Consider the following 72,089-nt stretch of genomic DNA (forward strand, 5'->3'; position numbering starts at 1 on the left):
TTGCTTTTGTATGTGTAAATTCATTTCCAGCTTGTTGGCAGTTCTCTTGTAGCTACTAGTATAAAAATAGAGGAAATGTATCAATCTTATATGAAAAACTTCATATGAGTGTGTGTGTAGGGTGTGAGACAGGAAGAAGTAATCAGTATACAACAGCATATGTCTGCCCTATAAAGTTTTAATACTTATCAGAGTTTATAAAGGGGGAAAATTAATGGGTATTTTGGAGATGCTGGAAGATATTTCTAAACATTTTTCTAAAAGACTGCTCCAAATTACTTTACTATAACAATGAGAGCCTCTGCATATGTGGTATTATATTAAAAATAACACTTTCAGTTTCATAGATATCAAGCAGTTTCCTATTGTTTTAATTTGCATTTTAAAACATTAGCAAGGCTGAAAATAAACTAATGCAATTTTGAAATACGCGTGCCTAAAAAGTTGAATAAAAGTTTATTGGTCAGAAGGTAGAATGAGTTTGGAACAAGTTAGATGTTTTGAAAAACAACATTGAAGTGTTAAATATTTTCATAAGATGTGATAAAGTTCTTCAGTACAGATGTGATAATTGCTCTAGCAAATTTTACCTGTCCGAAGTGTCTGAAACTTTCTAGTCAGTCCATCAGTGATTCCACAAATAATTTTTGTAATGATATCTCTTTTCTACTCACTATTCTAGGCACAGAGAGGTCCCCCCAGTCATTGCCCTCGAGAAACTTACATGCTGGCGTCTGTAGGGATGTAGGTGGCATATAATAAGTGGGGAAACCAATGCTACAGGATGTTGTGAGACTATTCTATTCTCTTGGAATTGCCCACTAAGATCCATAACTGAAAACAAGAATGACTGAAAACCACCCCTTTCTAAAGGGAAGCACTGCGGTGGTCTCACTGCTGGTGCCAGACCTCCTCACAGGGCTTTCTTAAAGTTTATAGAACCAGACCTTCTACTGGACTAGTCTATATAAGAGGAAAGTAGACAGAAGAGATTCACTGGGGCTTCACTGTCAGTGACTTGGTGTGGTAAAGGGTGAGGCCCACTCCACCCCATTCCCAGAATCTAAGTGGGAAAAGGCAGAAGGAAGCTCTGAAAGAAAAGCTTATAAAGACTGGTGATGCTTGCAGAAGAGGTGGGCAAGACTAACATTCTGTTTAATATTGGAAGGCTGTTTGGGCAGCATTTTGCCAGGATGCTCCTATTGCTACATGAGTAGCGGGGAGAGAATTGGGGCTGGACAAGAGGGCTCAGAGAAGGGCAGGGGTTGAGTGGCTGAGCACCATCCATTTGGTGTGTAAAGATGCCAGAATAGCCAAGGGATCAAGTGGAAAGTGGCTGAAGAATTACCCTGTTGGTATCTTACACAAGAAGCCTGCCCCCTAAGCCAGGTTCCCTTTTCTCCACACCCTCTCCAGCGTTTATTGTTTGTAGATTTTTTGATGATGGCCATTCTGACCAGTGTGAGATTTGATTTGCATTTCTCTAATGATTAATCATGTTGAGCATTCTTTCATGTGTTTGTTGGCAATCTGTATATCTTCTTTGGAGAAATCTCTATTAAGGTCTTCTGCCCATTTTTGGATTGGGTAGTTTGTTTTTTTGTTATTGAGCTGCATGAGCTGCTTGTAAATTTTGGAGATTAATCCTTTGTCAGCTGCTTCATTTGCAAATATTTTCTCTCATTCTGAGGGTTGTCTTTTTGTCTTGTTTATGGTTTCCTTTGCTGTGCAAAAGCTTTTAAGTTTCATTAGGTCCCATTTGTTTATTTTTGTTTTTATTTCCATTTCTCTAGGAGGTGGGTCACAAAGGATCATGCTGTGATTTATGTCATAGAATGTTCTGCCCATGTTTTCCTCTAAGAGTTTGATAGTGTCTGGCCTTACATTTAGGTCTTTAATCCATTTTGAGCTTATTTTTGTGTATGGTGTTAGGGAGTGTTCCAATTTCATTCTTTTACATGTAGCTGTCCAATTTTCCCACCACCACTTATTGAAGAGCTGTCTTTTCTCCATTGTATATTCTTGCCTCCTTTATCAAAGATAAGGTGACCATATGTGCATGGGTTTATCTCTGGGCTTTCTATCCTGTTCCATTGATCTATATTTCTATTTTTGCACCGGTACCATACTGTCTTGATCACTGTAGCTTTGTAGTATAGTCTGAAGTCCAGGAGCCTGATTCCTCCAGCTCCTTTTTTCTTTCTCAAGATTGCTTTAGATATTTGGGGTCTTTTGTTTTTCCATACAAATTGTGAAAATTTTTGTTCTAATTCTGTGAATAATGCCACTGGTAGTTTGATAGGGATTACATTGAATCTGTAGATTGCTTTGGGTAGTATAGTCATTTTCACTATGTTCATTCTTCCAATCCAAGAACACTGTATATCTCTCCATCTATTTGTATCCTCTTTAATTTCTTTCATCAATGTCATATACTTTTCTGCATACAGGGCTTTTCTCTCCTTGGGTAGGTTTATTCCTAGGTATTTTATTCTTTCTGTTGCAATGGTAAATGGGAGTGTTTTCTTAATTTCACTTTCAGATTTTTCATCATTAGTGTATAGGAATCCGAGAGATTTCTGTGCATTAATATTGTATCCTGCTACTTTACCAAATTCATTGATTAGCTCTAGCAGTTTTCTGGTAGCATCTTTAGGATTCTCTACATATAGTATCTTGTCATCTGCAGTAACAGCTTTAATTCTTCTTTTCCCATTTGGATTCCTTTTATTTCTTTTTATTCTCTGAATGCTGTGGCTAAAACTTCCAAAACTATGTTGAATAATAGTGTTGAGAGTAGGCAACCTTGTCTTGTTCCTGATCTTAGTGGAAATGGTTTCAGTTTTTCGCCATTGAGGATGATGTTGGGGTTTGTCATATGTGGCCTTTATTATTTTGAGCTAAATTCCTTCTATGCCTACTTTCTGGAGGGTTTTTTTTTATCATAAATGGGTGTTGAATTTTGTCGAAAGCTTTTTCTGCATCTATTGAGATGATCATATGGTTTTTCTCCTTCAGTTTGTTAATATGGTGTATCACATTGATTGATTTGCATATATTGAGGAATCCTTGCATTCCTGGGATAAACTCCACTTGATCATGGTGTATGATTCTTTTAGTGTGCTGTTGGATTCTGTTTGCTAGTATTTTGTTGAGGATTTTTGCATCTATGATGTTCATCAGTGATATTGGTCTGTAGTTTTCTTTTTTTGTGACATCTTTGTCTGGTTTTGGTATCAGGGTGATGGTGGCCTCGTAGAATGAGTTTGGGAGTGTCCCTCCCTCTGCTATATTTTGGAAGACTTTGAGAAGGATAGGTGTCAGCTCTTCTCTAAATGTTTGATAGAATTCACCTGTGAAGCCATGTGGTCCTGGGCTTTTGTTTGTTGGAAGATTTTTAATCATAGTTTCAATTGCAGTGCTTGTGATTGGTCTGTTCATATTTTCTATTTCTTCCTGGTTCAGTGTTGGAAGGTTGTGCATTTCTAAGAATTTGTCCACTTCTCCAGGTTTTCCATTTTATTGGCGTATAGTTGCTTGTAGTAATCTCTCATAATCCTTTGTATTTCTGCAGTGTCAGTTGTTACTTCCCCTTTTTCATTTCTAATTCTATTGATTTGAGTCTTCTCCCTCTTTTTCTTGATGAGTCTGGCTAATGGTTTATCAATTTTGTTTATCTTCTCAAAGAACCATCTTTTAGCTTTATTGATCTTTGCTATTGTTTCCTTCATTTCTTTTTCATTTATTTCTGATCTGATCTTTATGATTTCTTTCCTTCTGCTAACTTTGGGGTTTTTTTGTTCTTCTTTCTCTAGTTGCTTTAGGTGTAAGGTTAGGGTGTTTATTTGAGATGTTTCTTGTTTCTTAAGGTAGGATTGTATTGCTATAAACTTCCCTCTTAGAACTGCTTTTGCTGCATCACATAGGTTTTGGGCTGTCGTGTTTTCATTGTTATTTGTCTCTAGGTATTTTTTGTATTCCTCTTTGATTTCTTCAGTGATCTCTTGGTTATTAAGTAGTGTATTGTTTAGCCTCCATGTGTTTGTATTTTTTACAGATTGTTCCCTCTAATTGATATCTAGTCTCATAGCATTGTTGTAAGAAAAGATACTTATACAATTTCAATATTCTTAACTTTAACAAGGCTTGATTTGTGACCCAAGATATATTCTATCCTGGAGAATGTTCCATGAGCACTTGAGAGGACAGTGTATTCTGTTGTTTCTGGATGGAATGTCATATAAATATCAATTAAGTCCATCTTGTTTAATGTATCATTTAAAGCTTGTGTTTCCTTATTTATTTTCATTTTGGATGATCTGTCCATTGGTGAAAGTGGGGTGTTAAAGCCCCCTACTATGATTGTGTTATTGTCGATTTCCCCTTTTATGGCGATTAGCATTTGCCTTATGTATTGAGGTGCTCCTATGTTGAGTGCATAAATATTTACAATTGTTATATCTTCTTCTTGGATTGATCCCTTGATCACTATGTAGTGTCCTTCTTTGTCTCTTGTAATATTCTTTGTTTTAAAGTCTATTTTGTCTGATATGAGAATTGCTACTCCAGCTTTCTTTTGATTTCCATTTGCATGGAAATGGAATTTCCATTTCCATCCCCTCACTTTCAGTCTGTATGTGTCCCTAGGTCTGAAGTGGGTCTCTTATAGACAGCATATATACGGTCTTGTGTTTGCATCAATTCAGCCAGTCTATGTCTTTTGGTTGGAGCATTTAATCCATTTACATTTAAGGTAATTATCGATATGTATGTTCCTATTACCATTTTCTTAATTGTTTTAGGTTTGTTATTGTAGGTCTTTTCCTTCTCTTGTGTTTCCTGCCTAGAGAAGTTCCTTTGGCATTTGTTGTAAAGCTGGTTTGGTGGTGCTGAATTCTCTTAGCTTTTGCTTGTCTGTAAAGGTTTTAATTTCTCCATGTAATCTGAATGAAATCTTTGCTGTGTAGAGTAATCTTTGCTGTAGGTTTTTCCCTTTCATCACTTTAAATTTGTCCTGCCACTCCCTTCTGGCTTGCAGAGTTCTGCTGAAAGATCAGCTGTTAACCATAATGGGATTCCCTTCTATGTTATTTGTTGTTTTTCCCTTGCGGCTTTTAATATGTTTTCTTTGTATTTAATTTTTGATAGTTTGATTAATATGTGTCTTGGTGTGTTTCTCCTTGGATTTATCCTGTATGAGACTCTCTGTGCTTCCTGGACTTGATTAACTATTTCCTTTCCCATATTAGGGAAGTTTTCAACTATAATCTCTTCAAATAACTTCTCAGTCCCTTTCTTTTTCTCTTCTTCTTCTGGAACCCCTATAATTAGAATGTTGGTCCGTTTAATATTGTCCCAGAGGTCTCTGAGACTGTCTTCAATTCTTTTCATTCTTTTTTCTTTTTTCTGTTCTGCAGTAGTTATTTCCACTATTTTATCTTCCAGGTCACTTATCTGTTCTTCTGCCTCAGTTATTCTGCTATTGATCCCTTCTAGAGAATTTTTAATTTCATTTATTGTGTTGTTCATGATTGTTTGTTTGCTCTTTAGTTCTTCTAGGTCCTTGTTAAATGTTTCTTGCATTTTCTCTATTCTATTTCCAAGATTTTGGATCATCTTTACTATCATTATTCTGAATTCTTTTTCAGGTAGACTGCCTATTTCCTCTTCATTTGTTAGGTCTGGTGGGTTTTTACCTTGCTCCTTCATCTGCTGTGTGTTTCTTTGTCTTCTCATTTTGCTTAACGTACTGTGTTTGGGGTCTCCTTTTCACAGGCTGCAGGTTCATAGTTCCCATTGTTTTTGGTGTCTGCCCCCAGTGGCTAAGTTTGGTTCAGTGGGTTGTGTGGGCTTCCTGGTTGAGGGGACTAGTGCCTGTGTTCTGATGGATGAGGCTGAATCTTGTCATTCTGGTGGGCAGGGCCACATCTGGTGGTGTGTTTTGCAGTGTCTGTGACCTTATTATGATTTTATGCAGCCTCTCTGCTAATGGGTGGGGTTGTATTCCTGTCTTGCTAGTTGTTTGGCATAGGGTGTCCAGCACTGTAGCTTGCTGGTCGTTAAGTGGAGCTGGGTCTTGGTGTTGAGATGGAGATCTCTGGGAGATTTTTGCCGTTTGATATTATGTGGAGCTGGGAGGTCTCTGGTGGACCAGTGTCCTGAACTTGGCTTCCCACCTCAGAGGCACAGCCCTGACGTCTGGCACAAGGTGGCCATCCCTGGGTTCACATCAACATGATCTCAGGCACAAACCTCCTTGTTTTTCCATTTTGTCTTTAAGTTACTTGTTGAAACAACCGGCCCGCTGTCCCCAGGAGTGTCACGGCTTTGGCTGCTGGGACACCTCCAGAGCCGGCAGCCTCAGTGAGGCCGCCCTCCCCTCGGGCTCTGGGGAAGTTCAGTGACAGCAGAGGGAAGAGACCCCAAGCCAGGATTTCATAAACCATTTTTTAAATCAATATTGATCACTTTTTGAAGTAAGTCAGACAGAGAAGGACAAATATCATAGGATATCACTTTTATGTGGAATCTAAAATATGATACAAATGAAAACAGACTTACAAAACAGAAATAGACTCACAGTCATAGAAGACGAACTTACAGTTACCAAAGGGGAAAGGTGGGGAGGGATAAATTAGGAGTTTGGGATTAACATATACACAGCACTATATATAAAATAGATACAGAACAAGGTCCTATTGTGTAGAAAAGGGAACTATATTCAATATCTTGTAATAGACCAAAATGGAAAAGAATATGAATAAAGTATCAATCACTTTGCTTTAAGAAATTTTTTAAACTACGAGGAAACACAGTACTAGTTGTATTTCCCTATCTACCTATAGAATATTTGAGAAAAAAGTACATGAACTCCTGGTCTGTCTTAGTTGCGATTTCAAAAAGAGTTACAAGTCATCTATGTAATAATGTACCATTTTGGTGGGCTCTGCTCTAGAACAGTGAAGAAGTTAGGATGGGAAGATGCTCTGTCGTTGCCTTGAGACTCTCATGGAAGAAAGAATAGGCAAATCACATGATGCTAGAAGTTCATGCTGTGTAGCTGTATTAAATAGGAATGAGGAAGAACGCTGGGAACTTTTACCTCCAATATACTGGAAGTTTTGTGAAAACCTCGCGGTACGTAAATCAAAACAAATTATTAAAGGGTTTTGAAATTATTACAGGTTATCATTTCTTAGAGGATTGTGTTTAGCTTTAGAAGTGAACAAGAACTATTACATGTCAGGAGCAATGGGGAACACAAACTCCTATATCTTTTGGTGGCATGATCCCAGTGAGAGAGATGAGGGGTTCATTTGCTTTCCTTTTGTGTTTTCTTTATAAGCCTCTGTGGGAACCATGGTTACTGCTATATGAGGTGGCCATTAGATAACTAGAAATAAACACTGTTCTGGAGTTGACTTGTTGGAAGGGGAAACAGACACAGTTTTCTGCCTTCTGTTGCTTGGGTGACATTGCTGTTGTTTCTTTGGATTTCTAAGAGGAAAAAGTAGCCTGATTCTTCTCTTTTTTTTAATTTTTAAAACATTTTATTGAAGTATAGTTGATTTATAGTGTTGTGTTAATTACTGCTGTACAGCAAAGTGACTCAGTTATACATACATATATATTCTTTTTCATGTTCTTTTCCATTATGATTTGTCACAAGATATTGAATATATCAGTAAGACCTTGTTGTTTATCCATCCTATATATAATATTTTGCCTCTGCTAATCCCAAACTCCCATCCTTCCCTCCCCTAGACCCTTCCCCTTGGCAACCACAAGTCTATTCTCTATATCTGTGAGTCTGTTTCTGTTTCATAGATATGTTGATTTGTATCATATTTTAGATTCCACATATAAGTGATATTTGTCTTTCTCTTTCTGACTTACTTCACTTAGTATAATAATCTCTAGGTCTATCCATGTTGCTGCAGATGACATTATTTCATTTGATTCTTTTAAACTAGGATTTGAATGAGGTAAAATTTGTTAAGTTGTTGAAATATCATATACACACTGGCTGCTAACATTACAACAAACAGATATACATCTTAATATGAAAAAAATAGTTTTTAAGACTACAGCACATTAAAAAAATAGGATCACATTCCTCCTAAGGTGTACAGACTAAGTTATCTTATTGATGAACTAGGAAACAAAATCTTTCTGTTTCACCCTTTTTTGAAATATTTCTCTTTCAACTTTCAAGAACCATTTTTGCAGAGTCACCACACATTTCAATCACACCCAAAAACATGTTTCATGAGATACGGGTAATGGTATGCTAAAATGTCTCTGGTGTTCAGTTTTGAAATAGAGCTCTCGCTTAAAGATATTCAGCAAGAACCCACAAACACTGGTAGCATTTTACTTTTAAACTAGTGGCACTAGTTCTTAAACAACAACAGGAAGAAAGAAACTATTGAATATTGTTGCCCATTTTTTTCTGAACTTGTTCATTTATGCACCTGTACTTCTGATTTGTTCAGAGTAAACAGGCTATGTTTTCTACCTTTTCACTTAAAAAGTAATTTATACACACATTTTCACATGGAAACAGAGTCAACATACTTGTAACTTTTTATGGCTATGGAACAGTCTATTTTGTTAAGATACTAACAAGAAAAATATGACTGACATACAGACAGTACTGAGTTGTTGGACATTTGTGCTATTTTCTTTATTCATGTTATTAGCCATTGCTATGAGTATATGTTATTTTGTAATAAATTACAAGATAATAAATTACAAATTGCTCTTCTATTTTTTATTGGAGTACCTTCTTCAAAATGGAAATACTGAGCCAAAATATATGGGCAAATTTGTAAATTTGGGGATACATTTTTCTACTGTTTCTGAGTCAATTTAAGAGAGTTATACTGATAATGTATGTGTTCTTATCCTTATGCCTTATCTATTTTCATCAACAAATGGTTTTCCTACGTTAATAATTCTATCAGTATAATGGTTAAATTGAATGAATAAGACTCACAGAAGAAAATTAAAAATAACTTTAGTTATGTCTCCTGTGTCATTTAAAATGTATTCTGTGGAACTGGTTCTTCTGCTGTTCTTCTGTCAAAACCTGGGTAGACTCCATTACTATTCTGGTCACTATTAAGTAATACAAATAGTCCTCCAGTTAGTAATTAAAATATCTATACCATACGACCCAGCAATTCCACTACTAGGTATATATCCGAAAAAAACAGAAACACTAATTCAAAAAGATACATGCACCCCAGTGTTCATAGTAACATTATTTACAATCACTAAGATATGGAAGTGAACTAAGTGTCCATCAGTAGATGAATGGATAAAGAAGATGTGGTGTATATATACAATGGAACACTATTCAGCCATAAAAAAGAACAAAACTTTGCCATTTGCAGCAACATGGATGGACTTTGAAATAAGTTGGACAGAGAAAGACAGATACTATATGATATCACTTATATGTGGAATCTAAAAAATACAACAGACTAGTGAATACACCAAAAAAAGAGAAGCAGACTCACAGATAGAAGAAAATAGTGGTTATCGGTGTGGGGGAGGGGCAATATAAGGGTGGGGGAGTGGGAGATACTAACTATTGGGTGTAAGATAGGCTACAGGGATATATTGTACAGCATGAGGAGTACAGCCAATATTTTCTAACAACTGTAAATGGAGGGTAACCTTTAAAAATTGTACAAAAACTAAAAAAAATTTTTTTTAATTTATACCAATGCAATAATCAAAATTTCCATTCTGATTTTAAATTAATATTTTTACTCCTTCTCCCACCTAAGATCAGGAAAGAGATGGTCAAATTCCTTCCCTCACCCCACCTAGAGCTTTCACTCCTCTTCCTGCATCTTGCTACCCAAAGTTTCTGACCCCTCTCCCATACGAACACAGTAAGGGGAAAATTGGGTAAGGGGGTAGGAAAGTTCTGACTAGACCAATATCTTCACAGCGGCCCAGCTTTCTACTCTTGGCAGAGATTTCCATTCAAATCTTTCTTTTGTAGGTGCTTTTGTGGGTTCTGCAAAACGTTCCCATCACTGGGGACCGCTCACCTGCTATTCTCTTGGCTTCTGTAAATCCATCTTTGTCTCAGTTGGTTGTCTCCGTCTTCTCCAGTCCTAAGGTATCTGGCAGCACTTCTACTTTCTATTTAAAGCTAGTCCCTCCTCTAGGAATTCATGTCCGATATGCCCAACAGTCCCCCACAACCCAGAACCCATAGAAAGCCCATAGGAAAGTCTTTTTCCCATTGGCCCCTCCCCACCAAATTTAGGAATGCTTGTCGTCCCCAGCATCACTACCTGTCCTGGCTGCACTGTCGGAGCAGGACTGGGGCATCTATTGTTCAGATTCCCAAGTGAGAGTCAGACTTCTGTAGTGTTCAGAGGACACAAGCGCTCCCTTGGTGCTGACCACCCTATGCACTTCATTTTGAATAAATCTCAAGACATTTTTGCAAGGTAGTTATTCTCATCCTCACATTACAGATAAGGAAACAGAAATTATGTGAATAAATAAGCAAGGGTTCAAACTCTGGCTCCAAGATCGATTCTCTTTCCATATCATGCCATGTGAAACTTTCAAGATATCACTATGTATAATGGCATTTTAAATATTAAGAAAAGCGTCATGAAATAAGAAGCGAGTTTTATCAAGCCTCACAGGAATTACAAAAACGAATGAAAAGTTCCTGCTTTCAGTGACACCCAGTTAAGTAGGGGATGGAACCCAAATAATAGTACAAGCAACACATGAGAATTCAGAGCACTTGTTTAAAGCTAGAGGCTGAAAATCTTTTATCAGTTGCCAGTAGACATAGTCCAGCTAAATAGAGCTGAGAACACAGATTCATTAGAACTGTGTTGACATAATAAGAGGCTTATGCATGATACTGGGCAGAATTTTGTACTGATTTTTGTTTAAGTGACATTTGGCTCTTAGGAGTTTCTTGTATGAAATTTGCAAAATTTGATAAGACAAATGCTTAGAATAAATCGGAAGGCTCTCCCTCAATTACTATTATGGGTATCATTACAATAACCCTTTAACCACGTCATTCCTCGCCTCCCCATGTTCTGCCTTCAAGCATCTCTCCCCTTTCTCCATTCATTTTCTCCCTACTGTAGACCCTTTGCTCACACTTAGGCAAACAAACACCCAGGCCTGAAGGATGACGTTTTCTAATCAGCTTCCCTCCCACCCCCACTCCAGTCCCAAAGTTTAAAAAATTCTAAGTGAATCATTCATAGGGGCATGATGACCTCATAGGTAAGATTTCTTTTCTATAATCTTATGATGATTTAATTATAAAAATATGAAGAGTAAAGGTCATTTTTTTCCCCACAAATATTAAATTTAAATGTGAAAAATCCTTTGATAGAAGTACAGAGAAATTGAGGAAAAGTTGAAGGAGGTTAAAGCAATTCCTATTTCAGTTATTCTCTGGACTCTCTTGCCCTGGTAGAGATGACACAGTCACTCTGATCACTTATTGCCTTTGAGTCGTAAATTACTTTAGAGACAAGGTTAGTCTCATGTTCTCTCTTGGTTCAACATTTTGTTTTTATTTAAAAAATACATTTAAAGTTGGCTTGATGCTTGGGTCATTCTTTTGATTAATTTAACCCAATAATACTGTTAAAACTACTTTTAAATACATATACCAACAGAAATATGTTGTTCTTATTCTTTATTTTTATATAATCAATTTAGTACAAGAATACTCTCTGAACATACAAGTAGGTTAAGATTTAGATTTTTTTAACTTATTAAAAAGTAAATCTACATTCCCAGGCTCAAATATGTACATAATATTATTTACTTAATTATTATACAACAATGAAAAGCTATATGGATTTTTGTTCATCTGGAAATAGAACATCACAAGAAGGTACTTTGTTTTTACATTGCTTTTCAAGTTTTACTGTAAATGAGTGATAACTGTATAGTCACAAAGGCTTAGTCTCTTGTATCCAGAAATTTCTTTTAGATTATTTAAACCAGTTTCCAAAACTTTACTAATAAGAGAAACCAGGACTGGACAGATTAAAGAATTTAATTGACAATACAGAGTAACCTTTTAATATATTTACCTGCATGTTAAATTTGCACATTTTGTTGCATTTACAGAGTTATTAGGAAGAAAAAATCATTAATTCTTTCTCAGGATACTCTGCCCACTGACATAACTAACTCTCCCAGTCGACCACAATGCATCAGTCAGTGCCCTGAACGAGTTAATGCTCTAGACTATCAGACAGTTATTTTAAATGAGCCATTTACACATGTGTAACACCTCACTTTTTTAATGGGAAAAATCTTTTGTGTTGATTTATGCATTATAGGATGAAAGTAGGTGTCATTTCATACATCTATATCTATGTCCATATCTTTATGTATATGTACATATGTGTATGTATGTATATGTGTATGTATGTATGTATGATGCAAGGCATTTCCAAGCACAAGCTTTATTAGTGTGACTAAAACATCATCATCATTAGTGTAATACATACCCTGCCTGTTCAGCAATGAAGGAAATAATAGCATTTCGCTATCCTCTTAATTTATTCAAAACAATGAAAATAGACTTGGAAGTTTAGAATGAGAAGAGAACTTAGATTTTATCTAGATGTTACAAGCCTTTCATTTGACAGCACAATCATTAAAATACAAAAGAATAGAATGTCAGTCTTAAAGAATTGTGGACGAAGCCAACTAAAGTTTTGGATAAGAATTCCAAGTTACTTAATTATAAAAATTATGCTAACACACAAAAACAAGCATGAAAGAAAATATTTGTCACTGGACTCATTACAATGAAATTTTCATCCTGAAATTGTACAACTTTGGAAGGTATACAATTTATTGGGTTTTTTTTACATGCTCATTTTTCACTTGACCAAAATTTACATGTTTATTTTTCACTTGACTGAAGTCTTGTCTTTGAGTTCTTCCAAAATTTGGCTTGGTGAACAGATTCTCATCGGTTACTATACTGTAGAAGGATTATAGAGAAAAACAAAACAAAACAGTAGTATAAAACATAGTTATATTTAAATACAACAGGAAATTAATGCATAAAAAAATTTCAGGATTCTATATTCTATCAGAGTTGTCCTGGAATACAATTGTTAAGGAATGAAAGGAATTTCTTTTCATATTAGCTCTATTAGAGTTATGTGTAATGAAAAAAAATTTCTTAGGAAATCTATTGTAAAAACCTTAGGTAAGGAACAAACATAATCACTCTGTTTCTAGTTTCTGCAGAGATGAGCAACTAAGAGAGAACTTGTGTAGGGGTAGAATATGGTGGGAAGGCCGTAAATGATAAGTGAGTTGAATTACAGATGTGTGTTTGAATTTAAGACAAGTAGTCTGTAATCTCTTTTAGGAATAATTTTTTTTTCTTAGACATAAGCAAGGGCAAGTCTGTACAGAAACTCACTGCTAGATTCCTCTCTGATTCTAGCATGTGAAAGAAGGGCTGATCTCCTGCACCAAATCTGATATTCCAACTTTCTTGGCTGGTAGGTTGGATTTATGTTACTTCCGCAGACTGTGCGAAAGGGATGGGATGAACTTTTGCTGTTATGGAAGCAGAGCATTCTTCACAGTTTCCTTCTATTGGGGAATTATAGGAACTGTGCAGCTCAAAATTCTCCCATAAAAAATGGGCTGGCAGGGGTCACATGTGGCCGCCACTGTGGGCAGCTAACTCAGATTCACTTATTCTCATTTCCCACCAACCATTAATCGTGTGCAAGTTCAAGAAGGTTAAAGCAATTCATGCTTTATACCCTACCATTTCTAGTTCTCATTGAGATGGTACGATCACTGTAATCTCTTATTGCCTTTGACTTGTAAGTTACTTTAGAGCAGTATTCTACAAAAATAGGGCTAAAACATTTTTTTGGAATCTTATGTGTTTCCCAAAATTTCCTGTGAGGTGTGGGGATTAGATTTTATAACCTATTTTGTTAGAGCAGACAGATAGCTAGATAAGAGAAGAGAAAGGGAAGCACAGGCCAAACGGCAGGAAACCATACAGCTTGTAAACAAGGGGGTCTTTGGGCAGACAAAAAAACCCAGGACCGACAGGAAACCACACATTTTGGGGTAACAAGTGTCCAGGAGGCAGACAAAGAAAGGTGGGAAAAGTCAGGAATCTCCAGTGTCCAAATGTAACCTTTTGCTCATTATGCCCTCATTATAATAAAATTAGCCTTGCAGATAAAATGTTGCCATCATGCACCGATGCTGTGACACTTTTGATCAAGGCTAAATAAGGACAAAAATCTCTCCTCTCCTTGGAAGGGTGGAGCTGGGATGAAAATCAGGGAATACAACCCCAAACTTTTCCCTCCCCAGTGAATATTCTGCCTATTCATTTTTGTACCCATATAACCGGATTGCTAAAGGAATTCAGGGCAGCTACTCACCTGAGTCTGCCCGCTCTCCCCTTGATAGCACACTATCGCTTAATAAATCCTCACTTTATTTTCTTGACCTCCGTGTCTCGTATCTGAATTCTTTCTGCGATGAGACAAGATTCTACTCTCCAGTAACAATTTCATTAACTTACTAAGACACATTTAATAACTTCATTTGCACAAATATGGGGAAATGAATTGAGCCTAAAATCTGATTCATCTGACTTCCCATTGCCTTTACAAATATTTGAGAAATGAATGGCGAACTGAGGCATTAATCTTGCTAGTGTTGAAATGCACCCAATTCCTTGACTACACCATATCCTGTCTTCTTTTATGCTTTTGCTCAAGCTCCCCTTTTGCTTAGAACTGACTTTCCCCCAGAAATGTTTCTCTGTCCCCTAAGACTGCCCTCTGGTGATTTCATTTCCAGAAGCTTTTGCTACCTGCCCCGGCCTTTTTTAGATGCTAACGCCTCTGCTACCTTAAAACTTGTTCCCTACAATGACCACAGTCTGTTTCCCCAACTAGATTCTCAGCTTCTAGAGGACAGAGATTCCTATTGGTATATCTAATGCGAGTGTGGTGCCCAGCCCACAGTAAGCATGTGGTAAATAACTAACAAGGATATATTAATGCACTTTGATGGATTAAATTGTCCCAAACTTTTGTGGGCTATTCCACAGAGAGGCTCAAGATTGTATGGGAAAAAAAAAGAAAAAAAAAAGCAGACAAAACACTAAACACTAAATTTGTCATCAAAATAAATCAGTAGTTAAAAGCATATAGAAATTTAGGTAACAACAACAACAAAAAAGGTTTTGACTGGCAAATTCTCCATTTTAAAATCAGCTTCAAAACATTTTTTTTAAACAATGCAGAATGTAGATAAAATAAATACTTAACGCATATTTGTTCTAGCTGCAAATCCTATAAGGAAGTAACCGTAGTAAATGAAGTGAATCTGTTACATGACTCAAAACTTTTGTTGTTTTAAGTATCTGCAGATTGGGTTTTATTAATCCTGTTAGCTGAGAATTACATGTAGGCCATTCAGCCTACCGAGCATGAATTTCCTAGGACTAAACAATTATGTAACGAGAATCGTTAAGCTTTAAGAAGCTATAAGATAATGTGATGAGGCTAGTTCTGCATACAGGTTATGTGGTTGGGGGTAGAAGTTTAAAACTCTCTATTTTTTGTGACCCCAAAGTCCTAGCAAGTCCTTTGAAGATAGGTGTTAGGTATAGGGTTGAAACTGGAATCTAGAAATTTACAGCCCTTGTTAATTCTGGGAAAAACTTCAATCGATTTTGTAGAAGGCAGAATCAGTTCCCTTTTGCTTGAGCATTTAAAGCCCATTCCAGGGCTTCCCTGGTGGCGCAGTGGTTGAGAGTCCGCCTGCCGATGTAGGGACACGGGTTCATGCCCCGGTCTGGGAAGGTCCCACATGCCGCGGGCCTGTGAGTCATGGCCGCTGAGCCGGCGCGTCTGGAGCCTGTGCTCCGCAATGGGAGACGCCACAACAGTGAGAGGCCCGCGTACCGCAAAAAAAAAAAAAGCCCGTTCCACAGAGACTTGTTCTTGGTGGACATATCCCCAAATAGATGTCACTTGCATTTATGTCTGAAGCAAATTTTAATAGAACTATATACTCAATTAGTGAGATTATACAACAGGCCATATTTAATAAAATTGGCTGGGTATTTAAACACATAGAGGCAGCAACTACTACACAGCTCTTATGAATTGCTCTCATGCTGGTATGGATGCTCCAGCATTGTTAGAGTTTACTTTTTTTTCTTTTCTGCAAGAGAGTACTAATATCTGGATGTTTTTAAATGTAAAAATCTCACACTTTTTAAGGTTGGCATGAGTGCTCTTTTTGGAAAGAGTATTGGGTGAGTTGATACTATTCTGGGTGAGCAAGATACACCATTTTCCCCATGTTCGTGTCCCCCTTTGCGCCTGGGAGTGGAAATGAGAACAGAGCCAAGTGACTGGCCATTTGTGCAAAAGTCATTTGGAAATGAAGCCTGCACTATTTATAATATAAACAGGCCATAGGTACTTACTATGGCCAAGCACTGTTCTAGGTGCTTTACTTGTGCTGGTTCATTTAATCCTCATGAAACTCTGTGAGATGAAGGCCATCATCATGTCCATGTTAAATTATCTCCACATTCACTATCATCATCTCCACATGAATAGCTGGCTCAGCTGATAGCTATTACACAGCTGATAAGTGTTGGAGTATGTATTCAAATCCAGGTCTGGCTCCAGATACGGGACTATTAAACTATACCCACTGGAGGGTCTCCTATACACAACTTTGCAGTTTGAAAAATAAGAAGTACACAAATAACTTGGTTTTTACTTTACTTATCATATTTGTTTTACTTTTTTCTTTTTTAAAGATACATTATGCCTAAGGGAGAATTTCATTATGCTGCAGATAAACATTCACAAAAAAAATTCTTACAGAGGAGGCATTGATAAAATAGAATATAAATGAATGCTAATTGGATGCACCCTTCCTAACTCAGAAAGAAGTAAGTCATTAACTTACTTCCCTTTCAAAAACACAAAAGGCAATAAAAATATTAGCACCAACCTGTTTCTCCTATTTTTACAGAAGTTAAAGGATCGCTTGTTCCAAGAGTTGGATTTCTCTATGAATAAAAACCAGAATAATGTTAATACCACAGTTTTATAAACTTAGATACAATAAAGAAAAATACCTCAGATTAAAAATATGTATTTTTTTGGCTAAAGTTTGTTTTCTTTCGATTAAACTTCACTTTGCAGAGTTCTTTTGTGGGAGAAGTCGTTATTTTGTAGATATTTACAAACTTTGATTTAAACTTGTATTTGTATTTCTAAACAGTATTTGTTATTTCTGTAGGTGAATTATTACCCCAAACCTTGACTCTGTCATATTTCCCTGCTGTAATGAAAAGCCAAAATGGAAATTTTTAAAAAAGAGATAAGTTCTTTTAGTCATATTAACCATGACCCAATTCTTCTATATCCATATAGATTTTCTCTGAATTTGGCCAACTAAGTATGTCATTGACTTTTTCAGATTTTAGATCATCAACCAAGAGAGAAGACAACTAAGTTTAAGTTTGCCATCTATGCCCAAACCCAAGGAGATTACTTTTTCCCCAACATTTAAACTGCAAACGAGGGGTCATCTCCCATTCAAGTCGTTACAAAATCTTTCATATTAGAGTAGATACTCTCAATTACTTTGCTTTTATTAAGAAAGTATTATTTAGAGAAGATACGTTGACATGGAGTCATGCTAATCAATCATAGATTTGTATGATTATCAAAATCACCTAATAAAAATAGTTAAAAAAGAAAAGGGCAAAGGAACTTTATGTAGATTTATTGTCAAACTTGTTATAGGCCTGCCATTGCAATATTGTTATCTATCTAAACAAGCCTTTTTAAAAGAATATATAGTATTTATAGTATGGAGATCACAAAGAGAGGTAAAAAATAGTGTGAATAAGAACTCAATTGTACCATTCTTTTGTGACTAGGGACTTAATGATCTATGATTATAGTTCCAATTACTAGCATTATAATCACACACACCGAACTGTCTTATAAAGAAAGTTACAGTAAAGGTCGTGTGCTTTGGACTCTGTCATACAGACTCAAAATTAATTTTAGGGGTGAAAAAAAATGACTCATGCTGGAAGAGTCATAGGTGGAGTTTGAAAAATCTGTCTCAGGAAATACGAGAATTAAAAAAAGCAAACGTTTTAAACATGCATAAATATATCATGTTATTTTAAATATTTTTCATACACAAATTAAACTAGATACTATAATTAGAAATTTGACTATTTCATCCATATCCATCAAAATATATTAAATCAAGTTAGACAAAAAGTTTGGAGGATCTTTCATTGGAAGAGGGGGATAGATTTATATTGGGGGTTTCTTTATAGGGCAAGTGTGAAAAAAAAAAATTCTGTTAGAGTAATGCAGTGACTTCTATGTGTCCAGTTGAAAAAGATGAGTTTTACGCAGTTTTGTTTCTCTTTGAGTTTAGTTGAACGCAGAGGACTAAACCCTCCTAGAGCTTAAAATTTACACCAGCATTTACAGCAAAATTAAAAACTGAGTCCTCACCTTTATCAGCAGGCCAATAAGCTGAGCACTTATGAGGATAATTCCAATGATAACAGCCATCACAGAATAAATAATGACTGTTATTACTGTGAGAGAAAAATAAAGCAGCAAATTACAAAAGTGTGAAGTAAATGACGTAGCAATTGAAAAGTAAAGCAGGTAAAATCAGGGTAATATCACTTTGTCTTTTTTATAGAAAGTACATTAATAAACTTTTATGTATATTTTAGTTTTTCAAAAATTAGGTTTTTCACAGTAACCACGTGGGAAACTGGGACTTTAAGTGGTAAAATCTTTTGTCCAAGGTCACACAACTAACGACAGTACCAAGACCCAGGGGTTTCAACTCCAAGTCCGGTGGAGTTTATAGGACCCCAGAGGTTTAATTACGGATAAGAGCTATGTGGACCTTCTACCCAATAAGGGAGAAACCACAGACTCTTTCATAGTTTCAGTGATATGGGAGAAAATAATGTCTTGATGTATAAAAGAGTATTGGACAGATCATAGAATCAAAAATTTGGAAGGAACCTGGTATAATCACGTTATAAAAGGAAAAGAAGTCTAATGAGTTCAAGTTACACTAGGTGAGATAACTAGTTAGAAGTAGACTGGTAACTACTATCCAGCTCACCTATATTCTAAGCCTCTGTTCCCTCTACAGTATCCTTATGTGTAGTCTATAATAAAATCACTAAACATCTTTTTCAAATCTTTTACACGTTGGGAGTGAAACAGAATTTAAGTTAGAGGTACTCTCACATATTCACGGCATATTTGCAGTGCTTCCAAATGAAGTATATAGAACTGAGGGCAAGGCATACAGGGAAAAGAGCATATTTATTTGGCTAGTTTATATTTAAAAGCCTTATTACTGGTAAAAAAGTAAAAGTGGCTTTTCCTATCACTGGTATTGTCCAGCCTTCTTCTCCACTTAGCTTTAATTTATGGGATAGTGACTCAGTTATACAATCCATTTTTCTGGTGTGAGTATGGACACAGGCCAAGTGGGAAGGGAGGCCTAGAGATGCAGAGTAGGAAATAAGCACATAAATGAACCAGAGCCAAAGCGACAGCAGCACCTAAGTGGGGAAGCGACAGTCCCCAGTTAGAGAGGATTGGGAAGATAGCTCCAAATTGGTAGCACAGGGCCCAGAACAAATCCGGATGGAGACACGAATGGTCTGTATTTATTCTGGATTGGTGCCAATTAAGTAGGTGATTTTTAAGCCCCTTGCTTTCTTTATAGTAGGGAGGGGAGAAGTTCCAGTGTTTTGTAAGCTCTAGACTTTTCTCAAGTACCCATAGTTACTTAGAAAGCTAAAAAAATACCTAACTTAAAAGAAAAATGATGATCAAATTATGTATTGCTGTTTCCAAAATGTTTAAGGAAATTATAGATGCCTATTTTAATTTTGAAAAGAGCATATTTTGTTTGCCTTTATAATTTTGTGTGACTAAAGTCAATAACATATACTCTCTTGTTTTTTAAAATAAACTAGTGGTTACCAGTGGGGAGAGGGAAGGAGGACAGTCAATATTGGGGTAGGAGAGTAAGAGGTACAAACTATCATGTATAAAATAAGCTACCAGGATATACTGTACAGCACAGGGAATATAGCCAATATTTTACAATAACTATAAATGGAGTATGACTTTTAAAAATTGTGAATCACTATATAGTACACCTGTAACTTATATAATATCGTACAGCAATTATACTTCAATTAAAAAAACAGCAAAAAAAGAAAGAAAATAAACATAGAAAATAAAATTGACATTTCTATTTTCATAGGCATTTAAAACTAGCAAAACAAAATTTTAAATGGAATGATCATCATTCCACGTCAAATATTACCATACCTGGTTGTGAGAAATTGTGTGGATATCTTTGTCTTGCGGCTAAAAGGATAGCGTTTCAAAATAAAGTTAGAAAACATAAGGCATGTTTTAAAAATACCATTTTGGAATCAGACTGTCTAGTGGATTTCTTTTTCTTAACTGTGCTTAGAGAGCTAATGTTCAACTTTCAGCAGTGAGCTAGTAAAATGTATGAGGTAATGTCAGTCTTAACATTAGTAATTCCAATATCTACTTTCAACTACCCAACAAGTTTTCATGAATCAGAAATTAGTAAACCATCTCATGAACTAAAGGGAAGGGTGTGAAAAAGTGTTGGAAGAACCATCCGTGGACTTCCACAAGAAGCAGTGCATTTTTAAAAAATGTAAAAACGGTGATCAGAAAGGAGACACATTGACCCATCATCCTGCATGGACATCAGTCCAACCCCAAAAGAGGCCATGTTGCTATCAATTTTCCAGATTTATGCCACAGCCACCATGAGGATCCAAACCCTTACTGTGTCTCAGCTAAGTTTTTGCCAGCAGTCCCACTGGATTCCCTTTCTGTAGAAGTTTCTAATACGGTTGCTTTAAGGCTCCGCTGGAGTTAACCTCCCCCTTATCAGTCCACAGCTAATATTTCTTTTTCTGCTGTCTCCAAATGTCATTTCATGTCAAGAAGCTGCCTTACTACTGTAGCCACACAATTTTCTTGAATTTAAATATTATGAATAACATATCACACTATGTTGTATGACATACAAATCAAAGACTTGGTTATATTTGGTCATTCTTTAGCACTTATGCATAAAGGTTAACTGGGCTTGTCTTCTCTATCTTTGTGGCAGTTGATAGTGGTGGCTGGTGTATGAGCTCTGGAATAAAACAGATAGGGTTTCAGTCATCTGTATGCCTCTTACTCATTGTGTGGCCTTGCTAAGTTACTTAGTTTCTCTGTGCTTCAGTATTCTCTTGGCAAATGAAGATTATAATACCCATCTCTTTGAGTTCCTATGAGGATAAGACCAACTAATGCATGAAAACACTTAGTACAATGCCCCACCCACCATGCCATTCTTTATTCATAGGATTCAAGGCATGTAGCACCGTGTGTGTCTGGAGTTGACCCATCAATGCTTTCTGGTTTGACACTAACATGTTGGCTTCACACTGCAATCACTTTGAAAATTAGATTGTTTAACTGGACCCAGAAACCTAATAATTAGTTCCAAGCACTCAGCCTAATTTTCCTCTCTTGCTCTCTGTCCTTCTGAAAATCCATTGCTTCTATTTATCTCAGTGTATTTTTTCAATGATTCTATTAGCTAATGATCCGGTAGCCACGCTAAGTCTTCTTTGAGGCTTTATTTTAAATCCAGAGGACCCTGCCTAAACCCCACCTACAAAAGACCCTCTCCCCTTCTACTTTCAACCTGCTCTTGTAAAGTCATCTTCTTCTCCCTAGAAAAATAACCAGAGAGAGAGTGAATGCCACCTGACCGTTCTTATCTCAGCACCCAGATGGCTTATATTTTACTGGGCGCTTATGATGTGCCAGGCTCTGAGCCAAGCAATTTTACACACATTTTCTTATTTAATCCTTAGAGAACACTGTGAGATAAGTATAATGAGTCCCACTTTAAAATTAAGAAGACAGAGGCCCCTTTGGGGAACTCAGGGTTCAACTCACTCAGGGTCAGCACCTGGGACAGGGCCAAGCCCTTCGCTGAGTCCAGCTGGGTTTAACCACAAGCCCCCCCCTCACCACTGCACTACTGGATCCCTTTTATCTGGCCCACTATTTCATGGTCACATTCGTTGTTTATGTGTTTTGCTAGATTGTTTTAATTGTTTTAACCCACAGTATTTTTTCAGTGTGACAGTCCAGAAGTGAGAATTCCTCTGTGGGAGGGACTGTGTCTACTTTGCTTCCATTTCTCAGTCTTTGTCACAGTTTCCCCACAGTGGTAGGTCCCATTAAATAGAGTTGCACCATAACAATGACTCCAGAGCAACTGCTTTAAAATATGAACAAACCTTCTTCCTTTTCTGTAGTAGGTACAGGCGTACTAGGAGGGGTTTTCTTTGGACCACTAGGAGTGGTTGATATTGAGCCGTCGGTGGAAAGCGAAGCTGTACAAGAGAGAAATTGAGAAAGGAATCAAGAATGAGGCGATGAGTGGACCAGAGAGCGTGTCACAAAAGACAAATTTATCCCACATCTCTCCCAATGGCAGCTCCAGAATTTGTACATCACAGGGCCTTACAGAGGAGGAAAGTGAGCCTTGATTTCCTCATCTGTAAAATGATAATACCTGCCTCAAAATGACATTGTGAGGACTAAGTTAAATATATATATGTGTGTGTATTCACACACTCATCAGTTAGTACAGTACTTGGCATGTAATGGACGTTACATTCAGCTTGGCTATTATTATTGATCTTGTAAGGGGGGCGACTTGAAGCTGCGTCTGCATACCATTTTACATAACTTTGGAAAACTGTCCATGTTAAAGAAAGACGGAGACTCACGGCAGTTATACAAAGACTGAAGTTCTGCCCCATGCCTCCACCTCCCCAGTACGATCCTATTTCCCCAGTAAAAACTAAAACAAAGACACTATTAAATTTAGTTTTCTTCTAGCTTGATAGAGGATGAGTCAGTTCTAAGGTTCTCCATCCATTCTCTCTTTCAAAAGTAGAATTTCCGAGCTCTAATAGAATTGTAGGAAATGCTGGCTCTGATCTAAGATTACTGGCTAAGGATCCAGATAACCAAGTGATGTAATGAATTCTAGGTCATGGTTATTCTTTACCCCAAACATATATGCACACAAATACAAATACAGAACATGTATTCTCATGTATCGTTTAAGATCTCATTGAATACATAATAAATTGGTTTTTATAATTAAGCAATTATCCATTTATTTTAAAATAAGTTTTATAAATTTATAAATTCTTTTATGAAGTTTTATAAATTAAAGAAGATTTTTTATTGTAAAAGCAATAGATTGAATAAATTAAACTTGGAAAATACAAGAAAGGGCAAAGAAAAATACAAAATTCATCTATCATTCCACCACCCAGAGACAGATACTTTAAACATCTTGGTATATAATCATCTGAACTTTTAGCTATTGCATCTAAATATGGAATAATTGTGTTTAAATATGTAAGTAGCATTTAAAACATATATACCATGAACATATACCCTATATTTTGAATACTCTTCTATTACAAGATTTTTAATGACTGCATAGTATTCCATTGTATGAATACTGTAGTTTATTTATGAATCTCTGACTTTGAACATTCATATTATTTTTACTCTTATGAGAGTTAATACCATTCTGAGACAAACATCAGTGCACTAAACTCTGCAGAGGTATCTCTGCTCATTCTTTTGAGACACTTTAGTGAAGGAACTGGTACCCAAGTATGATGGTATGGGGGTGGAAGGACCCCTGCAGACACTTCTCAGGACAGCATCACCCTAGCTTCTCAGCTGAGTGCTCAAGATTTCCTGGAGAATCCACAAAGAACTGAAAATGCCTTTGGCACTTCTGCTCAGTTTACTGAAAGACAGATTTCCAAGGCCTGCCTCTTTCTACCAGCTGCCAGCTACTCAGTTCACCTTCAAATTGTTCAGGCAAGAACCCACACTGTCTGAAATATTTTCTCCTCTCCTATAAATCCTATTTTCACCTTGTTCCTTGACTTGTCATACTGCTTGATTCATTACTTGTAATGTAAACAGTTGCCACACAAATTAGGCAAATGGTGTGACAAATAACTTGTATCTCTAAGTTATCCTTCAACATTCAGGGATGGTGGTGTAAAAGATAATATAAGAAGAAGAGTGTTTTTTAAATTGTTGTATACTTGATTTTAAATGTTTTAAGTATCCAGCAAAGGAATTCAGTTACACATATATCCATCTATTCTTTTTCAGATTCTTTTCTGTTAGAAGAAAAATCATCTATTTCTCTTAGTTAGTGTTACATCTTCTTTACATCTTTCAGTTCAGTGTCATTCATTCACATTTAGGGCACACGTTTATAACCCCTTGTGGATACCAATGAGCTTTTCTGAAACAAGTGTCCTGGGCTCCTAGATCCCAGGGCTGGCACATTTTGAATTCCTCAGCACTAGAACAGGGCTCTGTACATAATAGGTATTCGGTGAAATACTAACAATTGTAAATGTTTGGCCAGTTTCTTTTCTGGTTTAAAAATTTTTCTTCCAGTTTTATTGAGATATAATTGACATACAGCAATGTATTGTTTGGCCAATTTCTTATAAAGAAACACATAAGTGAGTTTCCAGATTGCATCTAAAATGAACATAACAATGAATTAAACAAGTCACATGACAAAGTGGCATGCACAGAATGAGTGTAAGGATAGTGGAAACCTGCATCTACAGAAGACCAACAAAATATTTTTGAGATTTCGATCACACACAATTTTACAACTAGAAGAAAAGAAATCCCGAAGTGAAAAAACAAAACCATACCAAATTTAAAGTTTTTAAGTGGTAAATGAGTTAAAAAGTTAAAAGTTTAACTGAAGCCATCTAGGAGTTTTGTTTGTTTGTTTGTTTTTTGCGGTACGTGGGCCTCTCACTGTTGTGGCCTCTCCTGTTGCGGAGCACAGGCTCCGGACGCGCAGGCTCAGTGGCCATGGCTCACGGGCCCAGCCGCTCCGTGCGGCATGTGGGATCTTCCCGGACTGGGGCACGAACCCGCATCCCCTGCATCAGCAGGCAGACTCTCAACCACTGTGCCACCAGGGAAGCCCTAGGAGTTTTGATTGAGTGCAAAGATGGCCCTCCTCCAGGCTTCCTGACTGTCTGAGTCAGGATTTGCAGGGGTTAGTTAGGGAGGTGTGTTCTGTCTATGGGACAGTGCCCCCTCCTGTTTGCGAACACCCTCAAGACCCTGCGTGACCCAGCCCCCCGTCTCCCCATCCTCATTGCTTGCCACTCCAATTTCCTCTTGTGGTCCAGCCATGCTGTCATCTCTTGGTTCCTCAAATGAGCCGTACTCTTCTCCATGCCCAGACCTTGTGTGCCTATTCTTCCCTTTGCCTGAAATATCCTCTCGTGGCCCTAACTTGCCTAGTTATCTGCTTTTCAGGTCCCAGTTCAAGGCCATTTTCTTTCTTTCTCTTTTTTTTAAACTTTTAATTTTATATTGGAGTATAGTTGATTAACAATGTTGTGGTAGTTTCACGTGTACAGCAAAGTGATTCAGTTATACATATACATATATCTATTCTTTTTCAAACTGTTTTCCCATTTAGGTTGTTGCATAATATTGGGAGATCTTCTCTGATCTCCCCTACTTAGATTTAGACTAAAAACTCCGCAAAGTTCCCAGTGCTTGGCATGGTGTGGTAAAGCTCAATGAAATCTTATGATAGACTGTTAGAATCCAGATGTGTTCCATAGGCCTTGATGGTGTGGATGAAAAAAGTCACCTGCCATATCAGTAAACAAAGGATATTGCAGGCAGCAAGCTGTCAGCCACTGCAGCTGCCCCAGACTGTGCACCCTGAGGGGATTCAGGATGGAGGAAAGCGGGCTACTGGCCCTAGACAGTTAAGGGACAGATCAAAGGAATGATTTCAATGGGCCCTGACTCTTGCATCTTCCCACACGTGGAGAAGCACTAAATTTATTAACTTGAGGTGTCTGGTTTTCTTTAATTAACAGTAATCTTTTGATATTCTGACTACTTGGTTTTTACTGTAAAACTGCTACATATCTTGGCTCTTCCTTTACCTCTTCGGAGCAGTCCCTCAGAGCGACCTGAAAGGCTGTCTTCTGGGCTTAAGTCCTCAGAAATTCCGCCGAATAAAACATAATTCTCAACTTTTAGGTTGTGCATTTTCTTCAGCCGACAATGGTTCCTAGGCACCTTGGGTATTTATTCTCTTGTTCGTTTATTTACAAGAGTGTGTAGGCTTGTCTCTTTTGTACTAGGAAATACAATGAATTAATAAATAATTCATGGTCTTTCCATCAAGGAAATTCCAGCTTAGTCAAGAGGTAAAAATTTAATCTAAGTGTAATGAAGTATTTTAGGGGATGGTGAAGTGAGGGCACAGGAGACAGTGGTCAGTTCTGTCTGAAAAAGGAGGAGGTGGAAAGACCTCATGGAGAGGTTTTCTGAACCCACCTTGAAGGAAGTCTAGGGTTTCACCCGGCCAACCATGTGGACATTTAGGTACAGAGTCAGCAGGGTCAGCGATGTCCTGGCCCTTGAGACATCCTGGCAGTTTGGAGGAACTACAAGAATCTGTGTGGCTACAGCATATGGTGTGAGAAGCAGTGAAGGCAGTGAAGTTCCATTTGTTGTGGGCCATGGCATGGAATTTCCATGGGCCAAGGCAGTTGGAAAGACGATGAAGGGTTTGAACCAGACTTTCATTTGGGGAGGATCACCGTCCATGGCATGAAGGATGCTGTGGGAAAAACAAACAAAAAAACCATGCCCAGAACTCTTTAGAAGAGGATCCCATCTTGTGTTCAATAGTGGTCAAGATATGCAGTCCTTTTGAAAACAGGACACTCCTCCTTACAGAGGGTCCTTATCACTTGTCAGCATTGCCTTTGGTGGAGAAGGCCTCTATAGATTAAGGGCTTAAAGGGACAGAAAATTACAGCAAAAAAAGAATATGAATAATTTTAAACAAAGTGAGAGAAGGGGAAAACAGAATTTGCTAGGGATAATCAAAGTCTGTAACATTTTTGCTATCAAAATGAGAAAATGCTTAAGGAGAGAGAGATCATTAAAATTAGTTTTGAACTTTAGCAAAACAATTTTAACCCTCTAGGAAAGAGATAGACTTCTTTCTTCTCTACCAGCTACTCCTCAAGGGAAAGGACCATTTGGTGGAAATTTTGTTCTGAAGAAGCAGAGGCTGGAGTCCCAAGCCTCTAAATTGTAGTCAGAACTCAGGAATATCTAACATTGAAGGCAACAAGTTGTTGAGAGGAACAATGTCCTTGAGGCAATTTCCAAAAATTGCACATGCTTTATCCAAGTTCCATTGGTGAGTGTCACGTGCTATAAAAACTGATTGGTGGCCAAATGGATTTGAGGCTGAAATTTTCCATGTATGTTCTTAGAAATACCTGCTTTAATTCTCCAGGTTTAGTTTCTCTGATACAATTTCTTACTAAAGTCACCTAAAACCACCAGCACAGTAAATAAATAAATACTAACTTGCAGTCAGTAAATAAATGACCTAAGAAGAACTTGATAAAAAATGTTTTTTAACATCATTGGCTTAACAATCTAATTTCTGTAGCTGATCTGTGAAATGACCTTTGTCATAGTTATTCTTCCATTTTCTGAAAAAAATAGATAACCTTATAAGTGTTTTGATACGAATACCCATGCTTGGTTAGTGGTATGAAAAGGGCTCAGAGACCTCAAAGTCCAGAGTTCACAATCAGTGTCAGCTTGAAAGAACACGGGCTCTGATCACACAGACAAACTTTTAATTAAATTTTATTCTAACATAAATTCATATGGAACAATTTAAAGAATTTTATCCATCACCTCAAATTAAATAAACCAGCCCCTAATTGGAAAATGTTGCTTAGGAGAAACAAAAGGAATATCTCTTTATACATCCTCAGATGCTTGAGCTCCTTTCACAATTCAAGAGAAGGAACCCCAGATCCCACAAAACATATCTCCAACAACCACCAAGAATGTTCTAGTGCTACATCGATAGCAATAGAGCTCACATTTATTTTACTCTCCCAGGTTCCTAAGGCCCTAATTGGCTAATAGGTAAACGGGGATATATTTAGTCATGCGAAGTTGCAAACTTTCTACGAATAAGCAGATTTTAAACAGGGCTTTTTACAACATAGTCTTCAGTTGGGCCAACTAGGTAGAAAGATTCCAAGGAAATGTGTAGCCATTAAGCAACAGACACGGTTTGCCTGAACCTCATAGAGGCTGGATTACAGGAAGGGTTTCTCTCCTGTGTAGCCATTAAGCAACAGACACGGTTTGCCTGAACCTCATAGAGGCTGGATAACAGGAAGGGTTTCTCTCCTGCTTCTTTTCCTCTTGTGCTCTAGGTCCCTCCTTTTCTGTTGCTAAATCAGCTTTCAATCTGTCTGCCTTGTTCGCTGAATAAAGGTCAATTTCAATATTGTCCTAATTAATTCAGAATGTACTTTTACATTTTACCTTACAAAGACTTTTGGATTATTTAATCCAACTTACTTTATAGAAAAGAAATTTGAAAATTAAATGATTAGCTCAGTTTAACACAGCAGGTAAGGAACAAAACAGAGAACAAATTCTGCTGCTTTCCTATAATATTCCCACTTTCCAGATCTCTGCCTGGTTGAGATCTTGTCAGCAAGATTTTTGATGTTTTAGCATATTAGCTGGTGAACATTGGGGTGCATTGTACACACAAAAAAAGGCAACTAAAGTCCTTGAGATTCCCAGACATCCTAAGGGCCAGAATTGTTATAATAATCACGTAGTCTTCATCTTGATGATTTTTTCACACCAATATATTGTACTACTTCCATTATATCTCTTAGCTCTCAGTGTCCTCTTGCTATAGCCACTAAGAAAAACTGTTTTCTGCTCTAGCAATACTGACCTGAGAGTCTTTTCCTTAATCCCTTTACTTCTGTTGCAGGAACACATCCAGACTATACCTGAAAAATTCCCCCTCTCTCCCCAAGAGAAGCATATTTACCTTGTGGTATCATTGAAGACATTCCAGCATCTGGCCACCCAGGAACAGATGGGTCTTGGGCCATCACTGCACATTTCCTTAGCTGCACTGGGCTCTCAAAACTTACTCTGAAGTTCTTGCCCCGTGCCTACTTGCAATGAATCACTGGCTGAAGCTTGAAGGATGGGTGGAGTATTCGGTAGAAATGTGGAGGAGGAGGAATTAAGGTAAAGAAATAACGTGGGCTAAAATATGGAGAAAGAAAGAGTACAAGGTGCATTTCTGTGGAGGCTCGGGGGCAGCTGGCAGGCCAAGGTTGGCAAACCTCTCAGACCTACAAGAGTTTAATGTTCAAGTGGCGAATTAGCGCAAAATGGAATAGAAGGGTAGGTTTAGCAGGGCCTCCATCTCCTAGTTAAAAACATTTTTTTCATTCTCCAAGTAGTGAGATGGCGTTTGCTTTGGTACTTTGCACAAAGTACGTATTAGGGACTGGAACTGAATCACTTCATTTTAGATTTGGGAAGGAAGGAGTGAATGAATGAATATACCACCCAGAATATTAAACATTCCAAATTTGCACGGTGGTGTCATCTCATATTTGCCTGACGTCGGAATTGTTCCAGAACATTCACCCCTTTTGTCTCTTATCCTCACTGCTCTGACCTCACGGTTGGTCATGAAAACCGTGTCTGGGTGTTGCAGGAGGGACATGACAGGGCCCCTGACACTGTTCCCAGTGTGTGGAGGAGGTGGGGTGACTTGGGGGTTAGGGACACAGTTGGGAACGGAGGTCCTGTCTCCCGGCACACTTCTCTGGCTTCCAGCCACTAAACCACACAGCTCTCCCAAACAGCTGACCTTGCTCACATGGAATGTCATCAGAAAGAAGGTAAAATGCAACGTTGGACAAACACCCTACAGTTTTGCTCTCTGCCTAAACTTCCAGCCACCGAGCTCCTGTCAGGATGTGATAAAGTCATTTTACACAGCTGTTGGTTTTAGTTTGGTTCCCTCCTGACTTGCAGTTGATAGAAGTCTTATCTCACAAAAGCCAACTCTTATAAGGATACACCCCACCTATGAAATGCTTTCAATAGTTTCCAAGTCAGAAAAGGAAATTTCCTAAGTGCTACAGTTTTCTGGCATTGTGATGACCATGAAAACTGATAGATAATGTATTTGTGGAAGTTCTGCCCAGCTCATTTGTGGTAAAACTGGGAAAAAAACACATCTGCTGGCTTCCAACTCAATGTCCTTCTGCCAGGCTTCTTTGTTTTCTACAGAACGAACGTACAAACAGAGCTCTTGCCTATTCCAAAGGATGTTTGGAGAAGGCTATTGCCACGAAGCAATACTTTAAAAGAAATACTCAGTTTTGCCCTTGAACCAAAGGATTGACAAACTCAATTTGGGTCAACTTGTGATAATATAGTTAGATGTCCCTCTTGTCTCTTGTTATTCATTTCTCTTTTTTGGAAAGGTTTTAGTAAGCCAAGGTAGCCAGTTACAATTTAGAAAAATTGAACTTTCTAAAGGATAAAGTTGTTGATGGGATAACATTTGAGCTTAGTGTTTTGAATAGCCCTCAAAATGTTGTGCACTCTCTGGTTAATAGCTCTTAAAGAAGGACACAGCATGTCCACTGGTGCAATTAGTGGGCCAGATGTCAAACACAATGACCCAGTTTCTGCTCACCTGCAGAGTGGCTTGCTTTGGCAGTTCCCAGCAGCCAATGGGTCGCACCTCTGCCTTCCTTAACTTAGTAGAGAACAGCTCCTCCCTGAGTCTGCCTTGGAGCTGCTATGGCTTAGGACAGTGGTTTCCCTCATGGAACCCTGAACTATATAGCCTGGTTCTGTGCTGCCCAGCTTCTAGTCACCCTTATTGCTCCAAACTATTGCTGAGCCAGAGAGTAAGAGAGAGAAAAACCAGCCTATAATCCCAGCCATTGTGCATTCTTCAGCCTGGATAGATAGAAAGCAAGGGATATTTCTGTTCATTGTCCCAGGGCAAAAGGAGATCAGGATTCTGGTCCTGGTTTTGCCACTACTTGGTTGGGGATCTGAGTAAGTCACTGAACTTTTTTGGGCCTCAGTGTCTCGTTTCTAATATGAGAGTGAAGGAACACATGTCCTTTAAGGTGCTTCATTATTCCAAAATCATAGACATTCATATGTCTGAGATGGTAATATTCATAATCAACATGTATATTTACTACATAATAGGCATTTTCTCTTCAAAACAATTACCTGAGAGCATATTATATATTAATCATCATGTATAGAGGAGAAAAACAAAGATCAGAAACATGGCCTAATTTGCCTAAGATCACGCAGCTGATAGATGGTGGAGCTGGAGTTTGAATTCCCATCTACTTGACTGCAGAACTGTCTGCCAAGGTCTACCATAATCTATGCAAAATATAAAGAATGAGGACACCAAATAAATTTCATTAAGAGAAGATGAAATTCTCACCAAATTAGGCAACTAACTCTCAAGCAAGCCTTCCCTTGCAGCAAATCAGGGCTAACTGAAAAGATGCAAAAATAATAATTCACCTTGTGCAGAAGCTGAGGGTAGGAGGGTTATTCCTCTAACATACAGTGACAGAGTGACTTGTAGTGTCAGATCCAGGTTACGGAAGGCCAGATGTTTCTGGTTGGTAGCAATTTGTTAACCGAAATCTCACTTTTTCCAGTGAAGCATCTTCCAGTCCAGTTACTCTTTGCTTATCATAAATCCTCAGAACTAAAGGAGATTTCACATACTTTAGAGGTGTCAGCTTTATTTTAAGATATTGGCATTTCTGTAGCTAAACTCCCTATACGTATTAGGTTAGGGGTTAAAGGAAGTTAGACTGGATGAGAAAAATTCTAATTAAAAATGAAAACTTTACCCCAAAGTTCTCACACCACCGAGACTTCCTGTCACTGGCTGGACAACCATGAATAGGAACAGTAGAGATTAGATCAGCATACTCACTCTTGACTGCACGTTAGAATCATCTGTGGTACCCAGACATTGGAGTCTAATGTGTTGCCTGCAGCAAGAACCATTGTCCCAGTCTACATAAACATGTAGAAACTTCATTTTCTTAATCTTTAAGATCTTTTCTTACATTTGCAAAGGTTCTTATGTCACCCTTACCTTGTGTTGCACAGATTCATAAAATGATTGGATATTAGCCTGGTTTGCTTGAGAAAGAATACCATTCACACTTTTCCATATTAAATGATGGTATTTCTTGGGCTTTTGTGATAGGAAACCCCATCTCCCCGACATTTGATTTCACTGTAATGCACTTCCCAAGGGTAAGTTCCTCAGTGTGTGAAACAGACAAAGTGGAATGGCTCTGGTGGAAACCTGGGTTCCAGGCCTGGAGCCTCATACCCCATGTCCACAGCCACCTGGGAGCTTCCCCAAGGAACTCCACAGGCACTCAGCTGGAAAATCCTCAGTCTAAAACTGATTTTTTAAATTTTAGGTTGGGATCCCTTAGTGTAAGAGTTGGTAAACATTCTTCTGTAAAGGGGTAAAGAAAAAACATTTTAGGCTTTGCAGGTCAGTCTCTGTTACAGCTCTATAGTTCTGTTGTTACAGGGCAAAAGCAGCCACTGACAATATATCAGCCAATGTATAAATGAGTGAGTACAGCTGTGTTCCAGTAATTATTTATGGACACTCAGATTAAAATTTCATATAATATCCACATGTCACAAAATATTCTTTTGGTTTTTTTAAGCACTTAAGAATGTAAAAATCATTCTTAATTTTCAGGCTATACAAAAGCAGGTAGTGGGTTGGATTTGGCTCATGGGCTATAGTTTGTTGGCCCCGGCATTAGTGTATTTGGAATCTCTGGATGTGGAACTCAGTCATCAGTACTTTTTAGAGTCCCTCAAATGATTCCAACATGTAGTCAAGATAGTGAATTCCTGCTATAAGGGGCCATGAAATCAGTTTACTCAGTTGTCACTGGCATTAAAAAAATTAAATTGTATAAAATAGAAGACAGTACGTGAAAGTACATCACACATTGTAAGGACAGTTATGATTTTGTGAAAGTTTCTTTCATACATATATATGTTTATGTGTTTGTCTCTGTGTACAATGAGTTGCAATGTACATTCACTATGTGTTAATCGTCCTTGAATATGTCTTGTTGATAGATTCACCTGGCTATACCCTATCTGAATACCTGGCCTCCAGAGGGGCTAAGGGAGTCAATAGCCCTTGTCACAATTGAAATCCACTTAAGGCACCCACAAGCTATTGGCCAGTTAGCTTCATACTCCAGCAGCCTTATCCGGCTTATATAAGGTCTATAAAAGCAGTTAGAGTTTCTATGTGTGCTGTACCATTAAAATGGTACATTGCTGAATTGCTTGACAAGATATTTTGAGATCTGTACCTGACAGAACAGGGAGGGTACCAAGAGGCAAATTTGTGCCGTGTTTCTCCTGGTAAGATGCAATGTCATTGCTGCGATCCATCTTCCCAGTTGCCTTCAACAGATGCACTATGTTCACATTTTGTGCTTTGGGTTTATTTCCTTTCCTTTCAATTTTTAAATATCATCATGACAGAGAAATAAGTGGTGATATCAAAGGGAGAGCCCTAGATAAAAAGTCATCTAGTCCAGATAAAAAGGAGCAGAAGGTTAACATCATAGTCATAAAATTAGGGTTCATTAGCTGCACCAAAAGGAGAAGACAGACTACCAGCCTTCACTATAGGCTTCATTTTAGTGAAAGCACGAGCAGAACACTGAGTGACAATGCCGCAAGAGTAAGGAAGGGCCAAGCTCGGAACATCAATGTGTATGACAAATAAGGCAATATCATATTTGGATTAAATGCACAGACTCTAGAGCCTGAATGCCTGGGTTCAAACTAATTTCACTAACTACTGGCTGAGACCTTGGGCAGCTGATTTACTCACTCTGTACCTTTGTTTCATAATTTATGAAATGGGGATAATAATTGTCTATCATATGTAGTTATTGACTAAGATAAATGAGTTAAATATATACATATATATTTATATAAATGTTTACAAAAACAGAAAAACTGATCTTAAAATTCATATGGAATTGCTAGGGACCCCAAATAGCCAAAATCATCTTGAAAAAGTACAAAGATGGATGACTTACATTTCACAATTTCAAAACTTACTACAAAGCAACAGTAATCAAAACAGTGTGGTGCTGCTCTAAGGATCAATGGAATAGAATCGAGAGTCTAGAAATAAACTCATATATCTGTGATAATTGATTTTCAGCAAGACCATTAAAAGGGGAAAGATCTAAAATATCAAGGGAGATAAGGCTGTAGACAAGCTGAGGCCAGAACTCTACTCCTGCATTTTATACTGGGGGTTGGTATGGTGCTTGGGGACTGAAGGAAGAATGTACAATGTTTTGTGACTTGGGGCTTGCAGTGTTTTTGGAGTCATTTACTTTACTGAAACAGACATGAGTCAGAACACTGCCTGACTCCCAAGATGTGGTAGGAGTCTCTCAGTGAATAAAGCATCCCAAGGTTCTATATACTGCCACTTTCCAGATACTCTTAGCTAATAAAGTGTGGCAGCTGGGGGCTTGGAGATGAGTTATTGTATCATAACAGAAACAAGCCCTGTAAAAAACAGAAAATGGACCTTTTCCAAAGAAGACATACATATGGACAACAGGCACATGAAAAGATGCTCAACATTGCTAAACATCAGAGAAATGCAAATCAAAACCACAATGAAATATCACCTCACACCTGTCAGAATGGCTATCATCAAAAAATCTACAAATAACAAAATGTTGGCAAGGATGTGGAGAAAAAGGAACCCTTGTACACTGCTGGTGGGAATGTAGATTGGTGCAGCCATTATGGAAAACAGTACGGAGATTCCTCCAAAAACTAAAAATAGAACCACCGTATGATCCGGCAATTCCACTCCTGGGTATATATAGAAAGAAAATGAAAACACTAATTTCAAAAAATATATGAACTCCAATGTTCATAGCAGCACTATTTACAATAGCCAAGATACAGAGGCAACCTAAGTGTCCATCAAGAGATGAATGGGTAAAGAAGATGCAGTACACACACACACACACACACACACAGGAATATTACTCAGTCATAAAAAAGAATGAAACTCTGCCATTAGCAACAACATGGATGGACCTAAAAGGTATTATACTTGTGAAATAAATCAGAGAAGGACAAATATTATATGTTATCACTTATAATGTGGAATCTAAAAAATAAAACAAATGAATGACTATAACAAAACAGAAATAGAGTCACAGATATAGAGAACAAACTAGTGGTTACCAGTGGGGAGAGGGAATGGGGTAGGGGCAAAATAGAGGTAGGGGATTAAGAGGTACAAACTACTATGTATAAAATAAATAAGCTACAAGAATATATTGTACAGCACAGGGAATATAGTCAATATTTTATAATAGATTTAAATGGAGTATAATCTATAAAAATATTGAATCACTACGTTGCACACTTGAAACTAATATAATACTGTAAATCAACTATATTTCAATTTAAAAAAAAAAAACAGAAAGTGGGAAAATAGTAACCATGGGTTATCTCATACGTTTACTGTCAATTCTTGCTCTTTTGTCTGTCAGATCCCTGAAATCAATTTCAGTATACATCACAACCAAGTTTATTTCAGTAGTAATAAGCACGATGAAATGAATATGCTGGTGTCTAGGTTTTCCTCTGTTAATGTTTGTCAGCATTGCTTAATGATAGAGACATCTTAGAAAGCAAAGATTGTGTGTGTTCAGTTTAATTTTAAAAGTTTTTTAAAACTTTTCCTAATTATATTTGATGATTCTTTTCACAGAGAATTTAGAAAGTACGAAAAAGCAGAAAAAAATGACCTCCAATCCCAACACCCAGAGATAACCCTGGAATATTTCTTTTCAGTATTGTTGCTTTAGTTTTAATTTAGTTCATTTATCACAGAAAACTACACAGAAAGTTACTTATTAAATATATAGATATGATAATAATGGCTGGAAATCTATTGCCCGTCTGCTTTTGTTGGTAACTTACCTGATGTTGTAGTTGTAACACCTATTTTTGGAGTAGTTGTGGCAACAGCTTTAGTAAAAATATAACCTATAAAGACATTTGAGAAAATTATTTAAAATGTGCTTCCCCAATAGGTTCATAGATGTTTTCGGTCATCCTCTAGAGACCAAAGTAAAAAGAAATTCATCACAAGAATGTTAAATTCAACTTTCCAACTTAAAATCAGTGTAAGTCAATTTTGAGATACTGTCTTTTCTTCCCCCTCTTAGAAATCCTTCTCCAGGAGTTCATAGTGAGAGTGTTCATTTCTTTCTAAAAATTTCGCATCAAACTACAGATTTATAGATTTGGTAGCTAGCCTAACAGATCATCTCAGGCTGACCTTTGAGGTATCACTGAAGTTTGGAGATGAAAGGGATTTTAGATGCCATCTAGTCTGTGTTTTATTTCAGAGGCAGGAGAAAACTGAGGCCCATGGGGGTCAATTGATTCTCCACAGTTAAACTAACCTGCAGCAAAATTCTGGTCATTTGTCATTTCTGCAACTATTATTAATTGAGTGCCTACTGTGTGCCTAGCAGTGTGGAGGATGCATAAAGGAAGCACAGGTTTGACTTTTAAGAAATTTAGAGTGCTGTTGTCCCTGAAACCCAGTTCGGAACTCATTCCCATAACAATTAAATGGAGAGAAAGGGTCTCCTCTTGGATCACTGAAGAAAAAGGAGAAGCCTTGTTTCTTTGCTTAGTCATTCTAATGGTGTGTCTGCAGGCATGTGTGGTAAGGTGCACATGGCTAATCATGGTCCAGGGACACAGAGCTCTCTCCAAAGGCTTCTTAGCATCAGGACCCGATTTTCAAATCAAAGCTTTGGCTTTTCCTTGAACACACTATGTCTTCTCCTGCCTTAGAACTTTCGCCCTTCGTGTCTCCTCCACCTCCAGTGCCCTTCCCCAGATTTTGCAAGGTTGGCCTCTTCTCATTGTTCAGCTCTCATCAGAAATGTTACGAACTCAGAGAAATATTTCCTGCTCCTCGTCTCTACATCAGCCTTCTGCACTGTGTTCATCACCTTCCCTGGTTTAATTCTCTGTGTGCTATTTTTCACTGTCTTTTCTTCTTTTAATAATTTACTTGTTCTGCTGAATGTCTGTATCCCCCTCCCCATCTGCCCCCACCCGCCCTGGACTCCAACTCTGGGAGCTCATTTATCTCACTGCTGTGGCCTCGGTGTTTGTCATCTGACACGTAATTACTGAATGAACAAATGAGTGGATGAATTCAGGGATTGGGAATAAAATAATTTCAAAAAAACTTACTCTGTATTAGGAGGATGACATCTGATACTCTTAGAATTAGAAGTTTTGACTTTACCCTTAAGATTACTGGAGAAGCAAATAAGTTTTTTTTTCCTCATTTCCTCACACTTTTCACATTCTCCTCTTCAACTAATGAATAAGAGGGGGAAATTTTTTCCAGTGTCTTTCTATTATTCTATAAAGTCGTCACATCAAGAGAGTTTCTTTGGAGCAGCGGTCCCCAACCTTTTTGGCACCAGGGACCGGTTTCATGGAAGACCATTTTTCCATGGACCAGGGGATGGGGGTTGGGGGGGGATGGTTCAGGCGGTAATGCGAGCCATGGGGAGTGGCTATAAATACAGATGAAGCTTCGCTCCCTTGACCGCCGCTCACCTCCTGCTGTGCGGTCCGGTTCCTAACAGGCTGGTTGGGGATCCCTGCTTTGGAGGGTTCCAGAAGATGCAAAGATGATGACAGTCTTGGCCCTGGAGACCAAGGCAGCCTTTGGAGTCACTTGAACTTGCTGACCTCCTGAAGCCTCATTTAAGGCCTTACTGCACTACCTGCTTGAGCACTGGTGAAATGAATTTCTTTCTTTTCCAGGAATCCTTTCCACATATTCCGCCCCACCCCTCCCCCAAATGGGTAATGTGTCTAATTCGATTGAGTAACCCCACTTTGCCCTCTGGAACCACGCAATGAATACCTCTTGTCTCTTCTGTGTAAGAGCTCTACAAATGTCTGAATATATTTAAATATTCTGCCACATTCCTTCCACGTGTTTTCTTTTCTTCAAGCTAAATGTTTTCATTCCTTGCCACTTAAAAAAAACTAGAGCAACTTTGTTAATCTTCTGTTTTCCTGGAATTTTCCCATTCTCCATCACTTCTCAGAAATCCCCATCCCATACCCAGGTTTGTTTCCTAGTTTATAACTATTATCATAGCTAAATACTTATTTACTCCTTTACTATGTGCCAGGCACTGGAGTAAGGACATTACAGTAATTAGTTTGTTTAGTCCTTAGGTGCTTACTAGGAGGCAGGTACCAACATTGTCTGCATTTTACAGACATGGATGCTGAGGCCAAGAGAGGGAAAGTATTTTGCTTAATTTCCCCAGCTTTCAGATGTGAAGCCAGGTTTGAACCTAGTTCTGTCTTTCATGCCCGTGCTTTAACCATGACACTACTCTACCCCCTGATGTATCTTAGAAAATGCTGGATCCCTTCCCCATCTCCTAGAGCGCCCGGTAGATCCTTGATGCTTGCTGTAACTCGAGTTACAACCACGTTTGAGGGGCTAAACACATTTCAAGTCATTGCCTGCTCCTTATCTATGTGCCGGGCACCAGTATTTCTGACACATAAACACTCCATTTGAGAAGACGTTAACCATTAACACTCTCGGGAAGAGGCCAAAAGTAATGATAATTTGATACCACTTCATAATATACCTATGTTATTTCTTTTTTTAATGAATGGATTTCGATTTCTCCCCAAACCACATAACCCCTTAGCCAATAAGAGTTCTTTCTTTTTTTGTTTTTTCTACCTTACACCTCAGTAATGGACCACAATGTGAGAAATAACTCCCCCGTGGATTCAGGGTTCATGCTTGTGGCTTGTACATTTTTGGCAGGAGAAGGCGAAATCATAATTTTTTGGAAGACTTTTTTGAAAACTGAAGACCGTATATCCACTATCACCTTCACGAATGACTTTCTAACTTAGAAGTTAAACTTGTGAAAACTCCGGTAAAGCAACACATTCCTTCACACAGAGATGTTTCTCAGTGTATTTGGTAAAATTCTTTTAATTCTGGCTAGGCATAGGATTGAAGCATGCTTCGCATCCTGGAACTGTGCTGTGATCCAGTCACAATTACTGGGCCCCCTGGAGCCATTTCTTCCATGGAGTCCCAATAAGAATCCATCCTCCAGACTGGGATCTGAGATACTACTCGTTTAGGTATTCGTTTAAGTCAGATAGGACTAAAATGGGATCGTTTATCTTTGCATGTATAATCCTATATCCCATATAACAGCACCCTGCGAAAAAATAATTCCACTTACCTGACAATAGTAGCACAAAGATCATTTTTCCGTGCATCCTGAGATCATGAGCTCGCTTGCCAAGGTCAGTGCAAGAAGTCCGCCAAGGAAGACTGGTGGGACATCTGTGGCCTCAGCCTGCACTCTGTTATCTTTCAGGCCCACCTTCTCCAGGCATTGGGTGATAGGCCGGGTGACATTTTTAAATGATGCAAAGTTGTGAACCGTCTATCCGTAAAGATACGTGGTTATCTGCTTAACCAGGATTATTAAAGTGTTCAGTCAAATCTTCACTTTAGGGAACTGGCAGCTACATGTTAAATTTACTTTGCATAAATTCAGTGGGCTTGGTAAGGTAGTAGCAGTCAGGAGCCACCCAATTGGACAAACAAGAATTAGACTGTGAAGGCCTGAGACTAGGGTCTGAGCCAGGCTGAGGTCACTATAATAGAGCTAGGAAAATTCTCATTTTTAATGTGGAGTTTCTTGTGGGCCAGGGAGAAAATGACTCCTTACATGAAATAAATGTATTGGAGAACTGGAATTACCACTGGAGTGCTCTGAGGTTTGAAAAAACTCTCCAACCCATGCAAGTCATACAGCAATGTAAGAATACATGCGATGCAAGAAATCTTTAATTCAAAATAGAGTTTGAATGGAAGAGCTAGGGCCCACACAGAACCAGCGAGGTGAGCTTCCCTCCAAACACATCTCACTAAGGAAGCATAAATGGATGACGAGACAATAAATGTGAAGTATGGCCATCCGAGGAAGGTCAGTTTTAAAGGGAGGCGGAATTAGATCTGAAACAGCTCAGAAGGTGTTTGGGTACTCTACCTCAAACACCTCACTTCCTCTAAGAGTCTGTGCAAATCTTTCCTGCTTGGCCCAGAAAATCAATTTGCTAAGTCAGCAACTTGTTAAATAGATTCTATTTTTACCCAAAGATGGTTTTAAAACAATATTTATGAAACTGATATTTTGCAGCTTCAGGAAACTGAGCCACCGAGAAAAATATTTACTGGGGAAAAGGTGGAGATAAATATCTGTTAACATCCCAATCTCCCTGAGATTGAGGGATAGAAGGGGAGCTGAGATGCAGACATGGAGGAGGCTGAGGGGCACAGAGTGGCACTCGGAGGGATAGTGCAAAATCTGAAAGCCCTGGAATCCTGGAGCCCCTCTGAAGGCCCCACCGATGAATGCAAGACAATTGCAGCAAAATTTACAAATAATTCATAGTAACCAATATTTAGCAAACCAATGACTGGCTTAAATTCAGTATTTGCTGCGGGGGGGAATATCAGGTTGGGTTGCAGAAGTTGTTCTCAACAGAGAGCCAGGTAAAGGAGTTTTTTTGGATATTAATATGAGCAATAAAGATTATTTCACATGACTTTATATTTTTAAGGGGAAAGCAATTAGCATGAGCCTTGAAAATGCTATGTCTCTTTGAAAATCGGTAAATAGTTACTATCCTCACAAGGGACTATTAGGCAGCTGTTAAAATCATGTTTTCAAAAATATTTGATGTGGAGACTTGGGATAAAATAGGTAAGTGGAAAACAGCAAGCTCGGAAACTGTATATGCAGAAATAAAATCCTGTTTGATTCTTTTTTCCTCTGTGCTGTGTTACTTCTGCCTGGAACATGCTTATGCGCTTCTCACATGACATACTTCTATTCTGCTTAGGATCTCGATTTAATAGTTCTTCTTCCAGGAAGTCTTCCCTGACTTCCAACATCTGTGTCAGGGGTCCGTCCCTGCTCTGTACTCATACTGTACCCTCTTCCTCCCTTTTTACAGGACTTACCATATTGTGTTGCAATCATTTTTGTGTCCCCAGTGGACTATACATTCTAAGCAGGCATGCCCTGCCTGTGGCTATCTTATCTACCACTGAGTGTTTGGGGCACAGTTGATAGTAAATACTTGTCAAATCAATAAATGACAAATGAATATTGCAGTGCAGAAGAAAGTAACTTCTCTCAGGCAGTCTTGGGGAGCAGAAGCTGCTCTCTATATGTACACATAAATATATACATATGTATACATATATATAAAAAGATAGATAGATGATAGATAGATAGATATTCCCTATATCATACCTTAGCTTCAGGTTTCCCCCTGTGTGGAGGTCCCTAATAAGACAGGAAGGAGAAAAGGAAACTCAGCCTAAAATCCAATTTCTTACCTTCTTCAGCCCGGACTGATTGGCCTCCTTTTCTTCATGAGACCTGGTGCTTTCCTGGAAAATCACTTCATTCATCAGTCTTGAAGCTCCTGCAGTACTTACACACACTGGTTCATTTGTTATCCTGCACGACCCCTTTTCTTGTATCTGTAGGTCCTGTGATCTTTGTTCTAGTTCCAGCATCCGGCAGAACACCCTACAGAGGCTGAGGGGCAGTCAGGAAATGGTCCTCAGTACTGGCAACTGGATGACATATGTAGCCCCCTACATGAACCTGAGGCCACAGGACAGGAATGGATGCTTTGCTCTTGGTCACTTGAAAGGATTAGATAGCTCCTAATGACATGAGGAGTGAGAAATGACCTTGGATCAAGGATGGGTCTGCAGCTTCCTTCAGGCAGACACGTTGACCCTGTGTGATCTGATTAAAGATAGACAAAAGCTGTGGGGCTTTCAGTGAAGTAACTGGAGGTCAGACCCAGCATTACACCACAGGGTGTGTGGAAGCAGAACTGTATGGTGCCCTCTAGTGGTGCATCCGCATAATGGAAGGAAAAATGTGAAATCTGAAAATGAAACAGAAAAAAACACAGGACGTCACCTTACGCTTTTCCCTTTCGGGCATTTCCCCAATTTTCTTTATATTCTTACTGAGACACATGTGCAGGATCACCAACAAATCCTACCTGTGAGATATTTCGTGGAAAGGTGTCAGAGAAATCTACCTATCTTTTGAGAATTTTGAGTTTATACCTTCAAACATGGAAACCTTATCCCATTTGTAGGTACATTATGTCTGTGGGCTATTTTTTCGTATTGTCATTAGTCAAGGAGAAAGATGAATTATAATGTTGCAAACGAGGAAAGTCAAACTGGATCTATTAAGCTAGCTCAGACTTGTTTCATGACAAGGAACTGTTACTTTTTGTCGATTACTTCTCCTATTTCAGGATCACATGATTCCTGAAGATGGTTGTAGGCTAGTCTGATCTGCCTATGGAGAAGTCGGCTTTTTATGGAGGCTGAGGAAAGTTGAGACACGGTGCTTGCACTGTTGGCCTCTTGGTATCTTGTCACCTTACGAATCTCCAGCCTGTTCAACTTCTTTCCTCGACCTTGTTTTCTCTTATCATTTCAAAATTAAAATAAAACAAACACAAATTTAGACAAATCTGACACTCAAAATAACCCTGTTACAGAGGCAGAACAGATGTTATCATTCTTCTCTTACACATCAGAAAACTAAGGGGTGGATAAGAAATTGCAAATGTATCCTTGATTTGATTTGACCCTAAGGGTTTTTTAAAACATATTGATTTAGTTGCCAATATTTATTTATTTATTTTTAACATCTTTATTGGAGTATAATTGCTTTACAATGTTGTGTTAGTTTTTGCTGTATAATAAAATGAATCAGCTCAATGTATATATATATCTCCATATCCCCTCCCTCTTGCATCTCCCTCCCACCCTCCCTATCCCAGCCCTCTAGGTGGTCACAAAACACTAAGCCTATCTCCCTGTGCTATGTGGCTGCTTCCCACTAGCTATCTGTTTTACATTTGGTAGTGTATATATGTCCATGCCACTCCCTCACTTTGTTCCAGCTTCCCCCTCCCCATCCCCATGTCCTCAAGTCCATCCTCTACATCTGTGTATTTATTCCTGTCCTGCCTCTAGGTTCATCAGAACCACTTTTTTTTTTTAGATTCCATATATATGTGTTAGCATACAGTACTTGTGTTTCTCTTTCTGACTTACTTCACTTTGTATGACAGACTCTAGGTCCATCCACCTCACTACAAATAATTCAATTTCATTCCTTTTATGGCTGAGTAATATTCCATTGTATATATGTGCCAAATCTTCTTTATCCATTCATCTGTTGATGGACACCTAGGTTGCTTCCATGTCCTGGCTATTGTAAATGGAGCTGCAATGAACTTTGTGGTACATGACTCCTTTTGTATTATGGTTTTCTCAGGGTATGTGCCGAGTAGTGGGATTGCTGGGTCATATGGTAGTTCTATTTTTAGTTTTTTAAGGAACCTCCGTACTGTTCTCCATACTGACTGTATCAATTTACACTCCCACCAACAGTGCAAGAGGGTTCCCTTTTCTCTACAACTTCTCCAACATTTATTGTTTGTAGATTTTTTGATGGCCATTCTGACTGTTGTGTGGTGATACCTCGTTGTAGTTTTGATTTGCATTTCTCCAATGATGAGTGATGTTGAGCATCCTTTCATGTGTTTATTGGCAATCTGTATATCTTCTTTGGAGAAATGTCTATTTAGGTCTACTGCCCATTTTTGGATGGGGTTGTATGTTTTTTTGATATTGAGCTGCATGAGATGCTTGTATACTTTGGAGATTAATCCTTCATCATTGCTTCATTTGCAAATAATTTCTCCCATTCTGAGGGTTGTCTTTTTGTCTTGTTTATGGTTTCCTTTGCTGTGCAAAAGCTTTTAAGTTTCGTTAGGTCCCATTTGTTTATTTTTGTTTTTATTTCCATTTCTCTAGGAGGTGGGTCACAAAGGATCCTGCTGTGATTTATTTCATAGAGTGTTCTGCCTGTGTTCGCCTCTAAGAGTTTTATAGTGGCTGGTCTTACATTTAGGTCTTTAATCCATTTGGAGTTTATTTTTATGTATGGTGTTAGGAAGTGTTCTACTTTCATTCTTTTACATGTAGCTGTCCAGTTTTCCCAGCAACATTTATTGAAGAGGCTGTCTTTTCTCCATTGAATATTTTTGCCTCCTTTATCAAACATAAGGTGACCATATGTGCATGGGTTTAACTGTGGGCTTTCTATCCTGTTCCATTGATCTATATTTCTGTTTTTGTGGCAGTACCATACTGTCTTGATTACTGTAGCTTTGTAGTATAGTCTGAAGTCAGGGAGCCTGATTCCTCCAGTTCCATTTTTGTTTCTCAAGATTGCTTTGGCTATTCAGGGTCTTTTGTGTTTCCATAAAAATTGTGAAATTTTTGTTCTAGTTCTGTGAAAAATGCCATTGGTAGTTTGATAGGGATTGCACTGAATCTGTAGATTGCTTTTGGTAGTATAGTCATTTTCACAATGTTGATTCTTCCAATCCAAGAACATGATCTATCTCTCCATCTGTTTCTATCATCTTTAATTTCTTTCATTAGTGTCTTATGTTTTTCTGCATATAGGTCTTTTGTCTCCATAGGTAGGTTTATTCCTAGATATTTTATTCTTTTTCTTGCAGTGGTAAATGGAAGTGTTTCCTTAATTTCTCTTTCAGATTTTTCATCATTAGTGTATAGGAATACAAGAGATTTCTGTGCATTAATTTTGTATCCTGCAACTTTACCAAATTCATTGATTACCTCTAGTAGTTTTCTGGTAGCATCTTTAGAATTCTCTATGTATAGTATCATGTCATCTGCAAACAGTGACAGTTTTACTTCTCTTCCAATTTGGATTCCTTTTATCTCCTTTTCTTCTCTGATTGCTGTGGCTAAAGCTTACAAAACTACGTTAAATAATAATGGTGAGGGTAAGCATCCTTGTCTTGTTGCTGATTGTAGAGGAAATGGTTTCACTTTTTCACCATTGAGAACAATATTGGCTGTGGGTTTGTCATATATGGCCTTCAGTATGTTGAGGTAAGTTCTTTCTATGCCTACTTCTGGAGGGTTTTTATCATAAATGGGTGTTGAATTTTGTTGAAAGCTTTCTCTGCATCTATTGAGATGATCATATGGTTTTTATCCTTCAGTTTGTTAATATGGTGTATCACATTGATTGATTTGCATATATTGAAGAATCCTTGCATTCCTGGGATAAACCCCAGTTGATCATAGTGTATGATCCTTTTATGTGCTGTTGGATTCTGTTTGCTAGTATTTTGTTGAGGATTTTTGCATCTATGTTCATCAGTGATATTGGCCTGTAGTTTTCTTTCTTTGTGACATCTTTGTCTGGTTTTGGTATCAGGGTGATGGTGGCTTTGTAGAATGAGTTTGAGAGTGTTCCTCCCTCTGCTATATTTTGGAAGAGTTTCAGAAGGATAGGTGTTAGCTCTTCTCTAAATGTTTGATAGAATTTGCCTGTGAAGCCATCTGGTCCTGGGCTTTTGTTTGTTGGAAGCTTTTTAATCAGTTGCAGTTTCAGTCTTGGGAGGTTGTGATTTTCTAAGAATTTGTCCTTTTCTTCCAGGTTGTCCACTTTATTGGCATACAGTTGCTTGTAGTAATCTCTGATGATTCTTTGTATTCCTGCAGGGTCAGTTGTTACTTCTCCTTTTCAGTTTCTAATTCTGTTGATTTGAGTCTTCTGCCTTTTTTCCTGATGAGTCTGGCTAATGGTTTATCAACTTTTATCTTATCAAAGAGCCAGCTTTTAGTTTTATTGATCTTTGCTATCGTTTCCTTCATTTCTTTTTCATTTATTTCTGATCTGATCATTATGATTTCTTTCCTTCTGCTAACCTTGGGGTTTTTTTGTTCTTCTTTCTCTAATTGCTTTAGATGTAAGATTAGGTTGTTTATTTGAGATGTTTCTTGTTTCTTAAGATAGGATTGTATTGCTATAAACTTCCCTCTTAGAACTGCTTTTGCTGCATCCCATAGGTTTTGGGTCATTGAGTTTTCATTATCATTTGTTTCTAGGTATTTTTTGATTTCCTCTTTGATTTCTTCAGTGATTTCTTGGTTATTTAGTAGCATATTGTTTAGCCTCCATGTGTTTGTATTTTTTACAGAAGTTTTCCTGTAATTGATATCTAGTCTCATCTCGTTGTGGTCAGGAAAGATACTTGATATGATTTCAACTTTCCTAAGTTTACCAAGGCTTGATATGTGACCCAAGATATGATCTATCCTGGAGAATGTTCCATGAGCACTTGAGAAGAAAATATATTCTTGTTTTTTTGGATGGAATATCTTATAAATATCTAAATCCATCTTGTTTAATGTGTCATTTAAAGCTTGTGTTTCCTTATTTATTTTCATTTTGGATGATCTGTCCATTGGTGAAAGTGGGGTGTTAAAGTCCCCTACTATGCTTGTGTTACTGTCGATTTCCCCTTTTAGGGCTGTTAGCATTTGTCTTATGTATTGAGGTGCTCATATGTTGGGTGTATAAATATTTACAAATATTAAAAAAAAATAAAAGGAGGTATATTTCAGTTAAACATCAGTAGGGGATTTAATTAAAAATCTGGTCCCTCTGAAAGCACAGGAAGATCTGTCAAGGGTGAGCTTGCAGTCCCACATGGTGGCGGTCCACTGGAGCTGCCCCTTGGGACAGGTAGGCTTTCTTGACTTAGCCAAGCCTTCCACCTGATGCTTGCCGCTGTCAGCTTAGACAGAGTTCTCCTCTGATAAAACCTCAAAACCTCAGCATCTCACAGCAACATCGCTTCATTTCCTGCTCACAGTCCTGTTTGTCTGTGTTGATTCCAGCTTCCAGGATCCATACTGAAGGAGCAGCCCCCATTTGGAATTCTTGTTGCAGAGGGAGAAGAAAAATGGCCAAATCGGGCAATAGCTTTTAGTGCTTTGCCTCAGACGTGGCGTGTGCCATTTTGGCTCACATTCTATTGGCAAATCACAGGCCAAGCTGACAGCAACGGGGCAGAGAAGTACGTTTCCTCCAAAGGAAAATCCTGTAAGTTGTATGGCAATGGTGAGGATATAGAAAACACTTACATGGAGGGCAGTGAATGACTGAGAACAATAATACAATCAACCACATTCATTTATACTCTCTTTCTTGCTCCTGTCTGCATTTAAGTTTGCAAATCCAATTTAGATAGTTAGGAGACCTCTTCAAGGTCTTCTAGAGATGAGATTTAACCAGGTCCCTGTTTCCTTTCTTTACAATTTTAATGTAATGTGCTGTTTTGGAGGTATGCTCAGTCACGCCCTAGAAGTCAGAAACTCTCCTCACTACGTGGTTAGTAGGCAGTAAACAATGGCTCCAGGTTGCTCTAATCCCATTGTGTTATCCCTCTGGAATCAGGTATTATGCATCATCTTTCCATTAAGGATTAACAGGTCCATTGTGTTCTACATCCATATAACTGTCCCATAAATGATTAGTGAGCTCCTACCAAGTGCTGGAGATACAACCTTCTGTAATTCAAGTTCCCCTCCAGGAACTTACAGCCTACCTGGGGGACAAACAAGGAGGCACGTGCATCATGGAGTGCCCAGGATATATAATCGTGAGCAAAGGACACTCTGGGAGCGCATAAGAGAGGCCCACTCAAACATAGTGTTCTGGAAAGGCTTTCCAGAGCAAGCAAGGAAACCTAGAGAATGAATAACCAGGTCAAGGGAGAAGACGGCACATTCCAGGCAGAGAAAATAGCATAAGTAATGGTCTGGGGTTGAGAGACAGCACTGTAGTAGTTTGCACAACTGTTTGAAATTCCAAGGACACACACACAAACTTGCACATTTGCACTTTTCAATGTCTAGGAGGTCAGTCCACTCTGCCCTTTACCTATGTAAACATGAATTTGACCCTGGTTCTCTACATGAAGAAATACTGGGGGAAGCATATCAACAAAAGATAAAGAACACATCTATAATAATTTCTTGTATGTATATTTTATTGAGATGTAACACACAAATTTTAAGGGTGCAATGTGATGGATACACATGCACACACACATATACATACATACACGTGTGTGAGTGTGAGGGGGTGTGTGTGTGTGTGTGTGTGTCTCTGTGTGTGTGTGTGTGTGTGTGTGTAACCACCAGTCAGATCAAGATATAGAACATTTTCAACACTCCCATTATTTTCTTTCTTGCTCATTCCGGTCAATACCTATCCTGCATTGAGGTAACCACGACCCTGTCTTCTAACACTGTTGATTGGTTTTATCTGTTCCTGAACTTCATAAAAATTGAATGACACGTTAGAACTCTTTTGTGTCTGGATTCTTCCCTCTTTAACATAAAGTCTGAGAGATTCACTCAGGTTGATTTTGCATGGAAACGTAGATCTTTCATTTATAGTATGGTGGTTGTCCAACTGATTCAGTCTATTGAAAAGACCATCTCTTCCCAAGGTATGGTTTCTTCATCGAGGGTAGTATGTGTATTTGTCCTCTGACTGCTTTTAAGGTTTTCTCTTTGTCTTAGATTTTCAGGAGTTTGATTATGAAATGTCTGTGTGTAATTTTCTTTGGGATCTGAGCTTCTTAAATGTATGAGTTGGTATTTTTAGCAGTTTTGGAAAATCTTGACCATTACCTTTCAAATATTGGCTCTCTCTTCCTTCTGAGATTTTGATCATGCATACATTAGACTTTTTAACTAATACTCACACATATGGGGTTTTTTTAAACCCATACCTTCTTTTCTTACTGTGCTTCAGTTTGAATTCTATCTAATGACCTTTAATAATCCTTCATCTACGATGTCTAGTCTGCTGTTAAATTTAGTCCTAGATATAGTCCTATATCATGAGTTCTTTGATGCTACTTTCACATTTTTAATTCAGAATGCACACAATTCTTTTTTATAGGTTCCAATTCATGGTTGAAATTCTACTTATTTTCATTTGTTCTGTGTACCTGTTTCTCTGAGTCCTTGAACATAATAATCATAGTTATTCTAACGTCCTTGTTTGTTGACTGCAGTATCTGGACATCTGTAGTTCAACTTTTATTTTATTTATTTATTTTCATTATGATAAAATATGCATAACATAAAAGTTATCACTTTAGTAATTTTTAAGTCTACATTTGAATGGCATAAGTAGGTGCATTCACATTGTTACAATCATCAGCTCTTATTTTCTAAATATTATTTGCCACATTTTCCTGTCTCTTTTCATGCCTAATAATTTTTATTCTTTTGGGCAGGACATTGACCTTAACTTTTAAGCTTCCCATCCATGCAGCTTCCATGGAGATGTCTCGAGGAAGAGATTCATCATGGTTTGTTGCAAGCCCCTTCCCTCTGGTAGGATTTTGTTCTGTTTTTCCAATTTAGCTCCCCAGACTCCTGTGCCATTCTAGAACTCAGCAAGTGTCCTGTGGGAGAAAACAAGCCTTGTAGTGGGGCTCCTCTTGCTCTTAGTCTGTTACGCCAACCTGATTAACTGCCAAATGCTCTGATAGTTTTTTCTCCCCCTTCCACAGCCTAATGTCCCCATGGTAGAAATCAACAAATAGGTAAATTCCCTCAGTGAAAAAAAGATTCCTTCTATGTGATGATGTGACCTCTTATTACCTCTCATATCTGCACCTGATTATACCTCTAACAGAATCTTCCTGATGATATTCCCACATTTCCCCCAATATGCCAAATTTGAAGGAGTAGTTGTTTCAGGTGTCAATGAGCAAATAGCTCATTGACACTTGAAGGATCACTTTTAGTGACAGACTTCCAATTTCTTAAAAACTAACCCAGAAACAGGTGGTATTTTATAAAATTCTGGGATTATAGATCCCAATATCTCTTCCATTTTCCCTTTCTTGGCCTCACTCTTAGGGTCAGAGGACAGAAACTGAGTGGTTTGCTGTAGCAGCAAATATAGGTGAGCTTCTCTAGGCCCTGAGAGCCAGCTGAACCCAAAACAATAGATTTATTTTCAGGTTATAATACCATGGGATGCCTACTACATTGTTACTCCATTGGCTCTGTTATTCTTGCTTCTGACCAGTCCATGATATTAATGAAAAGTTATTGAATACTAACCAATTATCAGGCTAATTACTGTACTAATTACTTCTTGTGGGTAATGTATTAACCCTCATCATGATTCTGTGCAGTAAGTACCGTTCCCCTAGCATGTGGTAGAGCCAGGATTTGAATCCAAGCAGTCTCTCACCAGGTCCCAGGTTTATATTCAATACTACACTCCATCCTGCTATGCCGGATCACATAGTGAAAATCAATTAGTACGGTCTGGAGGGGCAGGGACAGGGCAAACACTAAGATAAGGACATTGTTTCTTAGTTGCACACAGGAGTAGGTGAAGAGCCTTTGTGTAGAGACCACTCTGTGCTCTGAGACAGGTGCCTACTGTTCAGAGGAGTAAACTTGACTCATTACGGCTGGGGAGTAGAGTGTGAGCAGTGAGGATGGTGGCAAGAGATATGGCTAAAGACTGTGGTTGGTGAGACCATAAACTATGTTAGGGTTTGGGGTTTTATCCTGTGGACAACTGGTAAACCATTGAAAGCTGTGCAGCAGTGTGATGCCATACTGTCCACAGGATGGAGAACAGATCTTTGGGAGGTAATACTGCTGTCAAGGAGAACAGGAAGAAGGTCTTAGCAGGCAATGATGTGAGAGTAAAGCCAGATGATTGAATAAGGTAGCTGTTATGGAGTAAGTTGAACTGATTCAACAACTGTTTAGAACTTCAGGTTGAACGGTCTTGTGTTGAATTGGATAAGGGGGATGAGAGAGGCAGGCTAAAGGTTGCTTCCAACCTTTTCAGCTTACATGATTGGGTAAAGCATGGTCCTATTTACGGGGATGGGAAATGCTGGAGGCAAACCAGGTTCATGAGGGAAGATCATGAGTTTCATTTGGGAATACTGAATCTGAGATTTCTCTGGAAGATCTTAGTGGAGAGGTCAAGTAGGAAGATGGATGACTGAATCTGGCACTCGGAAGAGGAATCTGGACTGGAGATAGAGGTGCCCCTATTGTCAGCTTGTAAACAGGGAGAATGGAGGTAATGATGGACAGAAGACAAGGGAAAGTTTATAATGTCTTCAGGCTGGATGGACAGTTCCCAGAATGTCTCTAAGCCTCGCCTTGGTAACTAGAGACATGGATGGGATCTTGGCCATATTGTCTCAACTAAGTTCTGCGTTCCTGTAGCATCCAGCTGGAGCCTTATAAAAGATACCATTAGTCCAGAATTCAGAGGTGGGCTCACAGTAGACATATATTTTATTATGTGATGATTAATTTTGACCATGGCTGATGAGCTCATACATGGACAAGTGATACCACTTGAGCCCATCTGATTCCCCACCGGAGAATATTTTCTTGAAAAACACAGAAGACTGGAAGTTAGAAATTAAGCTCTATTAGCGATGGAATTCTCGGGTGAATAGCGACCAGAATTTCCTGAGCTCCACTGAACCGCATGTGTTCCCGCCCTTTGTGATGTCTGGAGTCTGTGAGGTAGCCCAAAGTCCTTCCAAGAAATTCTCTCATTCTATGAAGCTATTTTGAAGCGGGTTTGGGATACTTGTAACCAAAAGAGTCTTAATTAGGACAGGCCTTGATGTGTCTAATTAGGGAATCATTAATAGAATAAAGCAAAGGCTGATGCTGAGCTGAGCTGGCCGGGGACCAAGACAGGCAGCTTTACAAGTCTCCATGATGGGTGGGAAGACAGAAGTGATCGCACTCCTGGAAGGTCTTACAGATTGCTGGGCTGCAGAGGACTAAAGGGCCCTTTTGTGCATGGCTGATCATGTGGGGATGTTTAGCACAATCCAAATATGCCCCTTAGTCCTGCCATGACACTCCCATAAGTGAGATGTGAGCCTGCACTGTCTCTTCCAGATTCCAGACAAACTCTGCTGACTTTTTATTTTTATTTTTTTTTACTATCTGTCTAGTGCAGAAGGGATTCAGTTACCCTTTAGTCTTAAAAATATGCCAAAGGATGGCATTGGCCTTCTGTGGCTTGGAGCAAGCTTGTATTGCACAGATCTGTTTCTCATTTATGTGGTACAGCCAGATCGCCAGGGTTGGTTTTTTTTTTCCCTCATAGAATGTGGCCGTACAGAAGGCCAACATCTTTTTCTATTTGGGTTTTCTACTCAGATCCTGGACAGAGTAGGGAAAAAGAAGAAATTACTGGAAAATTTTGATGTCTATCTTTACAGGACCAAAAAAACCCCTCAGAATAAAAACTGAGGGAAGAAGCCATTTTAAAATACTCTGTTAAGTTTCATATTTCTATTTATAATATAAATAAAATTATTATAGATTAAAAAATACTCTGTTAATTTCTGTTACTAGCCTCATGTCTTATCAGTGTGTATGATTTAACCAATGAGTCATATGGGAATACTTCTTATGCACTGCCTTCAATATGAAAACTGTAACTGGCACTAATGGAGTTTAAAAGAACGTACAAGAAAATCTTATGTTGTAAGAAAGAAAACAAGGTTTCAGTCGTGTAATACTTCAATAGCTTCAATAGCGATTTAGGGATTTAGCTGTTTAGATCTGGTAGATTATAATAATTCTGCAAAATGCCATAGCTAGTAAAAAATTAGAACCCAGAAATAACCTAAAACGTGTTCCTTAAAAAGATATGAGACTTTTAAAAAAATGATACAAATGAACTTATTTACAGAACAGAATTAGACTCACAGACATAGATAACAAACTTACGGTTACTAAACGGGAAAGGGGGTGGGGGAGGGATAAATTAGGAATTTGGGATTAACAGATACACATTACTATATATAAAAGAGATAAACAACAAGGACCTACTGTATAGCACAGAGAACTATATTCAATATCTTGTAATAACCTATAATGGAAAAGAAACTGAAAAAGAATACATTTATATATATATGTGTATATATATATATATATATGTATGTATGTATAACTGAATCACTTTGCTGTACACCTGAAACATTGTAAATCAACTATATGTCAACAACAAAAGAAAGACACAAGCCTACCAATGAGACACCTAATTGACACCATTACTTGTATGGGGAGACGTTAAAGTACAAAATAAATGTCTCATTTTGATAATATGTATCATTCAGTAAAGAAAAATAACTGGCTCTATATAGAGTCTTTGCCTTGGGTGAGCAGGGTTAAGATACCTAGGGTATATCCCTCATGGTATTTTGAGTAGAGGGACTCAAACACAGAACGTGTTTTAAGCTGGTTCTTTCTAGCCAGGCTCAGAAGAGACTATATTTAGTACCTTTTTTCTGGATCTACAGAGCTACTCCTTTTGTTTTTATTTTTTTCATTTTTGTTTTTTACATTTTTCTTTACTGAATGATACATTAGCCAGCATTGATTTATTTTGCTTGAAATCATATAACTCTAACAGAATAGAAGAAGGCACACACCATCAGAGAGAAGTAGCCTGAAATTCGGAATCTGAGGCAATGCCACACCTGGGACCCAGGATGCACAGATTCAACCTGGATCTTCTAATCGAGGCATCAGTAGCTTCGTGGCATCTGTATCTTCATGCTGGGAGAAGGCCAAGGACCCAGCCTGAGAAGCCCCTCTCTCTGTGGATGTTGGGCTTCAGCTGTTGTTACTTAATCTTGGGGAAAAGCCAGAGTGGCTATTTGTAGGTAGTGGGAGGCCAGCAGTGCCTGGAGAGCGTGGCTTGAGAGCAAGAGCAAGTTGGCTGGACCTTGTAACACATCCTTCAACTTCACCAAGTGATGCTTCTACTGCAAGGACCTGGTACACATCCATTGCTCTGAAGAAATGCCTCTCGATTTTTTTAGCTCATGCTACCCATCCCTTCCATCTTTTCTCAGTTTTTAAAAATATTTATTTATTTATGGCTGCATTGGGTCTTCATTGCTGTGTGCGGGCTTTCGCTAGTTGCGGCGAGCAGGGACTACCCTTCGTTGCAGTGCGCAGGCTTCTCATTGCGGTGGCTTCTCTTGTTGTGGAGCACAGGCTCTAGCGCGTGGGCTTCAGTAGTTGTGGCACACGGTCTCAGTAGTTGTGGCTCACGGGCTCTAGAGCACAGGCTCAGTAGTTGTGACACATGGGCTTAGTTGCTCTGTGGCATGTGGGATATTCCCGGACCAGAGCTCCAACCCGTGTTCCCAGCATTGGCAGGCAGATACTTAACAACTGCGCCACCAAGGAAGTCCCTCTTTTCTTAGTTTTAATCAACCCAGAAGACTGATTGATTTTACTTTCTGTAATTCGTATTAAGAAACAAAGGGCACATGAATATATTTTATTAAAAACGACACAGCCCCCTGATAGCCTAATACATTCTCCTAGGAGAGAGAGGGTATGAATATAGTACAGGTCTTTGACAGTGTAAACTCAAGCAGTATAGCCAGGAAATGTAATTTATACATTTAGAAAGTATTTCACAAGGTGCTACCCTTACTCTGATCATTGCAAAAAAGATGTTCAGAAATTCTGTTCTCCCCACTTACTTTTCTTCTACAAAATCTACCCAACCTTATTTATCTTATACAGAGAAGAAAAAGAGAACTTTGTATTTACCCTGGGAATGCAAAAACCATTAAAACAAATTAAGCCCTCGGCAAACACTTTCCAAATATAACCTTCAGCTGATAACTGGTGAACAGATACCTTGTGTAAAAGTTGGGGTTTTTGCTGATGTGGGAACCATATGTTTATATGTGTTTACCAAACAGAGCTCCTCAGAACCTGATAACTCTCTACTTATTCCTTTTTTCCAAGTGGCATAACCTTGCACCAGTGTACATGCGCTATTAGCTCACACAGAGCGTTTTGGGTTATTCTTGGTTCCTTCTTTGGCGGAAGGCCCTTCAAAGAATGCCTGGGTGGCTGGTCTATACACAGACCTCCTGCCAAGGAGTTCCCAGCTCACCACATGCTCCCTTGGACAGCACTACTGTAGTGTTTACGTGACCATTTCTTAGAATTATCTGGTAATTGGATACTAAGTATTGAAAACCATTCTGTTTTGAACATTTTGTAAACCAGAAATTTCATGTCTAAGACTTTATCTTAATGCTGGAAGAGATCAGAGAATTAGCTCCAGGGATAATAGAAAAAAAATTGAAAACAACCTAAATAGCCAGTAATAGGGGAATGCTTAAACAAAATATAATGAAATATTGTGATCAGTAAAAATCATGTGTAGAGGGATATTTACAGACATGGAAAGATATTCACAATATACTGTTAAAAAATACGAGTTGTGAAATAGTATATTACCAGATTAGTATGTTGTAAAAAATACAAATTGCAAATAATTGTCCTGTGTGACCACTTTGTGGAAAATTACCTACTTTTGTGTGTTGCTGGGAGCCTGTTTGTAAATGTATAGAAACAAAACTGAAAAGAATATACCCTCAAGTAAAGAGATTTTCCCCCTCCTTTTGCTTATTAAATAGTCTACCGTGAGAATACATTGCTGTTTGCTACTAAAAATCAGTTATTTTACTTAAAGAATGAGTAGAAAAGTTGCAAAACAAATATACATTTCCTGACTTTGGAAGATCCCTCTTTTCTAAAAGGAAAATAAAACTGGTAAATTTGTTCTCTGTTTTGATCACTAGAGGTCACCAAAGTCATAAAGATTAGTAGTCTTTTTTTTTTTTTTTTTTTCCGTTTTCATTTTGAGTTGCAGAGGGATGTTTCTGGCCTCTCCTGTTAGGCAGTTTTGAAGCATTTACTGGAAGACCTCTTGCTACTTAGACTTAAGGAGAGTAAACTGTTTGGACTAGTTTTTTTCTAACATTAAATATTCCCTGAAACAGACAGCCATCTATCTATGGGACTATTCAAAACAGATGGGTGTTTCTAGAGAATGTGATTTATTTCCTCCTCTGATACGAAAGGGCCTCTTGGCTGATAACCTGCTGAATGTGAGTTCTGAGCCACGTTGTTGAGACAGAACCACAGAACGCCCAGCAGCAGGCATACACCGTTTCAGATGAAACACCATGGACCATTTCAAGGAAAAAACGTTGCGCCTTTACTGGTAACATGTGTGGTGTAGGAGGGCTTCAATGAAGCAGAACATTCAAGAACACCCATGGCATCTTTTGAATAACAGACCACACTACCTTTTCACATGGTAATGATCCTGCATTTTTTGAATTCAACCTAAACCCAAATCCCCAGACCCTAAAATTACAGAGAGGCAGGGAAGGTTCAAAAACTACATTGGAATCCTGCAAACACTCAAGGAAACTGTCTCACTCCGAAGGCTTCACTGAGCAGAGAAAGGAAGATGTACAAACCAATTTTAATGTTCTCAGCACGCTTCCATTTGAGGAAGGCAGAATTCATATTAAAAGATGAGGTTTCTGTAATTAAACAAGATGCAGCATGTGGAAGGTATATGCTTGTCAGGAGTTGTATATGGTAGACAAGGATGCAATCGGTGAGAAGACTCCCATATTTTCAGTGTTTCAATTACCAAGAGAGAAATGAGTTACCTGGTCACACAGATGAATTGGTGTCTGAATCGGTCTCCCGGAAAAACTAAGCAAACCATTCTTTTCCATAAGAACTCCCAGCGCTTACATACCTGACAAATCCAAGGACAGGTCTTTGGTACAAGCCATAAACTAAGAGACTTCAAGCCAATATCAACGTGACACATTTTGCAGGCAGGCTTATTCCTTATTCCGTGGACCTCATTTGACTTTGATCTTGGTTAACTTTGAAGTAGCCAAGGTTCCCACTTTCCATAATTTTTTTTTTTAAGTTAATTCAGACAGGCGGGCAAAGGAAATCTAAACCTTAAAAGAAGTGAAAACAACGAGACACATTCAGTTATATATTTTCACTACTTTGTTTAAAGTAGCACATTGCTGTACTTAAAACACTTCACATCATTGAGTTATTTATTAAGTTGTAAATAAAAGTCACATTTTCCACTGTATCTTAGGAGACACATTTAAAAACATGTTGCTGGGAACCTGTTGTATGATTCGTGGGAGAGGTTTAGTTAAATGCAAAACTACAGGCTGTAGTCCATGATGCCCTAGAAAATATTACCATGACAGAGCTGTTAATTTACCGGAAATATTTATATAGAAATTCTAATATTGGAGATCTTATATCTGTAAGCTGGTCTTTTATGGAATTTCACAGAGCATGTATTCTAAAGTCTACTAGAAACTCAGGTTTGCATTTGTATTTATCAAGTGATCCAGACCTATACCTCAAAACACTCATTAATTTTATTTCACTCTTATTATGCTTCAGATATATGGGACTATTTTTCTTATTATCACAAAGGCAATTATATTTGATAATGAGCTATACACAATCACACACATATACACGCATTTGTGTGTGTGTGAGTGTGTGTAAACCATATTTGTATAAACAATCATTTGGCACAAAATCAGTTATGTGTTGTTTATAAAATTTGTCTTAGAGGGTACTAAGAGAGAAAATTTCTTTTTGAGAGATTTTAAAATTCAGCCCACCCAGCTACTATTTATTATCTCTTCTGGGATACCTCACTCATCTAGTCATCCTTCTTTGTCTAAATCACGAAGTGGAACTTTGGTCTATCAAAGAAAACAGAAAATTTATGTTATACCAGGTCATTAGCCGAGAGTCCTGAGGACATTTCACGTTACTATTACAGTTCTATTCCAGCAAGTAGCAAAAAGTCTGAGTCACCTTTTGGCCATCTAGAAGAGCTAAATTCTCTTTTGGGTAAGTCAGATCTTGCCAAAGTGCAAATCTGACCCTTATTGTTCATATAATCTGAACAGTGATACACATAATAACTTGGTACAATTGAGTTACCCCTGGGCTTGAGAAACATTTTGAAGTGTAATGAAAACTTCATATATCTAGAAGCAAGAGGTCTCATTCCTGGACATAAGAAGGAAAGCCAGGAAGGAATTAATTTACTTGTCTATAAATCAGAAGTTTAGGGAAGAAACGTCAAAGAAGAGAATTTAGAGATATAATGGTGATGTGGATAAAGATGTATAAGTCTCTCTACTCATTCTCCTAGAGAAAAATTGTTTATGGAATAAGATATATAGTAGATACTAATACCTCCATGACTTTGACTGTGTTCTTTGGGATGAAGCTGGGGACCACCTTAGTAGGCTGAGATGTCAGAAACAGCGCAGGGGCAGGCACCAGAGTTTGGATCTCAATACTCTCAGTTTGAATCCTAAAGCTGTGTGGTGCTACATAAGTATTTAACCTCTTTGAACCTCAATTTCTTCATCTCCAAAATGGGACTAATACATGCCTTGAAGGACTGCTGTGAAGATTAAGCGAGAGTCTAAATGTAAAACACCAACATAACGCCTAGCTTGTGATAAATGTTTAAGAAAAGGAAAATGTTTGTTTCCTTCCACCAAAAGTTGTTGTAGGGTTAAGTGACTTAATATTTATAAAAGTGATTTGTAAACTACAAAGTGCTAATCACACATCAGTCTTTATAAATGTTACTTTAAACCTGTATTTAATACGCGCTTAGTTCTTTTGGGAAGCTTCAGGCAACACATATATGGCCTAGAACTGATATAGGAATTCCAAAGCCAAATTTTAGAGAGTATTCATTTCCTCCCAAGAAAAAGCATATAATGATATCACAAAGAACTAACTTTATTACTTGGAATGACTACTATTTCTTGTCTTCTGAATGCCAAAATGCTCCAAGAGTAGGTAAGAAAATACATAGGGTAGGAGTGGAGAGGGCAAGAGAAAGACAAGAAGGAAAACAAGGGCAGTGGAACATTCTACCATGGGATGATTGAATATGGCTTGTAATCCTAATTACTTTAGGGAATGGAAAACCATTTAAAAATGCAGTTTATTTTGAAAGACACATTTATTTGACACTTACAAGTAGATAGATATCACAAAATAGGTCTGGGAAACGCTGATTGGGCGTTTCTCTTGTTGGGCTCAAGAGAGACTTCCTAGGAACAGGAGGTTATTCTGCAAGTTCCCGTGCGTGTGTGTGTGTGTGTGTGTGTGTGTGTGTGTGTAGGAAAAGCTTAAGTTGTGCAAGGCAAGTCATGAGTGCATCCTGGCAAAAGCTGATGCCACTTGAGAGTTAGACCCTGAGAATGTAGTGCCCTGGGAGAAACACTGTATACCCCTCAGTGGGGGCACTAAAAATAGAAACTGAATGTTTAAGTCACTAGAGCACAGAGTATATACAGGCCTCTCCTGTGAGCAGGAAGCAATTGGAATTCATTAAATCCAAGTTAATACTCTGTGGGGATGTTTCTTCATAAATCAGGGTCCTAATGTACAGGGACTTGTTCAAAGTCTTAGAAGATATCTTAGAAGAATCAAGGTCTTAGGTCAATCTGATATGGAATTACTAGGCAACGAGTCACAGGAGAAGAAACAGCATTAAGGCAGAGAGCTGGCTTTGGAGTTAAACCAGCCGGACACTGCCCCTTACTTTGTGACTTTGGTCAACTTGCTCAACTACAAGCTTCAAGGTTTTCATTTAGAAGATGAAGATAATAATAGTAAGTACATTATGGCACCAGTGTGAGGAGGAAATGAGAAAATGTGTGTACAAATTTTAGCACTGCGTCCAGCAAATCACAGGTAGATATGACTATGAAAAACTATTATTCATAAAATACTGACAAGAATACACTATCATGGGAATAGGGCCCTCCAACCAAGGGCCCTTTGTGGAAATATGTGAGGAATGTAAGGGCTGTCCTGAAGAATGTTCTGTGCTAATTTTAACTGAAAGTGAAAAATGACTGCTTAGATAACAAGAACCAAACAAAATGGGAATCTTATTCTAATATAACCTTTGAATGTCTCTTCAGATAGTAGTTACATTAAACTAAGTAGAAACAGCCTCACCCTAGAAGATGCATCTCTTGAACTTGGAAATTGTCTTCGTGCCCGTAGAAATGAAAGCATACATTTGTTTTTAGATCTGGGGAAGGCATCGTTTAAAAATATATTTTATTATACACTAGTCAGCTAGAGGAGCTACATTAAAAATTTTATGTTCTAGTAAATATCTGCAAAATACATTCAAACTTGTACTTGATCTGCATTTAGTTCTTTTTGGTCACTTTGGCCAACAAAATAGATGGCCCAGAATAGACCTGGAAATTCTACCGGATAATCCAAAGCCAAATGAACTGACTGCATTCAAGTTATTTTTTGGAAGAAAAATTTTACAATCATTAACAAAAGTTCACTTTATTATTTGGGACAAAAGCCATCTTTCTTCTTCTGAACATTAATATGCTCCAGTGTAGGTACCTGTTGAAAGACAGGGGGAAAATGATGCCTCATCTTCAACGTGTTCCTTTGCCTCATTGTCTGCACTTTGGCGCTGCCTGCCGTCTCTGCCAGATCAACTGTGAAATCTACCTGGAGGGGTGTGGAGAGTTCCCAAAGAAGGCAAAACAAAGCCCCAACTGGAGTGAATGTTCTGAGAGAGGTGGAAGAAGGAATGATGCTCACTCAGGGCAGATTTTGTCTTGACGCCCCTGAGATTTGCATCTGCAATCCCCAAACCCTCTTGGATGGTTGTTCATTAACATGGTCATTGAAGGCTATGTCTTGTTTACAGTCAGCAGGTATAATTTGTTCAGGTGTTTGTGTGTGTGTGTGTGAAAATAAGTATATTCTTTTTTTTTTTTTTTTTTTTTTGCGGTACGCGGGCCTCTCACTGTTGTGGCCTCTCCCGTTGCGGAGCACAGGCTCCGGACGCGCAGGCTCAGCGGCCATGGCTCATGGGCCCAGCTGCTCCGCAGCATGTGGGATCTTCCCAAACTGGGGCACGAACCCGTGTCCCCTGCATCAGCAGGCGGACTCTCAACCACTGCGCCACCAGGGAAGCCCAGTATATTCTTTTATACATAAAATATTAGCGTTATAGTGTTCCATAATGCAGTCATAAAAGTAGAAGGTAATAGTAAGAGAGTATAGCTGAATAAAATCAAATTTATCTGGCGGTCCAGTGGTTGACTCCGTGCTTCCAATGCAAGGGATGCAAGTTCAATCCCTGGTCAGGGAACTAAGATCCCACATGCCATGCAACGCGGCCAAGAAAATATTAAAAAAAAAAAAATCAAATTATCACTAGTGTTTCCAAGAGTCACCAGTTCATTATCACAAAGTAGAGCCATGGCTAAGAAAAGATTGAAAATCAGGATGGGAAGAACAGTCTGGGAAAGAGCTGAACAAGGTTTGCAATAAGGCAGTAGCTGTGGGGCTGGAAAGGAGAGGGAGGTGTAAAGAGAAGGGGGTAGAGTGTATGTAAGGGGTGAGATAGAGGGAATAGTCTAAGATGCCTCTCCGGCGTCTGGATTGGTAGACTGCGAGGATGGTGAAGCTATTCCCTGAGATCAGAAAAAACAGAAAGAGAGCAAGTATGGTGGAAAAGATAACGTGTTTGCATTGGATAGCTGAATCATCAGATATAACCAAATAGCAAGTGGATTTTAAGATCTTATTTTCTAGAATAGCATTTAAAATAAAAGGCGATTAAATATAAAGCTAGATTATACATCAACAGTATTTGGTGCTGTAAACAAGTACAGTTCAGTCACGCCGCAGATCTGCCTTTTATGAGTCAATAAACTTTAAATGGATTAGACTACTCATTAGTACAATCAGTTTGGAAAATACTATATAAATATCAAAAGCACTGAAAATATTAAAATTTTTATTTAATAATTTTATTTCTAGGAGTCTAAGAAACTAATCACAGATACAGACAATTGCAAAAAGATGTAGACTGCAATAATTAAAGGAGCAAAAAATTGAGATCAGCCTGAGAATCCAGTAATAGTAAGTTAAATCATGATACATCTATAGGGCAGAATATTAGGTAGCCATTAAAAATAGTTTTCTTGAAGACTCTAAAACTGTGGATGCATTTGTTTTCTCTTGCTACACCACAAATCACACAAAAACATATTAGCTTAATACAACAGGCATATATTACCTCACCCAGTTTCCCAGGATTGGCTGGGAAGTGGCTTATCTGGTGGTTCTGGCTCAGGGTGCCTTGTGAGATCTCAGTTGGGCTGTTGGCCAGGACTATAGTATTCTCAAGGCTTGACTGGGGCTGGAGAAGCCTTTTCCAAGCTCATGCATGTGGTTATTGGCAGGCTTTCTGGGTGTTGGCTGGGGGGCCTCAGTTCCTCACCTGTCATAAGGTTGTTCACAATATGGCAGCTAGTTTCCCCCAGAGTGAGAGAGAGAGAGAGAGAGAGAGAGAGAGGCAGCGAGAGGCAGCCAGCCCCATGTGAAAGCTGAAGTCATGTATAACCTAATTTCCGAAATGACATTCCTTCGCTTCTGTCATGTGCTGTTGACGGCACAGACAAATCTTGGTGGAAGAAGCGGGGGCTACACAAGGGTGTGCCTAGCAGGAGGTAAAGATCAATGAGGACACCTTGGAGACTGACTGCCACAGTAGGACAACGCTGACGATAAAAATAACTGAGCAAAACAAAACAAAAAAAAAATAACTGAGCAAATAAAGAATATTAGAGAGACCTTAATTACTCAAAAAATGAGAGAGTCAACAACGTGAAGATGTCAGAATATTAACTATGCATCTCTCTGTTGCAGGACTACAACAGTTTGTTTTATTTTCTTCTTTATAGTTAGATATTTCACAAAATTTTTATAATTAGCATGTATTTCATTTATTATAGTTTTCATAAATGCTAGAAAACCTCAGAAAATATGTTGAACTTTTAATGCTATTATTTTTACATGGACTCGAAGTTGTTCCAATAAAACACAAGTCATTGACTAAAAGAAAATACTGATGTGTTCTACTAATTTAGTACAACTAGTTAAGCTTAGGATCAAGAGATTATACTTTGATTTCTTTTTGAACAGCTCCATATATTTCCTAGAATATTTTGTAGAAATTCAAATGTAATAGCTGGCTTCTAAGTTGATGACCATTAAGATGTTTTTGATTTTCAGTTTCCCACCTTATCAAAGGTACTATGTACCTAGGCTAGACAATCTGTAAGGAAACTTTTAATTCTGAAATTCTTTGATTTATAGCAGCTGTTTGTTAAAAACTTAATAAGTACAAGACACAGAAGTTTCTTAGCCAACTGTACTACAGTCCAAGATTCATGAGGAATTTGAAGGTGTTTTTTGGAAAGAAAAGTTGAGGCAAATGTTTATTTTTTTACTTGCGCCATGAAATCTAGGCCTTGTCCCAACACACCAGAGGCTGGCATTTGGAGATGTAAAGGAATACAGAAAACGTCTGCAGCATTTACAGAGTTTCAGTAGCTCCTGCATGGAGTGGGGCATATTAGTGGACTCATTTAGTCCTGAGAAGTGTCTGCAGATACCCCAACAAATGTCTTTCTTGGAGTTTTAATGTTTACTGGTATATCCTTCTGCAGGATATCCGCTCTGCTTGTCTTCCTGCATGAGAGAGTACAGATGTCCCTGAAAGCATCTTTGCATGGATGTGCTTGAAGCAAGATGCTGAGAGAAGGCGGTGAAGCTTGGAGGGAGGTGTTGGAGAGAGGAAGGCAGGGCTTTCCAGGCTACAGTCACATAAGCTTTTCTTTAGGAAATGGATGCACTTTTTTATGAGAATGAGCTCTTGCTGTTACAGAGGTCAGAGATGTTCTAGTACAATTTCAATTTTTCAAAATTCAAATATCCCCATTATGATGACACTCTTGGATGTTCTGTCTGTCTCACTGAGGTCCTGAGATTGCAATTTAATGTGTTTCAGTTGGTGAGTTCTAAAAAATGAAATGACTGAAACATTTATCAGTGTCTGGGAAATAGTCCTGGAGACAGAATAGGGAAGTCCAAAGAAAAAGGAAGACTTGATTTGACTCCAAGCAAGTAAACTGAATGAGTGATTACAGAATCTAGTCAAAAGAACTCTATAAAACATATCTTAAAGTGCTACTCATACGGTAAAGCTACTGCCCCTGAAAAAAGGGGATTCACAACAAGGACTCTAAGGTGTAGGTGATCACACATGCAAATAAATAGTTAAATGTTTAATAACCCATGGTGTATTGTACTCTTGAGTGTGACAAGGTGCTTCCGTGAAGATGGAAAGTACTGAGATCTGCCCCCAGGGAGCTGCAGACTTACTAGAGGGGCAGAAATGCCTTGAGGATATTGCTGTCAAAAAGTCAAAGAGACAAATTTAGAAGTCCATGTATACACTGTGATGATAAACACATTCTAAAAAAGGGGGGGACTGAACTCTCAAAATGGCATGGAAAGCAATGCACACAAAGTAATTCAAACTGTAGTGGGCTGATACCCACCTGTGCTACTGGAAGTCCAGTAGGGCTTCTAGACATGTGTTTGTGCTAAACCAAACCAAATCAGTGTGCCAACGAATGCAGAAACTACTTGGCCATGGTCAAGTCACAAGGCAGATGGATAATCCTTAAAGATGAGTCTGAGAAAAAAAAAACCCTGCTGATCTCATCCTTCCCCAATACTTTTCCAAAGGACAACAGCCTGCCCTAGAGCTTAAAAGAAATGAATGAATAATGAACACAGAATAAGATGGGGAGGAAGCCCACTTAGAAGTCTGACCTTCACACTGTGCTGTACAGCCGTGAACTTCTGGCTTCTCCCAACCAAGCCCTTAACTGTATTAAACATGGCACAAATCACAAAGGAAGTGTCCACAGAAGGACGGATGACTATACTAAAGTCCATCTCCTTATAGAAGGACTGTCAGGCTCTCCTTCTCTTCATCCTCATTATTGTGAAGCAAGGCCAGTTCTCTGAGATGAGAAAAGAATTTCAGAACTTACGAAATGGAAAAGGCATGAAAGTTGCCCAGCTTGAGGAAGAAACGAAAGAGGGAAAAGAGATGATCTCCCACTCACCACCCCCAGGACTACGTGTCAGATGAGGAGTAATTAATATTTAATGCATGTTTGCAATAAGCTGTATAGCAGGAATAATTTATGTGCATTATTTCATATATACCTTGTCATAATTCAATGAGATCAGTCTCGTTTTGCTAATGAAAAAAATCAGAGGATCAAGCATGTCAATGATTTGCAAAAAGTAATACCAGCTATAAGTGGCAGACTCCATTTTTGAACCATATCATTTTACTCCAAAGTCCATCCTTTTTCCCCTCCTCAATGTTTCTTTCCTAAGCAAAATTAATGCATTGCATAAATTAACCCATGCAGCACTGCTGAGATGGAATAGGCTATCCGCTGTTCTTTGGGAAAGTCAAGTTTGCTTTTATAAGACGTTACAGAAAAACCTGAATGAACTTTTTGGCCAACCCAATACCTGAGGGCCTTGCTTTTCCCTCAGGTGTCCTTAAGAGCCACCTCCTCACTTCATTCTGTTCTCTGCTCAACTGTCACTTCCCTGAAGACATCTTCCCTTCTGTCATTCTCAGTCACCTTATCCTCCCAACTTTTCTTCACAACACTTATCCCAATTTGACATTATACATCTCTTTGTGCATATGCTTATTTTTTGACTCTTACGTTAGAATGTATGCTTCATAGAGGCAGAAACTTTGTTTTGTTTACTGCTATGTCCATAGAACCTAGATCTGGAATTTAAGAGATGTCCTATACATATAGAGAACAGACTGGTGGTTGCCAAAGGGGGAGGGGGTTGGGGGAGGGCTGAAGTGAGAGTTTGGGGTTAGCAGATGTAAGCTTTTATATACAGAATGGATAAACAAGGTCCTACTGTACAGCACAGAGAACTATATTCAATATCGTATGATAAACCATAATGGAAAAGAATGTAAAGAAAAAAGAATGTATATATATGTATAGCTGAATCACTTTGCTGTACAGCAGTAATTAACACAACACTGTAAATCAACTGTGCTTCAATTTAAAAAAATAATAAAATGCCTATGTGACATTAAAAAAATAAAACCAAGTAAGAAACTAAAAAGAAAAAGAGAGAGATGTCCTATACGTACTTGTTTGGTCAATGAATTCATAAGTGTATTGTTGTAAATAGTTCTTAAGCAGAGGAGAAAAATCGTAACCAGCCTCAAGTCTGTTATGCTATCCTCTATCCTTCCTTCCTCCACTTTCCTTCCAAATTTGACTGAAAAAATCAACCCTCAGTTTCCTGTTCACCTGTCTTATGGTCAAATTCACGACCAATGTAGGTGAAGACAGTTGTGGCACAGACGGCCACATCCACCAAAACCCATGTTTCCTCTTCCTCAGTGAGGCATTATTGCTTACAGGGGACTGCTCAACCAAGAACTGCAGTTCCCCAAACCTTCTCCTGGTATCTTGGGACAGCCATACAATTAGTTTTCAATGATGGAATATGAACAGAAGTTGTTTCAGAGTTGGCTTTATTAGTAGCAAGTATGCCTTCTACATGTTTCCCCTTTTCTCCAGCTCAGTGTGGATAATGGTGATAAGGTCCTAGGGGTGGTGGACCCAAGAGATGGAAGGAGTCCGGGTCTCTGAATCACAGTGTGGAGGAAAATCACCCACTACCCCTAGGCAGAGCGCCAACATTTCAGATGAGTGAAAATAAACTTCTATTAGATTAAGTCACTGCAAATTTAGGGTTTGCTTCAGTATCTGTGTTATCAGTATATATAAATAGCTGAGTAAAATTTTAGGGGACAAGGATTTGGTGGAACTCTTGAAACAGTTTTGCAGTCAATTTGGACTAGAAGAAATGTCAAAGATACTTCTTGTTCTCTAATTTTCAATGTCTAGTTTTAGAGTACTCTTAAAAGAGAACTCTCCTAAGAGAAGCCCATACAACTCTTTTGCCTTTTTGATGTATAAATTGGTCCCTACTTATCCGTTCAAAAAGTCAAGTAGAAGAATTTGTGGATAAAAACTTTTAAAGATAGTAGGGAATCTCTTTTTTTTTTTTTTTTTGCGGTACGCGGGCCTTTCACTGTTGTGGCCTCTCCCGTTGCGGAGCACAGGCTCCGGACGCGCAGGCTCAGCGGCCATGGCTCACGGGCCCAGCCGCTCCGCGGCATGTGGGATCTTCCCTAACCGGGGCACGAACCCGTGTCCCCTGCATCGGCAGGCGGACTCTCAACCACTGCGCCACCAGGGAAGCCCAGAAGATAGTAGGGAATCTCTTATCAGGCCAAACCAACTCTGTCTCCATGATATCGTGTCTTGTGCTTTCGGATTGAGAACATATGAATGCCTTTCCCTGAAAAGTGATTGAGAACACTGGACAGCTGTTTGGGATGCCCCCCTGGAACCAGGTTGTCAGGTTAAATGAAGATAGTGTAGTCGATTCTCTGCACAATTTGTTTTGCTGCTACTTCTTTTATAAGCCTTGAAGTGTATTAATTTTCTGATATGCATGTCTTGCCTTTTACTGAAAGGAATTATTACTCAACTTTGTGCAGATTAAGTAGGGCCACTGAGAAAGCATTTGGTCGATTGCCTGCATTAAGGTGTGAAGGGCTCTTTATGGGACAATGGTGCTCTCCTGGTCTCCTTACCAAGTTGTAGAGACAGGCAGAAAGTATTTATAGTCTAGCCCTGCGGCTTCTTTGTCACGTGGCGCACCACCAGGCTTATCCTTCCTACCTGGCTTGAAATAGCAGCTACTAAATGAAGGATGAACTAATTACACTAATCTACATAGGAGAGTTGGTACAATATTGCTTCTTAGAATTAGGCAAAATTTATTTAATGATGCTCTTTCATTAACTAGATAAACAAAATAAAGGAAGGAAGCATGAAAGAAGTTGGTGAGAGAAGAAATGAACTGGAAGTCCCTATGCTTAATTTTGTCAGCCATCAGGCTCATCTTTCAGGATTATTGCTTTGATCATATAGAAGTTGTATCACAACTGTTCTCCTAAGCAGTATGAACTAAAGAGACAAAGCCATTTTTTAAATTTCTTATTGATATAAAATACATATATTGAAATGTGTATTTACCTTAAGCATATTTCTTGATGAATTTTTCACAAACTGAACAGACGTGCGAAACTAGCACCCAGATCAAAAACAAACATAACCAGCCTCCATAGAAATCCCCCCACTTTCCCTTCTAGTCATAAGATTAACCACTATCCTGAATTCCAACAGCATAGCTTACTTTTCCCTCTTTTTGTAATGTATACAAATGGAATCATACAACAGGTACTTTTTGGTACATTTTTGCTGAGTATTTTTTGGTAAGATTTACCCTATTGTTGCATATACCTGTAGACCATTCATTCTCAGTGCTGTATAAAAGTCCATGGAGTAAATATGTCACAATTTATTTATACACTCTACCACTGATAGACATCTGGATAATATCCAGTTTGATTTGGGGCTATTACAAATAGCACTGCTGTGAACATTCCAGTGAAGCCTTTTGGCAAATTTAAGTACATATTTGTGCTGAATATATATATATATTATATATATATATCATGTATGTATTTTATATATGTATATATATAGAGAGAGAAGAATTAGTTGACACTGGTAACGAGTTTTACAAGTGCTTGTATCAGTTCACACTACTACCAGCAGTGTATAAAGATCTGAGTTGCTTTTATCTTTGCCAATTTTATCTTTGGAATTTTATGTCTTTATTGTTTTAGTCAGTCTGTAGGGTGTTTAATGGTATTATATTGTGGTCTAATTTGCATTTACTTGGTTACTAATGAACCAAGTATATTTGAGTATATTTTCATAAATTTATTGGCCACTTTGATATCCCCTTTATGAAATATATGTTCAAGTCTTTTAACCCACTTCTCTATTGAGTTGTCTGCATTTTTCTTATTTATTAGTAGGAGTTCTTTATATGTTCTAGGCAATTATCTTTTCCCACCCTGTGGGTTGCCCTTGGACACTCTTAATATTGTCCTCTGATGAACAGAAGCTCTTAATTTTATTTTATTTCATTAAACTTTTTTTATTGAAGTATTGTTGATTTACAATATTATATTAACTTCAGGTGTACAGCATAGTAATTCAATAATTTATAGATTATCCTCCATTAAAAAGTATTACAAAATAATGGCTATAATTCCCTGTGTTGTACAATATATCCTTATTGCTTATCTATTATATACATGGTAGTTTGTATCTTTTATTTTATTTTTTTAAGATTTTTTTGATGTGGACCATTTTAAAAGTCTTTATTGAATTTGTTACAATACTGCTTCTCTTTTATGTTTTGTTTTTTTGGCCGCGAGACATGTGGGATCTTAGCTACCTGACCAGGGAACAGGTGTGGGATCGAACCCGCACCCCTGCATTGGAAGGCGAAGTCTTAACCACTGGACCCCTAGGGAAGTCTCAGTAGTTTGTATCTTTTAATCCCCTACCCCTATCTTGCCCCTCTTCCCTTCCCTCTCCCCACTGGTAAACACTAATTTCTTTTCTATATCTGTGAGTCTGTTTCTGTTTTGCTATATACAGTTGTTTTATTTTTTAGATTCCACATGTAAGTGACAACGAACAGTATTTGTCTTTCTCTGTCTGACTTATTTCCCTAAGCATAATATTTTCTAGGTCCAGCCATGTTGCTGCAAATGGCATTATTTCATTCTTTTTTTATGGCTAATGTTCCACTGTTTATATATACCACATCTTCTCTATCCATTCATCTGTTGATGGACACTTAAGTTGCTTCCATATCTTGGCTATTGTAAATAGAGCTGCTCTGAACATTGGGGTGCATGAATCTTTTTGAATGAGTGTTTTCATTTTTCCAGATATATACCCAGGAGTGGAATTGCTGGATCATATGGTAGTTCTAGTTTTAGTTTTTTGAGGAACCTCCATACTGTTTCCCTCAGTGGCTGCACCAATTTACATTCCCACCAACAGTGTACAAGGCTTCCCTTTTCTCCACACCCTCACCAGCATTTGTTAATTGTAGACTTTTTGATGATAACCATTTTGACAGTAGTGAGGTGATATGTCATTGTGGTTTTGATTTGCATTTCTCTAATAATTAGCAATGTAGAACATCTTTTCTTGAGCCTGTTGACCATCTGCCTTCTTTTGGAAAATGTCGGTTCAGGTCTTCTGCCCATTTTTGGATTGGGTTGTTTGTTTTTTTATATTGAGTTGTCTGAATAAATTATTGTCATATTATTAAACATTTTATAACCTCAAAATGCTGTTTTCTGGTGGACCAGCTTTAGGATTAAAGCTGACTCTATCATGGTCTGGGCAGAGTTTAAGCAGAGGACATGGTTTCTAAAAATTTTTCTTTCAGTCTGATGTCAAGGATCGTGCAGCTGGGGTGTTCTTCACGTTGAGGAGGCCCCACCTTCATCATCTATGCATGCTGCCTCCTCTAGTCCCTGGAGAAAGGGCCAATTACCCTAAATACTATTTGTGCCCATTTTATGTTCCCATTACAGTTAATTACAGAAAAACGGTATTATACAACAAAGTGCTATAAAAAACAAACAAACAAAATAGTCACAGGAAACACCTCCAAGAATCATACAGGACTAAAAATAAGAGATCGCAATGTTACACTTCCAGACACGGAAAGATTTGTTTTACGAACCATTAGGTGTTTGTATATTTGGCTAAATCGTCGGCCACTCAACCGTGGATCCAGTTTTCTTCATCTTTATTGGCCTTCATGGTTCCTAGCACATTGCTGCACGTGTAGTCCACACACAATGTATACTTGTGGACTTTGATTTTTGAAAATGTAAAGTGTGACTTTAACAGATGTTATCTGTTCTTCATTTTCTATGCACTTGGAGCTTGGAAAATGGATCTTTTAGTAACCATTTCTCTCTGGATGTGTTCTTTTCCTTAAAAAAAAAGGGATAAAAGGAAAGGAAAACACACTCAAACACTAAAACGTTTTAAAGTCCCAAATCTCCCCTCTAGGAATGTGTAAACAGATAACTTAAGGACCGCCTCCTCTCTGGGGTTAAATTTTCTCTCAATGTGATCTTGTTTTATTTTGACATGCAAATATTTTTAAAAGGATACATCGTAAGCAACTGGAAAATTGGTTTTAAGCACATGTCATATAAGATTTCACAAATGTTTAGGATCATGGTGTTATTTCCGTGACTATGAGATTTCATAAACACGTCATATAGCAACTATTTATAGTTTAGTATCTTTCTGCATCACTGAGGTGGCACGTTAAACAAAGGGTATTTTCTATCCATTACTATAGATAGCTATGTTTGGTTGTATTTTAAATGAACATTTTACACATAGATTTGTGCAAAATGTAAAACTTTCCCCCTCAGGGTATATATCTGCTGGAAGTGCATATAGAATGAGCACTGTTTAATCCCACGAACCTGCAGCCAGCCCTACATAGGTAAACGGATATCACACGCAAAATCAATTATTTTTCCTGTGCTGCGTTTAGAATACTTGCTGCTCCAACTACTGAATTAATAGAAATTTCATTGACTCTTCAACCTAGGACAATATTAATTTTGTTGACTTATCCTTAACATACAGTCGAATTAAAACTATAGAGGAAAATCTCTTTTTCTTATTAGACTGCTGAAAAGAAAAGCTCTCTCATATTCAGTGATATCTGTTTCTCATTTGTCTTTGGGGAAGGGGATGCCAAAGGGTTGCCTTGTTTCCCCCTTCAGACATTCAGAACCTCACCAAACTGCCGTCAAACCAGGATGCACACACCAGCATGTGATTTTTTTTGTCCTGGGGATCATAGTCAATAAATTTGAT

General features: G+C 38.3%; 1 protein-coding gene across 3 annotated transcripts; it reads right to left on the minus strand.

Annotated features, from left to right (window-relative positions):
* Positions 1-11,687: 11,687 nt before the first annotated feature.
* Positions 11,688-39,742, minus strand: GYPA (glycophorin A (MNS blood group)). Of its 3 annotated transcripts, XM_027117266.1 has the most exons (7): positions 39,593-39,734; positions 36,243-36,308; positions 22,478-22,573; positions 20,460-20,498; positions 18,597-18,682; positions 17,062-17,119; positions 11,688-13,012 (listed from the first exon to the last, which is right to left on the minus strand). In XM_027117266.1, the coding sequence occupies exons 1-7, from the start codon at positions 39,627-39,629 to the stop codon at positions 13,008-13,010; spliced, it is 387 nt and encodes a 128-aa protein (XP_026973067.1). In that variant the 5' UTR covers positions 39,630-39,734; the 3' UTR covers positions 11,688-13,007. The 3 variants fall into 3 exon arrangements, with proteins under 3 accessions (XP_026973067.1, XP_026973069.1, XP_026973068.1); XM_027117268.1 differs by lacking the exon at positions 20,460-20,498 and having other exon boundaries at positions 39,593-39,742; XM_027117267.1 differs by lacking the exons at positions 36,243-36,308; positions 39,593-39,734 and adding an exon at positions 29,185-29,314.
* Between the last annotated feature and the right edge of the window lie 32,347 nt (positions 39,743-72,089).

The sequence above is a fragment of the Aethalodelphis obliquidens genome, unplaced genomic scaffold (genome assembly GCF_003676395.1).
Source record: "Aethalodelphis obliquidens isolate GAN/ISIS:26980383/991018 unplaced genomic scaffold, ASM367639v1 scaffold17, whole genome shotgun sequence".
Classification (NCBI taxonomy): domain Eukaryota; kingdom Metazoa; phylum Chordata; class Mammalia; order Artiodactyla; family Delphinidae; genus Aethalodelphis; species Aethalodelphis obliquidens.

Bases quoted from the DNA above. Each gene is read 5' to 3' on its own strand.
- GYPA (XM_027117266.1), bottom strand. From the start codon at position 39,629: ATGCACGGAAAAATGATCTTTGTGCTACTATTGTCAG. The intron at 22,574-36,242 runs GTAAGTTACCAA...TCTCTTGTACAG, and splicing joins TGTTACAACTACAACATCAG to CTTCGCTTTCCACCGACGGC. The intron at 20,499-22,477 runs GTTTGTTCATAT...CTATCCTTTTAG, and splicing joins TACTACAGAAAAGGAAGAAG to CCGCAAGACAAAGATATCCA.